Source organism: Pipra filicauda, unplaced genomic scaffold, assembly GCF_003945595.2.
Source record: "Pipra filicauda isolate LSUMZ 115617 unplaced genomic scaffold, ASM394559v2 scaffold800_size81085_pilon, whole genome shotgun sequence".
Classification (NCBI taxonomy): domain Eukaryota; kingdom Metazoa; phylum Chordata; class Aves; order Passeriformes; family Pipridae; genus Pipra; species Pipra filicauda.
Window position 1 is genome coordinate 1,535 of NW_024104977.1, and position 72,089 is coordinate 73,623.

General features: G+C 36.6%; 1 long non-coding RNA gene across 2 annotated transcripts; it reads right to left on the bottom strand.

The window, feature by feature from the left end:
- Positions 1 to 27,102: 27,102 nt before the first annotated feature.
- On the bottom strand, positions 27,103 to 39,945 carry LOC113986972. 2 transcript variants are annotated; one of them, XR_005566792.1, is made up of 4 exons: positions 38,976 to 39,945; positions 37,699 to 37,936; positions 37,478 to 37,583; positions 27,103 to 30,433 (listed from the first exon to the last, which is right to left on the bottom strand). It is a non-coding gene; the product is annotated as an uncharacterized LOC113986972 (long non-coding RNA). The 2 variants fall into 2 exon arrangements; XR_005566791.1 differs by lacking the exon at positions 27,103 to 30,433 and having other exon boundaries at positions 37,022 to 37,583.
- Between the last annotated feature and the right edge of the window lie 32,144 nt (positions 39,946 to 72,089).

Genomic DNA, 72,089 nt, shown 5'->3' on the forward strand with positions numbered 1-72,089 from the left:
CTCAGTATCTGGTGGAGAAGAGCACAAATAGATCCCCTCAGCCCCAGTGTTATTAGAATACTAGTGTAAGCTTCTTCAGTTATGATTTTGATGCACCATAGAGTTAATTTCCTTGCAGCAGCTGGAGTCACTGAACCAGCCTTGTCAGAGGCTTCCAGCCAGACAACTCTGCTGATGACAGATGTAGCTCTCCAGTAGCTCTCCTGAGTTCAAGAAGTGTTTGAACAATGCTTTCAGGTACATGGTATGATTCTTGGGGGTGTCCTGCACAGGGCCAGGAGATGGACGCCATGATCCTGATGGGTCATGGAGTGACCCAACTCAGCATATTCTATGATTCTAAGTCTTCTGTCAGTCATTTCTGTTCTCGTAAAGAACAAAGTTGAAAACAATGCATTACTGCAGTAGTAGCTTTTGTATCTGTCTCTTAACTATCTAACCACTGAATGTATTAGAAAGCCAAGACATAATTGCAAAGAAAAGATGTATTGCATAGATGTCATAGCAACAACAAAAGGAAACTAAATAGGCCCCTGTGCTGGCTTGGCTGGGGTAGAGTTAATTTTTTTCACAGTGGCTGGTATGAGGCTGTGTTTTGGATTTCTGCTGAAAACAGGGGTGATAATATAGAGATGTTTTTGTTATTGCTGATCAGGGCTTACACAGAACCAAGGCCTTTTCTGCTCTCTGTACTGCCATGCTGGCAAGGAAGTTGGGGTGTGTGGGAAACTGGGAGGAGACAGAGCCGGGACAGCTGACCCCAACTGACCAAAGGGACATTTCAGACCATATGGTGTCATGTGCAGTATATAAAGGGTGGGGAAGAATTAAGAAGGGGAGGATATTTGGAGTGAGGACATTTGGAGTGACGACATTTGTGTTCCTAAGTAACCATTACATGCCATGGGGCCCTGCTCTCCTGGAGATGGCTGAACACCTGCCTGCCAATGAGAAGCAGTGAAGGAATTCTTTGTTTTGCTTTCTTTACATGTGCAGCTTTTGCTTTCCCTATTAAACTGCCTTTATCTCAAAGCAAAAATTTTCTGGTTTTTACCCTTCCATTTCTCTTCCAAATACGGCTGGTGGGGAAGTAAGCAAGTGGTGCTTGATTGCTGGCTGAGGTTAAGCCACAACAACCCCTGTGGGCAATTTTCATTTAGAAACATGAGCAAACAAGGGAACAGGGGTGAAAGGAAAACAGTATATGAATGTACAATAAAACCTACTTAGTACCTATTTAGGAAACAGATAGTCCTTGTTAGTTCCTTTTCTGGTAAAACATTGTTTTGCCTTGCATATAAGCATTCTCAAAACCAAGTGTAACTCCTACCTAAGTCCTGCTGGTCCCCATCAAACCTCCCTTGACTGTGAAAGGAAATATTCATATGAAGGATAATGGCTGTTGTGGAGACACCCATGTACCCCACCACTGTTAAATGGTCCACTTAGCAGCAGCTAGGTAAGTGAGTTTAACCAGGGGGTTGTGCACACACAAAACACACAAAACTGTCTGAGGGGATTTGAGAAGAGGAAAACCATCATCAGGATTAAACAGAAACCAGGGAATGACAGACATTTTGGAAGAGGCCAGTCTTAAAAGAAACATGAAGGAAGTAGGGACATTTGTGACATAGCAAGAGACAGTGGAGAGGAACCAGCAGCTATCACAGGGAGTCTGTCCCTGCCAACAGTGTCTCAATATCACCCTGATCCCCATCCAGACCAGACAGGGCAGCCTACCACAGGGTAGCTAGCATCCAGCAGTAGGTTGGCAGAGGGGGGACAGCACATGGGACCCCCACCTCCAGGAACAGGCATACCTCTCAAGACATCTCCTCACCATCAGGCACATCAGAAGTGACAGTGACATGAAAAAGTCAGGAAGGAGGGATGGCAACCCCTACATCCAGGGGAGATATGTGTGTATGTGTACGTGTATGTGCTAGGATTAGCTCACATCAAGGCTGTTTACATATTTGTAGATGTTTATTAGTATTTTCTAATTTAGCTATAATTGTGATTTATCTTTGCATTAAGGATGTTGATCCTGAATATATAGTTAATGGATTGTTAGCTACATGTCATTAATAAATCAATAAACTGGTTCAATCCTCAGAATTCATCAAAGCACTTAGAATAAATTAATTTTTATCAGACTTCCCTGCAGCTTTTGGAACTTGGCGAGGTTTTAGAAATTATGAATTCTCAGAAATAGTCTCTACCCAGTTTAACACTGCTTTGAAAAGGTCTGCTTTGTTTTTTGCTTCCTAGCTTTCCACCTTTCATGTCAAGATATGTAAATTCAGTAGAAGGTATTCATTTACCTTCTGCCGTGATATACTCCTCTTAGACATACTTTCTGTAGAGCAGTATCTGCATTATAGCAAATTATATGCACCTCAAATACAGTTGCGGGCTCAAAAGTTGTTTTCCACCCTGAGCTCTGTGACCTCTGCAACACTCCTGAAAGCTTACAAAAAGCCAAATCTAGATGATGATTTTATTTAAAAGACCGAGATGTCAACTGAAGGATGCAGCCTATCTGACTGATAACAGAAAAATTATTGTTTGCTCAAAAAGCAAATATTCAAAAAGGGAATCAAGGTGGAGATGACATTCAGAACAACAAGATTTAGAACAACAGTATGTAGGTCCTGAAATTCTGGGGCTGCTAAAGAATACACTTTTTCCTGTATACAACCTATATATTTATATGGTTACTCATATTCTAATACATGGAGTTCTTTTGCAGAGTGATTGGATAACCAACAGTACACTAAGTGGCTTACAGCATGACATGGTCTTTGTGTAATGCAAGTTGGCACTTAAATTATATTATCTGTGTTGGTATCCAATGCAATGACTTTTAGGCATATCACACTTACAATCTTTATGCAATTTTTCTGCTGTCTTTACCTGCTATATAACACTTTCAATTACAGGGGGAAAAATAGCAAGGTCTCATTTCAAGAGACAAAAATATCCCTACGTTAAGGCCCCAGAAGTGCCTCCAAATTTTTTTCTTATTTCTTTTTCTCACCAAGAAATGAACATGAGATACTACCATTGTTTTTAGATGGAATTAATATAAGATATCTTGAAAAGCAGTGAGCTCCTGCCTTGGTTGCCTCCGTCAAATGGTTAAAGTGAGATGGAATCTAGGATAAGAATTTGAATAATACAAGCTTATCTATGGGTAATGTATAAACTTGACAAATAGATAAATCAATTAATTTTTACTTTCATGTTTTAATTCCACCTTTAGTATTTTTATTTGAATTTTTCATTATAAATTCTTTACATACTTTAATAACGGACTTTTAAAAAGTTGTCATTGGGATTTGTTTTCAAATGCACAACATTGTTCCTCTTCCCAGCAATTAAAATAACCTAAATCCTTCTTAGCCACTTAGCATGGTTGTATATAGCTTTAAATCCTGAGACATGGCAACTTGTGTCACTGAAGTGGTAGGGTAAAATTGAAATAAGTTACATTGTACTTTTATGTCATTATCTTTGAAAAATAAAGTTTGACAATTAGGGGAAAGATATCTAAGTCAACTGGACTCAGCTTCTTGCTACTTTTCTAAGAATTTGATTCATGAAACTAGCAATAACAATGAAAAATATCTGCATTCCAAAATGGATGCTATGTGGAAAATGCACATCAGAGGATTGGGACTACTTTTAAACCATTAAAAATGTATCATTTTGTTTCCACCATACTTAGTGTCATATATAAAGTGATAACGACTCTCCTCAAATCCTGGATTAATTTGACATCCTAGTCTGCTTCATATTTTCATATGATCCAGAATGATAAGACATGTATCCTGTTTAGTGCTGTTGTTTAGTTGCTCTGACCTGGTTTGGGGTTTACGGTTTCTTTCATTTCTTTGGTGGTTTTTTTACCTCTCTGAATTCCATCCATTAAGTGGTTTCAAACATTAAAGACCAGAGCCACCAAGCACACACAATACATAGAAAAAATACAAATTAAATCCATTTTAGTACTGAGTCAGAGAATTATAATATGCTTCATACACTCAGACTTCATCATAAGCAAAACCTTATCTTCTGTTGGTAGGGATATATTCACAGTCATTCATTTACACATCTTTGCTTGAACTGTTGAATGATGGGCTGCTTGCTAGTAACATCCATCAGGGATCAATGTCAGGGCTGGTGTTGTTTAACGGCTTTGTTAAAGACTGAGATGATGGGACAGAATGGACCTCCAGCCAGTTTTCAGATTTTACTGAACTGCAGAAAGCACACAATATACTGAAGGGACAGCATTGCTATTCAGAGGGAGCTTACAGGTTGTAGAAATGGTCTGAGGAACCTTGTAGAGTTCTACAATGACAAAGGCAAACACCTAAAACAAGGTCAGAATAATACCCAGAATAAACTCCAAGAAACAGTACTGTCTGGGACTAGAGTGGCCAGAAATAAGCTTTGCAGAAAAGCACTTATCTGGGTTGACATAAAATTGGACATGAGCTAGCAATATGCCCTTATAGCAATGAAGGCCAGCAACATTCTCAGCTAGAAAAGAAAGAGGATAGCAGGTCAAGGGAGGTGATAATTCCTGGTAAGTAGACTGAAGGAATCTAGAGTGCTGTGTCCAGATTTGGTCTTCTCAATTTGAGAAGACACGGACGTAATTAGAGTGAGTCTAGTGAAGGGCCACTGGTCAGAGTGCTGGAGAACATGAAATACTAGGAGAGGATAAGAGAAGTGAGTTTGTTCAGCCTAGAGAAAACAAGGGTCTGGGGAGGCCTTCTTTTTTGCTTTCTACAACTATTTAGTGTTTGGGGGAGATGTAGATTAAAAAGGAGACAGACTCAGATACGCACGGCTGAAGCACAAGAGGCAAATGACCCATTGGAACATGGGAGAATTTGACAGTATAATGAAACTATTTTTTCTGTATGTGGGTACTCAAATGTTCATATAGGTTTCCTAGAGAGGTTGTGGAGTATCCATCACTGTAGATATTCAAAACTCAACTGTTCAGGGCACTGAACAATCTTAGTGTTTTCTTGGAGCAGGAGGTTGGCCTAAGGACCTAAAGAGGTCTCTTCCCACTGAGATCATCCCATGATTCTGTGATCAGCATTCATGTAAGCTCTGCTTACATGCCCTACTTACATGCAGCTTCCACAGTGCTTTTACAAAGTGGTTTATAGTTTACATGATTACCTCAATAGAAAACAAATAGATACTGGTAGCAGTGCAATCATAGTTTGGTTCTGTTTTCAGACTGAAATTTAAGATTTTCTTTTCACTCTCAAGTTCATGATCACACACTTGAACTCATTTGTGTGGTAATCTCTATAGTCAGAATTTTGTGACTATTTAATTAGCATCTTCATCATACAGAGAAAATGTAGGTGAATTGGTTAGTTCTTTCAGACATTCAACAAGATTTTTCTTCTCTAAATTTTTCTTTTTTTTTTTTTTAATATAGTGTTTCTAAACCCTCTTCTGACATTTTTTCAAGGGAATATAATCTCCATTTCAAAAATCAGTCAATTAATAGTCTGACTGGTGTTAAGTAAATATTTAAAGTTTGGTATGAAGAAGAAACAAGAAGAAAAATCTGGGTGGTCTTGAATTTGCAATGTATTCTGTAAGCATCTTTTATCAAGTGCAAATCATAGCTCAGTTGGGATGTGCATTTGTGATATTTAAGCACTTTTTTCATTGGTGAATAAAATAATTCTATGTACTTAAAATCTATTTCTCAGCTCTTCTGAATCTTAATTAGACATATTCACTAGATATAAAAGGCAAATGAGTTTTAGACAGGACTGGTGGTTGATATTTTGCTTTTGTATTGTTTGGTTGTTTTGGTTCTTTTTTTTCTTTTGTTCAGGTATAAGACAGTATTGCCTTAAAGAAAAAATTTCAAAACCTTAGGATTTAAGAAACAACTTTCTTCATTGTCTCAAAATGGAAAAAAAACATAAAAGCGCCTTATTCTCTTTAGGTAAAGGCAATTAATTGCAAATGCCTCAGATTTTCTTTTCTCAATCATTTTTAAAGCATTTATGATTTTTTTACAAGAATATTTTTTGAATATTATTTCCCATTTTCTGTGGGAAACTCCTAAATATCTCCAAAAATTACTTACACAAACAAAAATAATAAAGACTGTTCATAGAGGTTCATATCAGGGATCTGTCTCTGCTGTACCATATTCCAATATGAGCAGCAGTAAGAGGTGTGACCACTCCCATCCATTTTCTTCAGCTTTACCAGCAGCAACCGCTCCCTGCCACGCAAAGCAGCATCTTTCATTCTGTGCATCTTTACCTCCATTTTCTCCTGGTGATTATTTGTGAAAGGGGCAGGACCAGCACTGCTGGACTCTGTCCACTTCACCGAACTACTGAAACCTGGTGATATCTATTTGAAACCTACAACCTGAGCTCTCTGGACTGTAACACTTCACTTTCTCATACCATTGAAGACAAGGCTACACCTAACTGACAGCAAAAAAAGGCAGGTCCTGTGTGGTCCCAATTCTTGTTTGAATGGTATTCATCAATTCCTATTCATCCTCACAAATCACAAATTATTTTTCTGACTTCAGTTTCATTTTTCTTTTATAAATTTCACTTAGAGCTTGCTTAATCATACCTCACAAGGCAGCCTTCATACTTCTTTTCATAAAAGTACCTAATAATTTTTCTATTTTAAAACTCTATTGAACACTGAACTGATATTTCCTTAGAACTACCTGTCATAACTATCACAAACGTTTTAAGAATGAAAATGATCAGTTTATATTCCATAACTTTATGTGCAAAAGATTAATTTCCCCTATTTACATAATTTTACACTTGTCTTCTGCAAATTTCAGTTTCTTTGTTGTTACTCAATCAATCTCGCAAGATCCTTCTTTGAATCCCCACAGTGTTCTGCTTTTACTGACCCGAAACCCTCTCAGTTCTTCATGTCCATACCAATACACTTTTCCTGGGTCCTCAGTGCTCTTAACTATATGCAAAGCGCTCTGCTTTCCCCTTTCTACTTCTTGCATGTGAGTCATGAGAACACTGAGAACAGCTAATCTCACCCTCTCACTCTCAGATCCTGCACTTACCTGGAATGTTGCCCCTCCTATCACTATCTCCAGTCTGTAAGCACTGCTCTACAAAATGGTGGTAGAAAAGGAAAAGTATTCTTAAAACTGTTTGAGTGGCTGAGTACTATCAAATGAAACTTTCCAGAAAAGAATCATTATAAGGCATATGATGGAATGCAAATGTTCAAAGACCTGGAAAACCACGAGAGTTCTCATTTTTGAAGAAGTTTTGAAGAAGTTTTTGAAAACAAAGTTATACACAGCTACACTAGGGCTGTCCTATGTCAGGTATAATGCAGATATAAATGTACAGAATTTCTTATATGAAGGAAAACTGTGGCACTGTGGCACTATTTTTTCTTCTTTCAAGATATTATTGCTGTTGGTTAAAAATATTGCTGTACCAAGAGTTCTATAGCTGCCTGGGGCCAAGCATCAAATAAAACATTACCAGACTATGAAAATACTCCAAAATGGAATAATTTGCTTAATACCAGAACATTAGCTTCTAGTATTTTCTGCCAGTACACGGCTTGTTTTCACAGAAGATGAAAGAGGATATTATCAAATGTTAAAAGATAATAATTACGAATATAATTTGTCCAAAGAAACTAACTGATTTTCTATTTTGTAGGAATAAGTAAGTCATTGTTAAGTCAGGAATTGCTCATTTTTTCAATAAAAATGACTCTCTGGAGTTCTTTTTTTAATGTTGTTCTTAATTAGTTTAATTTTGTTTGAAGATAATCAAATAAATTATCATAGCAAGTAAAGCTTGATATTTCAGCTAGATATTCCTTAATATCTAAGAGCAGCTGTCTTCATGTTTTCTATAGCATGTTTTACTCCCAAAAGGGAAAAGAATATTTTCTGCTTGCTCATTGTTGGGTTTTTTTTGCAAAGCTGCAGGAAAACAGCATTTTTTTTACATCTTAAGTAAATGCAGCCAGCCTTCTTCCCCTCCTTTCCTCCTTTTCTTGGTTGCAGCTTTTCGCTATTGGTATTGGAATTCCTCCATCTGGAAGCACAAAATCACCAATTCATTATTTTTGAAAAAGTGAAAATGTTGAATTCCAAGAAATATGAAGGGTATATTTCTGTGAAACGTATTTTTTTATTGGCTCTAGGAAGATAAGGAAGTTAGATTTATTTTTCTTTATATTAGAAATGCCATGTCCTAAGTCTGGTTCTTTTTGTCTGTGTGTCTGTTTTTATCTGGGGGAAACCTTTCTCATCTTTGAGATTATGACTGAAAAAGCTGAGAAAAAAAATTAACAACTTAATCAAATTTTAAAATCATAATCAAAATAAATTTGTAGACAGATGGCAGCAAAGCATTTAACATAAAAGTGGAAAAGAAAAAGACAGAGAGGGTTACTTACTTGGTTTGTTTGTTTTGTTTTGTTTTTTATAGGCTTTTAAAGGGCTGTTTAAACCTTAAAGCCAACTTAAACTCTTGCAAATGCAAACAAATATCTATGGACAGAACAGGACAGAGTCAAACCAGTGTTCCAAGTCAGAGTAAGTGTAAATAGAATCCATTTATCTCTTCTGAAAAAAAAATCAAAAGGTTACATACCCTAGAGATTAACAGTTTCAAAACAAAATTTCTATTAATTCTCATAGTATGCAATAGCAATCTTGCAGTTACACTAGGTCATTATACTAGGTCATTTACACTGCATAAGGCAATGCCTACTGCTTTAACAGATAACCCATTTTGTAGATCATGGAAGACAAATTGTAATTTGTTTTTTCTATTAATTTTTTGGAGACTTGAAATCTTAAAGAAAAACAAAAAGAAATACTATGTCTGGGTCAAACCGCAAAATATTGATGTTAGTAATGAAATGCTCCTTTATCAACACCATTAAAGGTTTTTAAGTCCAATAAGACAAATCTCTCAGCTGCTTGGCTCTTTGTCAAATTGACGCTATAATAATACCTATATTAACACTTCTTGTGAAATGAACATGCACATTGTTACATAATTAATAAGATTATGGAAGTCATTTGGGTTTATTTTACTTTCTTTTATGCTAATAAGCCACATTTATTCCATTCATCTTATTTTTTCTTTGATTTATTTACTTGTTTATACTAGAATATGTAATAAAATAATAATTACTTCTATATTTGTTTGCATTCACTGTGACGAAAATAGTCAGCATAACATCAAAACTTCAAGGGAGAAAATCTTGACAATCAAAATCCTCAGAATTCTCAATAATTTTCTTGTAACGGGTTTTTGTCCAAGTTAGAGACTAGTAGGCTGTTCCACTTGGAAAATCCTTGCTGGGCAGAGGATTTGACAAATATATGAATGATTTTTTCTCTACCAGGTTCACTGCTGGTTTAGAATAAATTGTTCTCTCATGATCTCAGATTCTTCAGGAAATTCCACCTAAAATAACTCCATCTCACATGCACTATAGCTGAAAAATAGTACCCATCAAAAACGTAAATTCTTTCTAAGTGCTTCATAAAAGCATTTAACAAGTTTATCCAACAGTGACAGCCAAGTACCTGTATATGGTGATTTGGTCAATATGAGGATTCCTTACTGGAAGTCCCCTTCTCTCTCAACTGATAACAGAGGGAACTCTGATCAACAAAATTCAAAACTTGGTCAACTTAGTTTAGTTCCTGGAATTAGGTGGCATAAATATGAAATGAACAGTTTATAATGTTATTTTCTCAGTATATTTATCATTCTTTCAAATTATTTTTTTTCTCAGTTACCTTAAATGAAGAGCAGAAATGATAATTACTACTGTTTAACCCAAGATATCCCAAAGACCTTGAATGCAAAAGCACAATACTTTTAACAAAGCTGAAAAGTTAATGATCTAAGATATGTAGTAATTATTTCCTTTGTATTATTCCTAGGCATAAGAAAGAAGTAAAAGAGGAAAAAAACCCCAAACACAAAAAGTCAGCACACACACACAAGACTGAATTGCTCCATATTTCTCTCTAAGACATTAGTTACAGCAGAGAGAGCAGACTTCTGTCCTCTACAGTAAAAGTCAGCTTCCACAGTCTCAAGAACAAATAGTTCTGCTCTTGTTCCTTTTATTCATCTTCTGAAAAGAACACCTATTCTACTGAAAATAACATTTAAAGGAATTGTTGTTTCCTAGAAACCTGATTATACAAATTTAACTTATTAAATAACTGGTATAGGATAAAAATACCGTAGTAAAAATAATATAATGAAAGGTTGTATCATAACAGGATTTGTACAAAGGAGCTGAAGTAATACTATTGAGAAGATCGAATCTGGGCATTTCTACCTTTTGATTTGGCAACCATAACATGCCTTTAATATAAATTTAGACTGCAATTACTGAATACTTAATTTGAATTATGCAAGCATTTACTACAATAATACAATATATCAATACCCTCTCTTGCATGTTTTACTAATCTACTGAAGAGGAAAATAACCGTAAGTTTTTATTATTGTTATTAGAGTTTTACTAATTGTGAGACATGGAATATTATATTAATTATTGGCTCAGTGTGTGTGTGTGTGTGAGAAAGGACAAGCTGAATTTCATGACGGTGAGATAATGCCCTGTCCCATATCCCAGCCCCTTGGAGCCTCCTTGGCCAGCCCCAGAACAGCTGTCAGTCACTGGCACACTGGGAGCACTGCCCCAACCCAGACCAGCTGCGGCCTCTGCCCCAGTCCTGGATTGGCTGGAATATCAGAAGTCCTGCTTGAGAGGGGGTGGCCTCAGGAGGCCAGAGCAGTTAAAACCAAAGACGCATGGTGTCTGTATGGTTAGACCCTGCCATTTGAACAGGTGGAAGCTGAAATTGCATGGGACTCTGCGTGGTAGCTATAAATCTCTCTTTCTCTCTCTCTTTCTCTCCCTCTTTCTTCACTTCTTCTCCTAATCTCCTTTCTTGATATTTTGGGTAACTTACAGCCAGATGGTTTACATTTTGCTAAATTGTATGGGTTAGTATGTGCTAAGTCAAGGCTTTGTGGAACGTGTTACTTTGTTTGAATGTTGTGCTTTAAACTGCCAAGTTCCCTTATTTTCTAAAGTTTGCCAATAAAAGTGTGTTTTTTGACTTCCTGAGAAAATATGTATAACGTCTTCTCCCTTGCATTCTCTCAAGGTATTAAAACAACTGAAGGCCCTACTAAAATATCCGTAGGGTGGATATTTTTGGTGCCTTGTATGTTTTTTAAAATAAAACTCCTTCGATGAGCTCATAGCTTGGAGCCTGGGATCTTATACTAATACAAAAAAAATATTTTGCTTTAAGATACATTGCAAAGTCTGAAGTTAAATCTTTACAAGTCCCTACAGTGAAAAGATTCCAAAAATACCCATTTGAAATTGATCATTTGATCAGATGAAGTTCTGCTTGCTTTATTGTCTTCCACTTTGCAATTCAAAACACTATATACTGTTACTTCAATGTAATATTATTAAGTGGTAGACATATGGGGAGGAGGAGTGGTGGTGTAAGTTATTTCTCATATTTCATTAATTTCTACATCTTTGGAGTTCATTTTTTGTTTCTTGGTGATGGTTTTTGATTTTGTTTTGCTCTTGATTTTTTTTGTTTGTTTATTTTCTAATATTTACGCTGTGAGAAAAGCATGAGTTTGTGAATCTCTCTTGTTACCCACTGAAGTGGGAACAGGGCCAAGCTGAGACTACTCCAGGGTGGGGGCTCAGGTTCAGACTCAGTGAGTGTAAACAGGGTCAGGCACAGCCCCAGAACAGCAGGGCCGTGGGGATAGGATGGGGCCAAGCTGGGATGTCAACATGGGATGATACCCTGCTCTGGTCAGATCCCTCCATATTTGGGCAGCACAGAGCTGAGGTGGAGCTGGAGATGAGTGCTGCTGCAGAGCTGCTAGAATGGACTAAGAATGAGTCCTTGGCCTGTGAGCATTTTCAGTTGTAAAAAGCAAGAAATGAAAATGCAGTTATTGATTTATATTTAACAGATCCTTTCTTTGCTGCCTTGGTGTCTTAGTACAGGATGTGAGCCTCACAGCCAAACCTTCTCCCCTTGTAATTGATATTGATCTCACCACTGGGCTAGTCCCTGAACTTGTAACTCTCCTGTTTTTATTTTCTAAGAGAACAAATGGGTACACCCGTGTCAGCTTCTCCTGGGTAAAGCTTTTCTGTCATTTTTTTTCTCCCTAGGCTTGCAACCATTGTGTTTCTCAACTTGTTTGGTTTGATCTATTTCTGTTTATAGATTCTTTACAAGTGTATGCTTTTATGCTCTCCAAAATTAGGACAGAAGGACATTCATGCTGAGGTAAAGGAATGAGGTACTTCTTGTTAGTCCTTGTTACCAATTTTCAATTTATATTACCAATTTATTTGTATGATATTCCCTGACAGGCTGCTACTGCTAATTGTTTTATTGTAACATTGATAGATTTCAGTAGTCATATATCATGCTTTGTACACAGAAATCACTAGATAAATATCTTATATTTCAGACAGTACCTCATCCCACATAGATGATGGCTTCGAAATTTACTTTTTAGTAGTCTGTTCTAAGGGTTGTGTCAATGCATTACTGTGGCAAAAGAAATTTTAAAAAAAATCTATAAATACATGAGCAACAAAAGGAGGTCTAAGGAGAAATTCTATCCTTCACTGGATGTGGGATGAAACATAGTGACAAAGGATGAAGTACTAAATTACTTCTTTCCCTCAATTTTTAATAGTAAGACCAACTGTTCACAGGTTATCCAGCCCCCTGAGCTGGAAGACAGGGATGGGGAGGAGAATGAAGCCCCCATAATACAAGGGGAAATAGTCAGCACACAGTTAGACACACACCAATCTATGTGGTCCGATTAGATCCACCCAAGAGTACTGAGGGACCTTACAGAAGTGCTCACTGAGCCACTTTTTGTCATTTATCAGCAATCCTGGCTAACTGGGGAGGTCACATGTGACTGGAAGTCAGCAGACATGACACTGATCTATAAGAAGAGCTGGAAGGAGGGTCCAGGGAACTACAGGCCTATCAGCCTGACCTTGGTGCCAGGGAAGGTCATGGAGCAGATCATCTTGAGTGCCATCACACAGCATGTGCAGGAAAACCAAGGGATTACACAGAATCACAGAATATGCAGAGTTAGGAAGGACCCACAAGAGTCATCAAGTCCAATCCCCAGCCCCACACAGGACCATCCCTAAGAGTCACACTATGTACCTGAGAGTATGTTCCAGCTCGTCTCTGAGGAATCTGTTCCAACAACCAACCCCCCTCTGGGTGAAGAACCTTTTTCTAATATTCAGCCTAAACCTCCCCTTACACAACTTCAGGCCATTCTCTTGGGTCCTGTCACTGCTCACCAAAGAGAAGAGATCAGTGACAGGCCCCTCCTCTTCCCCTCACAAGGAAGTTCTAGACTGCAATGAAGTCTCCCCTCTATCTCCTCTTTTCCAGGCTGAAGAGAGTAAGTGACCTCAGCTGCTCCTCATAGGGCTTCCCCTCAAGGCCCTTCACCATCTTCTTGTCCCTTCCTTGAATGCTCTTTAATAGCTTTATATCCTTCTTATACTGTGTTGCCTAAAACTTCACACAGTACTCGAGCGAGGCCACACTAGTGCAGAGCAGAGCAGGACAATCCCCTCCCTTGAATGGCTGGCGATGCTTTACCTGATGCCCCCCAGGACAGAGTTGACCCTCCTGTCTGCCAGGGCACTGCTGACTCATATTCAACTTGCCTTTGACCAGGACCTTCAGGTCCCTTTGTTTTCCAGCATCTCGTTCCCCGGCCTGTACAAACATTGAGGGTTGCCCTTTCCCATGTGCAAAATTCGGCACATCCCCTTGTTGAACTTCATACCGTTGGTGATTGCCCAGTTCTCTAATTTGTTGAGGTCTCTCTGCAGAGCCTCCCTGCCTTTGAGAGAGTCAACAGCTCCTCCCACTTTTGTATCATCTACCAACTTGCAGATGATACAAAAAATTACTTAGTATCCTTTCCAGTCCTTCATCCAAGTAATTTTTGAAGATGTTGAAGAGCACAGGGCCCAAGACGGAGCCCTGCAGAACTTCACTATAGACGGGTCACCAGTCTGATGTTCCTTCGTTCACTATTACCCCCTGCGCTCGACTCGTGAGCCCATGATGTGTTTATCCAGCTCTGTGCTGGACATTTTGTCCAGAAGGATCCTGTGAGAGACAGTATCGAAAGCTTTACTGAAATTCAAAAAGATTGCATCCACTGGCTTTACTTGATCAACTAAGTGGGTTACCTTGTCATAAAAGGAAATCCAGTTGGATAGGCAGGACTTCCTCTCATGAAGCCCTGCTAGCTGTGCTCAATGACTGTGTTGTCCCTCAGATGTTTTTCAATATTTCCCAGAATAATCTTCTCCAGGAAACTTTACCAGGCACTGAAGTGAGACTTACAGACCTGTAGTTTCCTGGGTCCTCCTTCTTGAAAATCAGGACAATGTTTGCCAGCTTCCAGTCGACTGGGATCAATCTAGATTCCCAAAACCACTTAAAAATCACTGAGAGAGGTTTTGTGATGAAATCAGCCAGCAGTTCTTTGATGATTCTGGGATGAATCCATCAAGGCCCATACATTTGTAGGGATCCAGCTGGAGCAGCAGATCCTGCTCAGTTTCAGGGTTGAGTGGGAGTTGATCATTCTCCCAATAATGGTCCTTCAGCTCAGGGCACTGAGACCCCCTTGGTCCATCATCCGTGCTGAAGACAGAGGCAAAGAATGCATGAAACACCTTTGCCTTGTCTCTCTCCCTGTTTATGAGGTGACCATCCTCATCCTGTAACAGGCCAATGATATTTATTAGCCACGAGGACCCACTGATTGAATTTCTGTTCTTCAGTAGTGTGGAAGATCAGACGTAAGCACATTTTGTCTCAAACATTTGGACTGTTGTGACCAGAAAGTTGCCATCAGAAAAGAGTCCCATGAAGCACTGCTCTGATCCAACTTCCTGTTCCACCTTGAGACTCCTGTTCGCTCACCCCTGCCACTGGAGGAGGCGAAGAGGAGGAGGACTCACTCAAAAGAACTGGATGGGCATGTGGAAACGAAGTGGCGCAAAAAGTCTAGTTTACATAAGAGACATTAACTATAAAAGGAAGTGAATCGATCCTTCTCTCTTCCTCTTCCTCACTACTCCAGCTTCAGACCTTCCCCATGGCAAGACCAACATGGGATCTAAGGACTGGCAATGCTCTTTGTTCTTTCTCTCTTTTTTGTTTTTATTTCTCTCCTCCCCTGCTTTGTCTGGGTATCATATTCTACCCCTGTACTCTGTGCTGAAGTTTTTTGTGGGAGTGGGGAGGTTATGGAAGTGTGTTGTGACTTGTTAACCAGCACCTTTGAGAGATGGTGTGTTGTGGTTTGTTGGCCAAACTTTGTGAAGTTTGATCTGGGAGTTGAGAGCTTATTGAAGTGTACTGTAAAAAATTAAACCAACACTTTTGAGAAACATATTGTAAAATTTAAGGGATTGTTAGCAAACACTTTTTGAGTCTAAATAGTAGGCTAGTTTCTGGAGTTAAGGTGACTCTACAACAAAAGAACAAGAGCTCCCTGACACAGAATCTGGTGTCCCTGGTCAGCCCAATGAGAATTTATAATGAACATCCTCTCTCCTACAGATGCATTGTGTCAATTAGGTTCTCATGAACATTCAGGATTTAATTCATAGTCATGAACTCCTTCAGGATGAGAAAGTCTCCCACCCGTAGTGCTTCCAGGAGTGGGAGTTTCAAAATGGAGGTAAGTGTGTGCTCTGAGACTCTTCCAGGAGGAGCACTCAAGAGCTTCCTCAGCAGAGGGGAAGAGAGGTAACTGGTATGGATCAAGTCACAGCTAGTTAACATGGTATGTATTTGAATCTAGCAAACTAACTCCTTTACACTTCCCTCCTATATGTATATACATCACTAAGTATGAATCCAGGCTGGTTTATTGGTGGTTTGTGCTTTGGAAGATTTATCATGTCCCCCTGCTCTCCTTTCTTCCAGGAAGGTTTCCTTTAGCATGCCCCTGCCACCCACTCCTCCCCATCAATTTACCTAGATCATGTTTTCCAGACCTCATAGTATTTCTTTTGCTTTTGTCTAGATTGTGTCCTATTTTTTCCTTCTAATACTCTCTATAAGTGGCAATTATTATTGTGTAGTGTTCCCTCAGGGTCCTTAGCAATGTCAAGTAAAAGGGAGTAACAGCTTTTTATGAGTACTTACCTCTCCAAATACTATTCCAGCTTTTTTCTTTGTTTTCACGTGTTGTCTAATATTCATCCTTTTATCAGTCTAGTCCTCAAATCCTTTTTACACGCACTGTTCCTAGGGCGGTTTTTCCATATTTTGTAAATAGGCATTTAATTTCACTTTAGGCTTATCACTTGCCTTTATATTATTTGGTGCCTTCAGTTTGTCAATAACATTTTGACTTTCAACAGCATTCTCAAAAGTGTTGATATATTTTTTTCAGCTTGAAAACCTTGCAATTTTTTTAAAAATTTAAATATTAGTTCTGGGTTTCCCTTTCCCCATCCACGACATGGGGGAGCCCAGCTCTAGCTCCTTCTCCGTCTGAAGAACCATTTCCGACGTCTTGGTGGACGGGGAAGGGGGACTCCAGAAACAGGGTTTTTCAGGCCCCGAACCTGGAGGGGAGAGGTGCCCTCCCCTCCCCCCAGCACCCACGTGGCTCCATGGCATGGAGAGGAGGCAAGAGAGAGTTTATTGTTGGGAAGGGGTTTATAAGGCCAGGAGGGTCAAAGGGGAACCAATCACAAGTTCAGGGTCACACAGAAAAAACCATCAGGTAAAGGGTCAACAGCCAATAGGAAGGGGTTAAACAAAGGACCAATGGGACGCCTCAGGACACCTTTCCCAGGACATTCCTGCATGGGAGATAACAGTTGCTGTGCGGGGGTGTTGGGAAGAAGAAACACGTGTTTGCAAAGGGACCACAAAGAGCCATTTTAAGACATGTTTAAACAAGTTTCTCATCAGATATAGTGCTACAATTAGTCTCTGGCATCATTCAACTTAAAAAATCTAAATAAATGTGATGGGGGGAGGCCACAGTGGAGCTCTCCTTGAGATTCTCTTTCAGTTACACAGGAAATTTTGATGATATCTCAAAGACTATACATCCATACAGTAGTGATTACACATCTTCCTTTTAAATTACTTGTTTATGAGATCTTCATTTAGAAAAGGTGAAAAATTAGAAAAAATCTTTTGTAAAATAAACATTCTAATTGGAGAAGTGAAAATAAAACAATAATCAACAGTAGCAGGAAATTAATCCTTTCAAAAATAGCCCATTTAAACTGAAATAAAACAGTAAAATATGTATCATCTTCTCCTGCATTAGAAAAATGAAAAAAATTAGATTTTCATGGACATAGGTAAAATGCCTTTAAATATAAATCTCAGGTTTATTGCTTGGCACATCTAAGCCATAAAATTACACCCATGGAAGCTTAGTTCCACTAAGCATTTAACAGGAATTTTTGGTTATTTGTCGTAAATCTCATGTTTTTAAAGAATTTGCTGAAATAAAGCTTTAAAAATATTAAGTACAAGGTTTTCCATTGATCCAAAGCAAAAAATATGTTTATCCTCAAAGATAAATATTTAGCATATAGATAAGTATTATTTGGGGAGATGGAAAGGTAAGCTCTATTTATGCTTTATTTCTTTTAAGGATATAATCTAACTCCAGGACCATGATACAGTTTAAAGGGAAGTAGGTACTATAAATGGTAAAACTGAGGTGGCTTTTCCCTTGCAAAAAGCATAATACAATCTCAAGAACATAATAGGAAAGCAAAAAACATAACTGTGTGCTTTGTATTTGAAATATAAATATTAATTCTTTTTTCCTGCAAATTCATGCTTACTGAAATTAATATAAAGACTTTAGGCTAAAAATTAAGCAGTTTTGCATTGGGTGTAGGACTTTAATAAAATTTATTTGAAAAAAATGCTTGAAGGTCTTACTGAAAAGCGAATATTAAAATAAGACAGATGACAACAACAAATAATTCTAATGTTTACAAACCAGCTCTTGCAAAAATCACATTTTTCTAAATAATACATTGGATTTCATGGAATTAATGCTACATGAATTTTGTTTTTCCCAGAGGGAATAAGAATATCTTGTCAGAGTCCAATACTATCTGACCAGGTTCTTTTAGATATTTCACGCAGGCTATAACACCAGATTTACTTATTTGAAGATACTTGATGCTTTGCTTGATTTAATAGAGTTATACAACAGTGTAGCGAAAACACAGCATAAACACCACATGACAATTGCAGTATGCAGTTAGGTCACAATACAACATGATTCCCATGACCAATCTCTAGATGCTCCCTACCATGTCATCGGGCAACCCCAGCCACTGGGAAAGAATACATAGATTCAAACCTGGTGCTCTCTTCAAAATAAATTTTGATAGTCACTCTTTTTTTTTTCCCCCACTTTATGTTTGGCTAAGCCGTGTATATCCTTGTATATGTTGGCCTGTCTAAATCAGGAAGACATCATCTTCTCTTGATTCACTCAGCAAAGGGTGTTTACACAAACAGCTGATCCACCCAACTGATAAAGAGACAGCTGATGCATTTATCTGAAGCAATAGTCTTCAGACCACCCTCTGGTGCCCTTTTTTATTGAGATACGTTCTTCTTTCTTTGCAATAGCTGTGCTCACTCCTCATATTCTACTCTGAGTTTCACTAGTGCATACCTGTGCTCATCTCCTCTGAGCCTCCTTCCATGGTAGGGACTTTTTGATCAGTCACTCACATGCACAAACACACATTTATGTACATGTAAAGTAAATATAATTTCAACATGATTTTCGTGGTATCAGAGATTTATAGGATTAGTTTGTGCTATTGAAGAGTGTGCATCCTGTAAGTGTAAGACTAACACAATGAATTGGGCATTACTGTTATTGAGATGAGGAAAAGTTTTGAGTTTCTTTTAAATAGGTATAGAAAGTTTCTCATTTGGTTATCTGCTGGACTCATGAATCTAAAATAGTAACTACACTATTTTAGTCATGTCAGATATTAAAGTTTATGAACTGTGTGAATTAATGTGGTTGGAAATTATTCTGCTTTCCACCACAGTTTGTATGAATCTTTCCCTTCCCTCTCTCTAGAGTATATGAAGTGATAAAAAAGATGCCTAAAATTTAATTAGACTTAGACTAGTTCCTGGTTTAAGTACCCTATGTTATGTATCACAGATAACTGGCTAAGTTTTATGTCATTTGAAACATGTCATTAGCCTCCAACAAAACCCGTCTTTTTGCGTTTCATGTAGTCAAAATTTTCTGTAGTTTTCTACATCTGCCTCCATAAAGGAGGTTTTGCCATTGTACTTCTGATTAAAAGGAAAATTCCCTCTCATAGAATCAAGGAAGTTGCATACTTTTCTGTGCTGTTGTAGTTATCTCTGAGTTATCAATTCATTTAAATAAGATGTAAAGAGGTTAATGCTCTGGACAGTGATGATAAGCCTTACAGGACAGTAGCAAGTGAAGAAAATGGGTATGGTGGGTTGACTTTGACTGGATGCCAGGTGCCCACCAAGCCATTCTACCTCTTCCTCTCCTCAATAGGACAGGGGGAGAAAATATGATTAGAGAGCTTGTGGGTCCAGATAAGGACAGAGAGATCGCTCACCAATTATTGTCACAGGCAAAATAGACTCAACTTGAAGAAATTAATGTAATTTATTGCAATTAATAACAAAGGAGAATAGTGAGAATTAAAAGCAAGAAAAGTACTGATAAAAAAAATACAATAACAAATTAGAAATATTTGTTACAGATTTTTTTTTAGTTAATTTTTTACTATTTTTCCCAGTTGCTGTTTATCTTGTCTGCAGTCAATGAAATACTTTTGTAAGTACGGTCCCAAAATTGAGTTAACTTAAGTTCTCTCTGTAGTTATAGAGCAAGAGAAAGAAAGAGAGAACAAACCTCTAGGATGCCCAAAGTAAGTATCTTTCCATCTTGAAATGCAACCTAGACTACTATCCTAAACATAAACAAAGTAAACCACTTAATGATAAGTGAGATTATACTAAAAGGCAGGCAAATTAATAGATAGATTTTCTTTGGACCCCAGTTTGTTCCAAATAGAGAATTTGGATCTTTTTAATGCCACCCATATTCAATAACTATCTGAAGAAATATCTGGAAAAAAAATACTGCATGTAACAATGTATTGTCCATGATGGAAATAGAGATTATAATGCAAAATAATATCTTGACATTTATAAAAGTAACATTTAAGCTGAATATATAGAATAATGACCTGTCTAAGAAAATTATTTGATGAAGAAACAATTGCCTAAGGGGAAAGCCTTTGTACCTAATTAAATTCAAATTATATTAAAAATGAAATATTAAATTAAAGAATTTCCACTAAATGGTTAGCAAAGCCATAAATACCTGAAAATTCTATCATTCATTATTTTTGTTGTATAATTCTATTTCAAAGTTTGATAAATATCAGTAAATAGGAGTAAGATATGAATTTGCTTTCCCAAAAATAATTGCCCTTAACAATTCTTCTCAAGATTTTTATAAATAATGTAACTGTCCTCAACTGTAATGCAAACAAATGGAAACACTGAAAGACTATTACTGTATATGGCTATCATGCATTAAGATAATGTTGCTATGTCACTTAGCATATTAAGTATATCAGTAATTTATATTTTAATATAATTAAAACTAAATGTCTGTCATGGTAACTTCCCTTCAGGTTATGGGCCATTATTAGATCATGCCTTAGGCTTCTCTATGCAAGATTGAAGACCAACTCTCTCAGTCTCTGTTTTTAATTAGGTCCTCTAGGCTTCAGACCATCTGGGGAGCCTTCTTCAGTTTCTCCACGTTTGTTTTGATTCAGGGGTCCCAAAACTGGATACAGTGCTCCAGATGCAAACTCACCAGGGCTGAGTAGGGAGGAATAAAAGTTTTCTTCATTCTGCTGGTCATACTTCCTCTACACAGATGGGCAAGATTTGTTTTATTTGAGATAGAAGCACACCGCTAGCTCATATTCAGCCTTGTGTTCACCATGTTTCCCTTCTCCTTTCCATCAGAGCACCTTTTCAGCCAGGTGCTTCCCAGATTCCCCTGCTGGTATGTACCCTTATTCCCTCTCAGATGCAGGTCTTTGCATTTCTGATCCTTGAACTCCATGAAGTTTCTATTGGCCCAATGCTCAAGTTTATCAGTCTCTCTGCTCCAAACTCAAGGTCGTAGTTTAAATTCCTAATGTTAGGGTGAATTCAAGGACAAATCCCTGTATAGGGACATCACAGATTATCCTGAAATAAATTTCTTGATAATTTGAGCAGAATGTGTAGTAAATGTCCCTGGTCTACAGCCAATAGCCACCCTTTCTTCATAGTCATGAGGAAGGGTATTTGTATAGATATCAAAACAGAATGAAGGAGACCTATCAGAAGTACTGAGTAGAACTGAAAGGAAGTAGGTCCTACAAATTCATGCTTATCAGAAGTCTGTAATGTAATCAGAATATAAATCTCTGGAACATGCATGTCTCTCTACAAGGCCACTGATTTGAAGTTTCAGTCTGCTTTTATGTTTCTTATTATCATTGTCTTTCATCATTGCCTGTTTCACTGGCCTTTTTGATGTTTGTCCAATTGCAAGCTATGGAAAGAGTCACTACGGCTTCTTATATCCACAACAACCAAAACAAATGCAATAAATGCTGTTTATTTTCCTCAGGCATGCCTATAGAATTAGAATCCTCATCTTGTACTTACCAACTCATCTGTCCCCTTAAAGCCATGAATCTACATGTTTTTAAAGTACTTGTAGAGCAGGTAGGTGATAACATTTCTCATACATACCACACAGTAGTGTCTTCTTGGAATTTAAGATTGATTTTTTTCACACCACTTTGAAATATCTTTTTTTAGAAACTGCTGAAAAACTAAGCCAATTTGAAAGACAGAAGAGAGGAACAGAGGGTTCTTTGGAAATCTGAACATCAGTTATAGTGAAAACTAAAATAAAGTCTTTGGAAAAATAGATTCATCTGCTCTTAATTCTTACATGCTCAGATAATAAAAACAATGTCTATTGTTTGACATACGCTCCGTACACTGTCCAGGAAAATACCAGTGAGGACAAACCAAAACAAAATGTTCAATATTTCTTCATTAAAAATTTCTTAAGTTCACAGTAGTCGTACTGGGTTAATTGACTTCATAGCACCAGTGTGCTGTTGTGTTTTACATTTGTAACAAAAATAGTGTTGACAATACAACAATGTTTTAACTATTGCTGATGAGTGCTTACACAGCACCAAGGACTTTCTGTTTCTCACTCCACCCCCCAGTGAGTAGACTGAGGGTGCACAAGATGCTGGGAGGAAACACAGCCAGGACAGCTGACCCCAGCTGACCAAAGGGATAACACATGCCATATGGCACCATGCTCAACTATAAAAACTCAAGAGGAAGGGAAAGGGTTCAGGATTATGGCATTTGTGCCTGTTACACATGGTGAAGCCCTGCTTTCCAGGTGATGGCTTGACATCTGCCAGTTGATAAGAAGTAGTGAATTAATTCTTTCCTTGATTTGCTTGTGTGTGAATCTTTGCCTCACTTATTAAACTGTCTTTATCTCAACCTGGGAATTTTCAACTCATGCTTTTCTAGGGGAGTCTTCACTTTAGGTAGGGAAGTGAGTGAGCAACTGGCTGGGGTCTTAGCCTCTGGCTAGGGTTAACCCACCACAGTAGTTTGGGAAGATAGGTTATTTAAAATGTGTTCTATTTAAATGTATTTAATTAAGCATATTATAATAATGCATTTTTAAAATCCAATACACCTATAGAGTAATGAAATACTTGTTTCTAGAAAAGTTTGTTTGATGTAGAATTCAAAGGAAGCACTGCTGAAGAAGCTTTCTACTAATTCCTGAAAACAGCCTTTAATATACCCAATGTAAAATGTAATTGCTTTAGGGTATGTATTTCAGGGTTGAAAATAAGGAGTCTATAAAGTGGTTTTATGTGGTTTTAAGAGGTATTTAGATTCAGGTTTTGACTTTTTTTTTTTTTACTGCAAGTTGGCTGTTTTCTATTGTCTCACTTTGTTCATTCCAATTCCTTAACAGATGCGCATACTTTCTGTCTGTAATTTCTTTTTTGTATGATTTATGTTTAATTTTTTATGTCTCTCTTCTGTCAATTCAATTTCCTATCCCTGTTTTTTAAAATATAAATATTTCTCACCATTAAACTTTCTCTTTTTATGTCATTACCTTTATACTTAAATCCTAACTTCCACTAGTTAACAAAAATAATGGAGTACAAAAATAGCATTGAATCATCAATGAGGAGCTTCAGGCATTGAGAATTAAATCAACAGAGGAGCAGAAGTAAAATATGGAACCACTTAAAGTAATAAGAAAAGAACAAATTATTCATAATGATGTTTTTAAATATAGTTTCGATATTAATATGATACCAATAGAAAAGAATGATATAATACGGAGCAACATGTGCAATTGTAGTGTCTACACACTGGATTACAGGATGAATTATGAGATATCATGGGGATGCAAAATGTCTTTTCTTAAGCTTTTTTTTCCCCATGATTACTTGTAGAGGGCAATTATGTGTCCCATTGTTCCTCGGATGTACAGTATAGTCAGGGCTGAAAGATTAACATCCTAATGTCCCTAATACTGAAACCAGAACCATTGTCTCAGAGAAGCAATAAACACGGGTCAAAGTTTTTAAAAGAATATGAACAGTAATTTTGTATTGTTCCAACTGATAAGGCTTTATTTATGTATTATTAGTTTCATTTAGAAATTATACATGTGAGTTTAGGTGGATGGAATTATTTATCATTTTTTTAGCACATTGTAACAGAGTTACACAGGTGTAACAGGGAAAAATTTGCAATCTTTCCTCAATGAACTCCAGAGCTATTAGTTCCTAGTTCAATTAAAGTTGAAATTCTCATAATTATGAGACCATTATTTGGGACATTTGGTAGAGGGAACAGAAACACAGGTAGTGATTTCCTCACTCCTTCTGGTAACAAGGAATAATAACTATAAGAGAATGGCCTGGAGTTGTGTCATGGGAAATTTAGGCTGGATATTAGAAAAAGAATGTTTGCCCAGAGGGTGGTTGGGTACTGGAAGAGGTTCCCCAGGGAAGTGGTCACAGTATCAAGCTTGACAAAGTTCAAGAGGCATTTGGATGATACTGTCAGGCACATGGTGTGACTCTTGGTGAGGTCCTGTGTGGGGCTGGGGATTGGACTCGATGATTCTTGTGGGTCCTTTCTAATCCAGCATAGTTTGTGATTCTGTGATTACCTACTGGTTTCACCCCCTGCTTGCCCAGAGAAAAGTAAGTCACAGTTTAATGATATCCATCAATCTTACTCATTCACTGTGCCCAAAGGTACTTCTAGATATCTGAACCTTCTCTGTTATCCTACTTTTTCATGTCTTCTCCCATTATGCCTCTCTGCTGATGCATTTCCACACCATCACAATTTGAAAGAAAGAGACACGTAGGGTTTAGCTTCAGCTGACCATGTTAATTTATAGGATCTGACATGATTTGACAAGTCTATCTCCAATTCCAGTTTTTGTCTCAGACTGCTTCTCATCTATAACAAGCCTGCAAATGTAAGTGTGCATGTGTGTGGACCTGCAGAAGCATACGCACATGAGTACATATCATAGAGTAATAGAATGGGTCAGGTTGGAAGGGACCACAGTGGGATTATCTGGTCCAACCTCCCTGCTCAAGCAGGATCATCCTAGAGCACATTGCACAGGATTGTGTCTGGATGGTTCTTGAATATATCCAGTGAGGGAGACTCTACAACTTCTCTGTGTAATCTGTTCCAGTGCACAGTAATTTGGAGGTTATTGGTTTTACATCGTTTAAAATTAATGTAATATCAAAATTCATATACTCACTATTTTTATATACTTTTGGTTTATTCAAAGCTATAATGAGAAAAAATAATGAGTAAAAAGATCAGAGCCAGTCATCTGTACGAAGAGAACTCCTATGGACCTCATTACACTGCCTGCACTCAGCACAATCAGACACACACATGAATGCTAGTCACCTTTTATTATGCTCGTAAAGAGGAATATGGGCTCATAAAAAGTGTAGTTGGCAACTTTATAAAAGCATAAAAGCTTGGTTTTAGTGGTTCCTTCATAGCTATCTAACAAAACAGTTTAAAAAAAATAGCTAACAGATAGTTATGTAACAACTGCCTTATTTAACACTGTAAAATGAGTATTTTCACTGTATATTAGTTCATAAGGAGGTAGACTGTCCTCTTCTACCTGCATTTCAAAATGAAATGAAAAAAAAATTTTTAACTTGTTTGATATAGTCGAAACGTTAACTATTAGAACTGTGTAAATATTAAAAAGTCATCTTTTGAAAGAATCATTCCAGTTCTGCTAGACATTTTTGTACATTTTGTTGTTTCTTTTCTGGATAGTCCTACCTAAATACCCTATTCTCACAAATATTTAAGGAATTAATATTTTTATTAAAAGTATTCATTTTTCATGCGGACAGATGCATTATTTTTTAATTTGTTGCTCATCATCTATTTGCTTATTTAAGACCTTCATTAATGTAATTCCAAACAAAAAGATCACCTAGGTGAGCTCTCCTCCTCTGAAATGAAAAATGGCAATAGGGAATAACCACAGAAGTTTAACACTCACAGACTGCATTTTATTTCAGTTTTCCATGGGAACTATTCACAGCTAAATAATACATTTGTATATAACTGTACTGGTTCACAAATAATCTATTATCTTAAAAATAGCTTATTTGTCAAATAGATTATTGGCAAATAGCTTGACAGTTTCTTGCAATACTATGCCTTCAGTCATGAAAAAGCTCCAAAGGTTGACTGTCAGGATTCACCCTATTTTTACTATATAAAATCTGGTGTATTTCAAATGGTTTGCACTAAAAACCATACCAAACCAAAAAATGCCACAAAAATCTGCATGCAAACTCAAACTTACATCTACTAGTTTAAATTACTCTCTGACCTGTAATGAACTCTGACAGAATTATTTACAGTCAGATCTGCTAGAATTAAAGCTGAGTCACCAGCTTCTACCATCACTTACAAAAGTATTCTTTCTGTAGCATGGAATTCTTTCCTATACCCATTATTAGGAAGTGAAATAAGAAATTAGAGGATGCAAATGTCAGAGATAAATTTTATTCCTCTGTTTCCCATATAAATGTAGTGCTCTGATTTAGGCATTAGTACAGTGTGAACAAAGGAAACAAAAGAAAAACAAAAAACAAACAAAAAACAAACAAACAAACAAAACAAACAACAACAAAAAAACCCCACAAAAGTTCTGTTTTGAGGGCTTTTGTCTTGGTAAATTCATGTTGATCGTTCCTGACAACCTTCTTGTTATTTCCATACTTGAAAGAATATTCCAAGAAGATGTGCTCCATGTCCTTTCTAGGGATGAAGCAGAGATTTCTTTCATAATTTGTAGCATCCTGGGTCCTCCTTCTTGTCTATCTGAAAGAAGTGTTTATACATCTTTGTTTTTTTTATCTCCAAAGGTATCTCTTTATTTCCAGGATTTCTTATTTAAGGTGAGGGAAAGAAAGAGGGTAGAGAATAAAATCAATGGCTGTTCCTGAACAACAGATTTTTTTTTTCTTCAAAAGAGAAAAAAAAATATAATGATGGCTATCAGAATTGTTACTAGGATTTAGTATCAGTCATATATGAAAATAAGTATGTTTGTTCTACAGGATTTGCAAAGTGTAAAAGGAGAAATTGTTTGGATGAACAGGTACAAATGTGTGTATTACGAGTTGGAACAAAAGAATAATTCTAACCATGTAGAATCAAAGATAGAAATTCAAAACTGAAGAAACTGCACAGAGATGATGTGGAAAAAGAAATATATGTTTATTTGTCTAGAGACTAGTAAATTCAGTGAAATTAATGGATTTTTTTTTCTACCTTCTCACACATGTATCTACATATAGCAGTCATATAAATGTGAGAATATTCACTGTTCTTCAAGGTGACATGAGAACTAGTTTATTAAGGGCACCACGTTTTTCTAAAAAGTGGAAAATAAAAAGCAACATTCAGGAATGTGAACAAGAGTAATATAACTGATGAGTTTTAACACTAAAACCTCTCTTCTTGTTTCCTGCGGTACTACTGTAGAAACAAAACTGATGCCTCTGTCACTGACAACCTAAAGTTTCGCGAAATAAAAATCTTGATGGTACTCTAAAGTATGATGTATGAGATGATACACAGCTTCTAAGTGTAAACCAGCTTCCTTTTTAAAATGCAGACTCTAAGTAAGACCTTCAAAAAACTGTAGGCAATTTAGGACAGTAGGTTTGCTCACTATGGTTTGCTTCACTGATGGTGCTGTTACTGATGGTGCAGTTTGCAGACTGTAATTAGAAAGATTTTGCAAACTTGTGGAACCTTTTGAGTTTCTTTTGTAAAAGATACAAGACAATGTATTTAAGTAGACCATTCAGTTTAAATACTCATAGGCTTAGTATCATTAAGGTTGGAAAGCACGTCTAAGATTACTGAGTTAACACAGCACCACTCTGCGCCACTAAACCATAACCCAAAGTGCCACATCTACACACCTTTTGAACAGTTCCAGGGATGGCAATTCCGCCACATCCCTGGGTGCCTGACCACCTTTTCAGTGGAAAAACAAATTCCTAATAGCTACCCATTTAATGAGCTATTGGCATATCAGGAAGCACTAGATCATATTTCTTCCTTGGTTTTTGGTTGGTTGGTTGGTTTTGGCTTCGGGGGTTTTGTTTGGTTTTAAGGTGGTCTTGGGTGAGGAAGCATCCTCAAAAGAGCAAGTAAGTGGCAGGAAGAAATAGAAACTTGGACTCTGGTAAACAATCCTCCTCCTCACAGTGGTCATAGTTCATTTATTGCCTTGAACTATGTCATCACTTCAGCAGCCACAAAATCCGTTCAGAAATTTTTGCATTCTTTCAAGAAATTTGCACTAATAACCCAGTGTCCCTACACCATAGTTACGCTGTAGATGTCTCTGTAGATATAATACTCAACGTCAACATTTGTTCCTAAGTTATTGTAAAATTTTAATAATAACTTTGCAAAGTGGTAGAAGAAAGAATATCATCAAATGAGTTTTTTAACAACTGGCATGAAAGATCTCTCTGACTGTCTTAAAAGAGAAGTTGAAGACTTAACAACACTGGGTAAGAAAAACAGTTTATAGTCTCTGAGTAGATGGCAGCAGTTAGCTGGTATTCCAAAATAAAATTTAAAAAGTCACCTTCTTTCAGAAATACTGCTTTCTTTTGGGCTTAATTTTTTTATTATTCTTCAGACTGAAGGAATGATCCAAAACCTTTTATCAAATGAGTAAACTTCTCATTTCCTTCAGTGTGTTCTACATAATTTCTTCAGTGAAAAATGTCACCATCCAAAGAAATTCACATCTAAAATTTATAATTTTGTAGAATCAATGTATCATATGTTACTGGTATGGGGTGTTTTAATATACTTCTTGGAGTTAAAATATGCATTATGTGACTCTATATCGGACTTTGATATGAGGATCTCAAGCTGTGTTGGATTCAGGTTATTATTAAGAGAACGTTTTATTTGTAAATGTTGCAATTTGTCATTCCTGAAATAGAAGTCATGTCTGTTTTGTTCCTTCTGTCCTGGTTACAAATGTGTGAACAATCTAAAGGTTGTTTGGAAAAAAGGTTTTCTGCTAAAGTGACACACAGTATTGAAGATTTTGTTTTATCTGTTTTGTGATCTGATTTATAGCTGTAAAAATAAAGATATAATGTTAGATGGTAAATAATGCATTTTTCTGAAGTTTATGGAATTCAATAGAAAATGAAATCGCATGCCCATTTTTTTCTCTCATGTTTTCTCACTCTTGTCTCTAAGGTGCTGTACAGTGTTTTATACCATGCTATCTCAGAGACATCAACAGCATCACTGGTTGGCTTATTTTTGTCCAGTGGCATGTCCATCTTGCAGTCAGTTGGAGTTATCTCTGACTGACATGGAGAGAAGCCATTCCTGCAGTCTTCTCCCCTGGTACCAAAACCTTGCTACATAAACACAATAAAAGCATTTGCTCTGCTTTATGAATTCAAATTATAAATGCAACCCAATGGTTTATGGTTTCCCATTAATACAGTAACAAGCATACATATGTTCTTAGGTAACAATATAAATCACACGAACCAAATCAAACTACTTCCCGGACAAAACTTGACCACTCATGAATTTACACAAACATACCGAAAATCTCTGAAAACAACAACAATTTAGAGTTTTGGGGCTTTCCTTGATTTTATTTCATTGTAAAGCTCAACTGCACCCAAACCTTCAGTACCTAAGCTAGTGGAAGACAGTGATAATAGTTACAGTTTGTCTTAAGTTCCAGAGAATCATAGCATTCTTTAAAGAATAGTATTTTATTAAGATCATCTGTCATACAATCTTATCACTCCATAAAAAGATCTTTTCCATTGATGTGTTTTCTTACAGTTGCTTTCTTTACATGGGCTCCCATATACTCACTATCTATTGTCCTTTGTTTGTAGGATGTACAAAAAATCTGCAAAGTTTGGGTTGCTGAAGGTAAACTATTTGACAAAGATGTAAGTTTCACATTCAAGTCCAAAGTCCTTTAAAAAAGTAAAGCAGTTCTACTCAGCTCTGGTGAGGTCATCCCTGGACTGCTGTCTTCTGTTCTGGGCTCCCTGGAGAGACATGCAGATCAAGTGAGTCCAGAAAAGAGTCATGAAGATGCTCAAGTGATCATTTGTCTTATGAGAAGAGACTGAGGGAGAGTAAGTCTTCAACCAGGACAAGAGAAGGCTCTGTGGGATCTCATCAACATTAATAAACACCTAAAGGGAGAGTGCAAAGAGTATGAAGCCAGGTTCTTTTCAGTGGTGCCCAGTGTCAGAAGTAGAAGCAGTTGGCACAAACTAAAACACAGGATGTGACACCTGAACATTAGGAAACACTCTTTTACTGAGGGTGATTGATTACTGATAAAGATGCCCAGAAAGTCTGTGAAGTCTTCCTTCTTGGAGATATTAAAAACAAAAATGAACACAACCCAGAGTAGCTTTCTCTGGTTGACCTAGCTGTAAACAGGGAATTTGGTTGAGATGATCTCCAGAGGTGCCTTGTCACCTCAGCTGCTCTGTAGTTCTGTGAAAAAATTATACAGTTGCTCAGTGAAGAATGAAATGAAAATGGTTAAGTAATGCTTGAATGTATTCAGATATTATTGTGTAGAACAATGGTCACACTTCTGTAAGTCTTATACGATTTTACATGATTTTTTTGTTTTAGTATATCTTGTAAAGATGTTTCAACAGTGACTAGTGAAGTTTATGAATCAATGCACCTATAAACTCAAGTTTTCCAAATGTTCTGTTTCAGTAATTGCCTAACTCTTCATATTGTATTTTCTCTATTAAAAAATACTAACTCATATTTAAGACATAAATATACAGAAAACTCTGTATATAATATATACACATATATGTAAATATGTGAAATTTTAAATTACTAAAAAAGAAGTGTTAGTGTAAATTAATTAAAAGAAAGTGATCATGAGATTTAAAAAAAATCTACCTGTAACCTCAACCTGTCTTGTAACCTCAAATGACAACTAAGTAAAATATAATATTAGGACAAAACAAAATCTTTAAGTGAACTTATTTTTTATTAAACATAATGTGAAAAAGTTACAAAACAGTATCTAGTGAATTGCTTTCTCATCTTCAATTGTCAATGCTCTATGATGGTACAAGACACAAATAAACATCATTTGGGAGTTTATTAAGAAAGTTCATGAGTTAGTACTAGTGCCAGAAGATGTGTATAAAATCTTAGGGATTTTTCTAATGGCAGCTGTATATCACTCCTGACACAGTTTTATGTGGTTTTGTAGATCTAAACAACCAGAAGGAAACTACTTCATCTAGTAGTGCAATATATTTCTATTTTAGTCTGAAAAAGTGTCTCATAAATTAATTTAGATAGATCATAAAATAAAATTTGTTGACACTACATTACAATGAAATGAAAAGTATAATAGTTTTAAACTGAAAACATTAAAATTAACACAATAATGTGATGAGATCAATCAAGATGACCAGATTTATAGAACACTTTACACATGGAATGATGTTTTCCAAAGAGTGTTAAAGTGGAAAATGAAAAAAGCACATTGTGGATAAAAAAAATCTTCACATCACTAAAATTTTAGTCTTCAAAGAGATTTAAGATGAAGTATAAAAGAGTAGGATAGTTTTTCAAATGTTTAGGTTAAGTGAAAAAGAAAAGCAAGTACTAAAAACTACTCAAAAAGCACTTGGAGTTTTAAAGAATAACTTTGCAGCTGTGCTTGGACAAAGCTTGTACCTTGAAATGGGAATTCAGCAATGATTACAAAGACACTTCCCCTCCCATTTTTTTTTCCTTTTCAGAGTTAATTACTGAGAGGCAAATTCCATTTTGCTAGTATTTTTAAAATCTCTTTGATGACCTAATTCACAAAAGTCAGTGTGAGAGAGATAGGTTAAGACTGTTTTGAAAAGGTTAATCACTTCATGAATTGTTAGAAAACACACCATGAGACAGAAAAGTAAACATCAGCATGCTTATATTTTTTTAATATGATGTAAGTAAACTAGGACAGCTGGGAACAGCAACAGAAATGCTCTCTTAAAAATCTGTATTAAGATCTGTATATAAAGTCACATAGCATTCATGTTTGGTTTAATGTTGATTTCAATATTCTGCTCATTTTCAGCTTGTGCAAGGCAGCTGAGAAAAACAGATCCAAAGGATTTCTGAAGCTAGACACAGTTTCTGCCACTATCGAAACTGACAAAATTTTAACTGCAATATTGTCAAATTTCAGGAAGAAAATATTCCTTCAGTTTTCTACTTTTATATTAAGGAGCAACGTCAGTGATTGTCAGTCATCTGTTTAAGAGAATGAGTCATAACCTTTACCCTGGCCAGTTATTATCAGAAGTCTGATTGATTGATTTAATTATATAATTTTAGAAAATAGGATATTGCCTTCCAGCTTGCACTGACAATCGTAATGTTGAAACAATGTCTAGATATCTCAGTGTGAAATTGCTCCAATGTGCTTAGTGCAATGCATATGTGTGAAGGAAAGAGAGAAAGACCATCCTCATGATTTAAATATGTGTGAAACTGATACTCTAAGGGAAAAACATTATATTTGACCTCAATATCCAAATGCAACTGGGAATATATTTTGTAGAAGATATTATTCAGTGCAGGTTGTTAGTGTCAGCTCAAGTATTTTCAGCACTGCAGAGAAACACGAAATTTACTGCCCTCAGTGATTAGGGGGGTGTGGATGGACTTTTTTTGTATAGAAAAGAGTTGGAAAATCTTGGAATGAATACAGAGAAGTTGTCAGAGTATGTAGAAATGAGACAAAATTAAAACAAAGGATAATGTGGGCCCGTTCCTAAGTGGAGGAGGGGCCCTGGTTACAGAGGAAGCAGAGAAGCCAGAGTTACTGAATGCCTTCTTTGCTTCAGTCTTCACTGACAAGATCAGACCTCAGAAATCTCTGACCCAGGAGACCAGGGTGAAGGAATGTTGGAAGGGAGATTTTCCCTTGGTTCAGTTGGATTGGGTTAAGAACTCCTAGGCAAATTTGACATCGCCAAGTCCGTGGACCATGATGGGATGCATCCACAAGTGAAAAGGGAGCTGGTAGACACCATAGCAAGGCTGCTCAGGATCATCTTCGAAAGGTTGTGGTGATCAGGAGAGGTACCTGAGGACTGGAAGTAGAGCAAATTATTCTATGATTCTATGATTCTATTCTATGATTCTATTCTATGACTTCAGTCTGCAAAAAGGGCAAGAAGGATGACCCAAGGAACTCATGGCCAGTCAGCCTCATCTCAATCCCTGGAAAGGTGATGGAGCACCTCATTCTGGAGCCCATTTCTATCCACATAGATGACGAGAAGATGATAAAGAGTGGACAGCACAGTAAATCATAAGTGACCAACCTGATTGTCTTCCATGATGAAACAACTACCTGGATGGATGAGGGAGACACCAGTGGATATTGTCTACCCTGACTTCAACAAGGATTTCAACACTGTCTCTAACAAATCCTCATAGGCAAACTCAGGAAGTATAGACTGGGTGAGTGGACAGTGAGGTGGATTGAAAATTGGCTGAATAACAGTTCCCAGAGGGTCGTAAATGGTGGCACAGGGTCTAGTTGGAGGTTTGCCATTAGTGGTGGCCCTCAAGATTCTATATTATTTAACTTATTCATCGATGGCTTGGATGAAGGGGTAGATGACTCCTGCTTAAGTTTGCTGATGACACAAAGCTGGTAGAAATGGCTGATACCCCAGAGTACAGTCCTCCAGAAACATCTCAACAGATTGGAGAGATGGAAAGAGAAGAACCTACTAAAATTCGATAAGTGTAAATGCATGGCCCTGCACCTGATTGTCACAGTTTGGGAATGGTACTCCTCAATTCAATGCCCCCACCAAGACTCTCCCAAACCGGATGCCGTTTGCTCGCTGCCCCCTTCCCCTCCCCCTTTCCATTCCAGTGCAATGGAGTTGAGAATTGGAGGCACAAAAGGGGAACATCACGGGTTGGGATAAGAACAATTTACTGGAAACAGCAATGCAATAAGAAAATGAACAGTAACAATATAAATAACTAAGTACAAGGGAGGATGATTCACATGCAAAATACTCACCAAACCTAAGACAATGAACAAAGGTAGACGATGCCCCAGGGCTTTTTCAACTGGAAACCACACCCTTCTTCCAAGAAACCAGAGAGCACACCTTGGAGAACCCCGCCCCTGGCAATGACATGAGGTGGACACTAAAATCCTGTCTGAAACTAGGACACGGAGGAAGAATAACCCCAGGCACCACTACAGGAGCTGAGCTGCTGGAAAGCAGCTCTGAAGAGAATGACCTGGAGGTCTTGGTGGACAACAAGCTGTCAATTGCCAATCGTGTGCCCTTGTGGCCAAGAAAGCCAATGGTATTCTGAGGTGCCAGCAGGTGAAGGGAGGTGATCCTGCTGCTCTACTCAGCCCTGGTGAGGCCACATGTGGAGTCCTGTGTCCAGTTCTGGGCTCCTCGGTACAAGAGAGACATGGAGCTCCTGGAGCAGGTCCAGTGGAGGGCTACAAAGATGATCAAGGGTGTGGAGCATCTCTCTTATGAGGAAAAGCTGAGGGACCTGAGCCTGTTCAGCCTCAAGAAGAGACGACTGAGAAGGGAACTCATCAGGATCTATAAGTATCTGAAAAGAGAGTGTCAAGACAGTGGAGTCAGGCTGTTCTCAGTGGTGTCAAGCAATAGGACAAGAAGCAACAGGCAGAAACTGATGCACGAGAAGTTCCACCTGAATATGAGGAAGAACTTTACTGTGTGAGTGACTGTGCACTGGAGCAGATTGGCCAGAAAGGTTGTGGAGTTTCCCTGCCTGGAGATATTCAAGAACCATCTGGACACAATCCTGTGCAATGTGCTCTAGGATGACTCCGTTTGAGAAGAGATGTTTGACCGGATGTAACCCACTGTGATCCCTTTCAACCTGACCCATTCTTTGGTTCTATGAAATGCTCTGAAATGCTCATAGACATTTAATCAAGAATTTCCAAGTACTGTGTATATTTAGCAGTTACTATCCCCATCATCAAATATAGATAAATAAATACAAAAATGTGTTAGCTTATATAGAAAAACAGATCATTACTATTTTGCAAAAGAAATTGTGCTCAAATAGAGACATGGGTAGAAAGAGAACAAATCTGAAGAAAATTAATTTTCTGTTGTTGCAGAACCATATACACTTAGAAAATGCTAGCGCCTGCTTTGATGCAGGGGATGTTATGGCTCCCTAATTCTCAAAGTGACAGAATCCTTATAATTCTTAAAATATACTGCAGATATTCTTGGCAAAGGTCCTTGTTTTGAAACAGTGGGTTATTTTAAGTGGCAAAAAAATTCTGTGTTGACTGGTCAGTTGCATGTTTAAGATCAGAAAATACAGATCAGATCTTTTGAAATAGTCTTCCAATAAAAAAAACTAAATTAAACATTAATAATAGAAAATGAGTGAAAGCCAATCAAAAAACCAGACCAAACAAACAAATGAAGAAACCAAAACCAGATTTAGAAACTCCCTAACAATCAGCAAGAGTTCATGTGAAAGAAGCACTGTAGTGTTTACCTTATTTAGTCTGAGGACTTAAAAGCCCCTGTGTAATAAAGATATTTCTCAATATCAAGTCAGTTTGAACTGTGGATATTCAGCTTTATGGTCTTGAAATATATCCTCGGAGCTCAATTGCAGCCTCTTAGGGCTGCAGCTGCCAGGTTGGATGAAAAATTAGTTGCATCTGGAACCAAATATGAAGAACATTTTTGGAAAAAAAATCTGAGTTCGGATTCTTTGATATCAATTTTAAGGAATTTGCTTTCATAGTGGGAGAGAGGACTAGGGAGAGAGCAAAGGTGTTTATTTGAAAGGTATTCTAAACCAACAAAAATAGGAAAGTATTAATTGCTCATCTACTCTCTTCTCCACAACAGAAAATTTACTCTGCCAAACATAGACGTGGTGATTAGATATAACAAGATGGAATAGATGGACCTAATAATTAGCAGTTATTATTCATAGTTCTGGAAGTTATGGTGAACAACTATTGAATTACTTATTTACTGGATTTGAAAATAACATAGGCTAAAAATTGCCTGGAGTTGCAGGAGCAGTCTTGGTCTTAGAAGATTGGTGACATTAATGCTGCTTGAGTGGTCTGGGTTTCAAGGCTCTCCTAAGACTAGGAATCAGACACTTGTAAGAGTGATCACTGGAAGTTGCCTCAGAGAATTATGCTGGCTATCTGCTCTTTCTGTGTCATTCAAGATCTGGTGTAGCTCAGCAAAAAGACAGTGGAAGAGCTTCCTAGAGCTAGCATTCCAGCAACAATTACAGTAAGTGTTTTAGCCTGGAAGTCACTCTCCAATCCACTGCATTCTGTGTAGATGCATTTGCAAGTTGTAGTGATATACAGCAATCCACAAAAAGAAATATGGAAAATGTCCAAAAGACAGTATAAATGGTTTGCTTATATTCTGTTTTATTTCTTTTTGTTTATTTGTTTTTTTCTTATTGCTGTTTTAAGCTATTTTATTTTTATTACCATTACACTATATGTAACTGTGACACAATATTGCTGAAATCATTATTGACCCCTAATGAAAGGATGAGAGAGTAATTTCCTTCCCTTCCCTTCCTTCTCCTCCCCCTTCCCCTTTCCCCTTTCTCCTTTCCCCTTTTCCTTTTGTCTGTTTTAAGGAGAATTTATCCTCCTTCTCTAGGCAGATGTACTCTCTGCTGTTACAAAAGCTTTGGATGAACAAGATTAGCCATGCATTTATTCAAGATGAAGAGGGTCTTGGAACAACAACAACAACTACAACAACACCACCACAAAGAAGCAAAAAAACCCACAAAACCAAACCCACCAAAACTAGAAAACCCCCCAACCCAAAACAAAGGCAGAGGTGACTGTCATCTACTTATGCTTTTTTAATATATACATTATTCATATAATATGTATACACACAGAGATATATACTCTATTTATCATTTGTATACATATACACATACTATGTGTGTAGAACATGTATATACATTATCTACTACATAATGTGTACATGCAGTATGTGTGCATGCATATATATATTATTTGTATGATACATAGTCCACATATACACTATAGTATAGGTATAATAAAAATATCTTTCTCTATAATACGTTAAATTGTATAATCTTTAAAAGCATTGAACTTGTTTTGTATTATTTCAGTGAAGTTACATGAGTTTTAAATCAGCATGAAAGTAGAAAGAACACTTTATAGTGAAAGACTGTAATAAAATAAGATTCTGTGTGAGTTCATATTTGCCTTCTTTCTCTCAGTTCCATACCTTTTATTCCTATCTCGCTCAATGTTTTTTCATTTTTAAAAAATCGCTGTTTCACGTAACTTATTATCATTTTACAGTTCTGTATAATCTATGTTTCATTGCCTCAACAGCTTCCTTAAAATTAGTAATTTTGTTAACATTCTTCCTCATGTCAGTAGAAGCACACAAGACTAACATAATTTCTAACAGAATCTCTCTTGAATGTCACCTTTTTATTCCAGCTCACTTTCACTTTTGTGGTGGATTGACTCCAGCTAACAACTAAGCACCAGCTGCTCACTCACTCCTTGCCCCCAGAGGAAAGAAGGAGAAAACTGTAAGAGCAAAAGCAAGAAAAACTCATGAGTTGAGACGAAGACAGATTAAAAGAAAAAGGAAAGAGAGAAAAAAAAAAAAATAAAAACAAGTGATGAAGAGTCAAGCACTTACCACCTCCTACCAGCAGAACAATGACTGGCCTCATACAGACTCTAATGGTACTTTGGAAAGACTGCTCCTCAGTTTATTGGTAAGTGTGATGTTACACAGTATGGGATATTCCTTTAGTCAGCTGAGGTCAGTGGTCCTGACTGTGTCTGGTCCCAAACTCTCACCCACCTCTGGCATTCTCGCCAGGGGACAGCAGAGTAAGAAACAGAGGTGGTCTTGATGTTGTTCAAGCACTGCTCTGCAATAGATAAAACATTGGTGTGTTATCAAGACTGTTTTAGCTACAGATGCAAAACACAGCACAATTTGAGCCGCTTTTAAGAAAATTAGTTCCATCCCAGCCAGACCCAGTACAAGTTTTACCTTTAAACATGGAAACATATGGTGTCTTACACTTGTTATAAATTTTTTTGTGACATCTCTCCTCAGTACTTTACAGTACGAATTCTGATTTACTATCATTTGATTCTATTAGAAGAATGGCCTGTCTTGGTGGTTTTTATCTGTTTTGTTCTACTACCTTTGATGGAACTCATTATACTCCTAAATTTTCCCCCCTAGTTGTATTTAGTTATTGTACACTCCCTTGTTTCTCCTTTGACTCTTGATTCCTCCTCCAAAGAGAGCTGGTGCTCTTGACTACAGTAACAGTTCCACCTCTCACACAGAAGCAATGTCTTTATTGTATATCCAACTTCTCATTTGCTGTAACAATGTTATGCAGTTTGTGCTAGACGTCAGGAGGCAAAATTGATTAGCTCTGTAACTGCATTGAGAAGCTTAGGTACTGCATGAGAATACTAGTAGGAAGATGCCAGAACTCCTCATTCTCACATGAGTGTCCTTACCAAATATTACCTCATGTGTGTACACATGCATCTTTCATATCTTCCTGTGACTTCACATTTTTGAAGCTGTGTCAATGATCAGAAAAAAAGTCTGGAAAAGATTCCATTTCTTTTATCTGTACAAATCTATACCCTGCTAAATTAGGAAATTCTCAGGGAAATTGGGAGCTATTGTTTTTAATTTATGAGGAGTAAAGTGAGATTAACTTTGTTCCTTCTAAGTCAGTCTTTCAGTTCTTAGAATTATTGTCGTGTTACTAAAAATGTACAATGCATAAATTTACACAATTCCTCCTCTCACCTGAATAATGGCAACCTGAGAGAGGGCTGTAGGAGTGCGAGTCATCTGCATAAAAATGAATTTAATCAATAGCCACCTGACTCAAATTTGTTCTTGAATTCAAAACAGATACTATAAAGTGTACTTACATTATTTTCAAGACTTTTCAGTGCTTAGCAGTAGAGCTATAAGAAATGAACTATCTGTTAACATTATCCTGCTCTAATCTTAAATGAAGAGAGCTTCAACAAATTAATGAATTATTCCATTCAGCTGAAGAGAAGTACTGTAGTATGAAAGACTTTCAATTCTGTAATGCAAATTAGACAAAAACAAATCAGATTTAAACAGGCCTCTGAAACAGACAAGCTATGCTTTCTAAAATCTGCAGCGTATTTCAGTGTATTCTCATTGTCTTGATTATGAGAAACAAAAATATTACATAGTCATGGGTGACAGGTTTCAACATCTCCTGTCCTCTTTTCAGATATTGAAGTCTTTTATTTTATTTTGGTTTGGTTTACTTTACTTTATTTTGTTTAACAGTCCTTATCACAAGAGTGATATTTGTCCTTTCAACAGCAAAAGCTCTTTCATTTCCACCCCTTTAAAATCTTAATATAGTCTCTCTCTCAGCCTGGGTTCCAGGCACTGATGGTCTATAAAAGTCATTCTGCTTCTGCCCTTCACATTCTTCTGTAGAAATTATTTCCTTGGGCAAGAAAAGGATAAGGCAAAGTTTGCTTATTATATTTACACCTAAATCCTGGAATGATTTATTCATAACCACACAGGCCTGTAATACAGTATTGCTATTGCTAGTAACAGGCCATTAGCTTTTTAGTGAATTTACAAGGCCTCAGGACTAAGGCAGTGGAAGTGTGATTGTAACGTAGGGAAAAGAGGTAGGAACAAAGTGTGTGCATAACATTTTAACTGCATTATTATGCTTCATTTTCTGTAAAAATTAGATCTAGATTTATAGTGATTCTTGAATTAGACCACTAGGATTTGTGTTACACTAACAGGGAATTCTTGTCTACCTATATATTTCTGTAAGATTTACTTCCTATTTGTTCTAAAGGACGCTTTGAAGCATAACACAGTTTTTCCAAGACTACTTAAAAAACTAGCTGAAATACTGAACTTCTTATTCCAAAATATTTATTCATTTGTTTTACTTGTTTTTTTGGTGTAGTTCTTTTTCTCCCCAGCTTCTTATGCTCAACAACCACATCTTCTACCATCTCATCTTTTCATTCTTTTCCCATAGAAACACCTTTCTCTTAGCAGTACTTTCTGGAAGTCTATTAAATGCCCTTTGAGAGAGCATAGATGACCCTCTCTCCAGGTCCCTTTTTCCAAGTAAAAGAAAATATTTTAACAGCATAAAGCTGTGTCAGGGGAGATTTATGTTGAATATTAGGGAAATATTTTTCACTCAGAGTGTGGCCAGTCACTGGAACAGGCTCCCCAGGGAAGCTGTCACAGCGCCAAGTCTGACAGAATTCAGGAAGTACTTGGACAATGTTCTCAGGCATGTGGTGTGATTCTTGGGACTGTCCTGTGCAGGGGAAGGAGTTGGACTTCAGTGATCTTTGTAAGTCCCTTTCAACTCAGGATATTCTATGACTGTATGATTTTTCTTCGAAATTCCCAGTTTAGAACAATTCAGTGGCATCTATATATTGCACCACTTTGTTTTTTGAAGCTGGACTCCATTTTAAAGAAACATAACAAACTTTGTTGGTAATACAAGTTGCTGTAAAATGAACTTCCCAGAAATAGTTTATCTGGGCTTTGTTAGTGAAAGATCCCAGAAATAAGTACCAACCGTGAAGCAACAACAGGAGCACACACCTCTGTGTCAGCCAGTAAACGTGGTTACAGGAAACAGGTTCTGTATCTTTTGTCTTTTATCTTGTAACATAATATTTTATTTATTCACAACAATTCAAATTATTGCTTCACTTTCTTATATCTACCATCATTCTGTCTTTATTAAGTAGTATCTCTACTCTTATCCAGTCCCACCTTCCCAACACTTAGCAACCTGTGCCAATCTTTTGTATACTTCTGCCACACTGATGCCACAGCCCAGGCTTCGAATACATATATGCAGTGATAGCATCATAGAAACCTTTGTATTCCTGTTTAGAAATAGATGGAACTCAATGTTATACTGTGCCTGTGCATAGGTATGGCAGATACAAGAGGTGGGACTCAGTTATTGGACCCCCTTGTAGGCAGAGTACTGAAGGATCCAAAAACTAGCCCCCAGCTTTGCTTGTGGGCAAAAGCTGATGTCAGCTTGAAGCCAATATTTGATTCTGACTGCACACTTTGAATCAAAGGACCTCTTTTCTTGCACTGCCTTCCCTGAGCTGACAGCAGAGTCAAGAATTGCCTACAGATCACACTGAGGTTGGCCGAGTACTGGTGGTATTACATATATGAAATGTAGGAAACCTTGCCATAAAAACTGTGGGATAATGATCATGGGCCATTGTGGCTCAGATCTAGAGTGATCAGGCTTCTAAACACCTACACGCAAACCAAGGATGAACTAGGAATAGGAGGTAGGTATCTAAGTACATACAGATGTTATACCTTTGGACTAAAGTTAAAAATACAAGGTTGGGCTCATTTCTCAATTTGAGGTAGCATGAGACAATAAAAACAGTGTTAGAATTTACGCTTTCTGAAAACAACATAATTAGAATAGGAAGGAAAACATTTCTCAAGTTAAAATTTTGGAGAAGACACATTTTGTCTGTTTTATAGCTTAGACCCTTAAAAGGGTGTAAATTGTGAAAATCGGTGCAAAGAACTTCTGAGTCTGACCCACAAAGGTGTAAATTATCTATATTTTATATTTTCGTGACTATGTATTTATGTTGAATGAGGTACTTGAATACTTCTGCAAATCATGAGGAAAATAAAGACTGTAAAGATTAGTTAGCTTTTTCTTTATAATTCATGATCTCATGCAATTTCAAGATCAACCATGAAACTAAAAAGGCTGTTAGCTTGCAGTGATTTTGCTTTGCCAGACAGGATATTTCAACAGCCTCACTTTTTCTTCAGAAATATTTATTAATCATGTGAAATCTAATTTAAACAGGAGAATAATTAATTACTTGAAAACCAACAACTGTAAAAAAATAGTTCTAAAAGTTACAGTAAAATCCATAGTAATTTCTTTAAGAAAGACTGCCAAAAAGTCATGAACATATATGAATGGTTAAACAATGATAATGCCAAACTTTAAACAAAAATTTTTTAGATACCCGAAGTGTGATTTAGAACATACATTAAGAAATGTAATCCACCAAAGCCAATTAAAATATGATTAAGGGTCCAGGAAACTCAGATATCTGTCCCAAAAGCTATTGTTTCTCACACAATTAATTCTGCAACGTGAATTCTGAGTATCACTGTCTTTAAGGCATTGAATATCAAAATATACATCCTGGTTAAGGCTACTTGGAATCCAGACACTAATTTTGTCTAGGTTATTTAGTAGAGGTCACATCAGCTGGAAGCACAAAGGATGAACTAAAAATTCAAAAGCTTCTTTTGAAAAAGTGAGTTTCAGGTTCACTTGTGCTTATGAAAAATTGAAACTACCTTTCCCAGAAAAAAAGGTATCTAAATGCCAGGGGACATCTGTTACTTCTTTATTTTGAATTGGGTCAATATATAATATATTCCTAGGTAAGGTAAAACCCAGTTGTAACTTAATTAGAAAGGTATTAACTCCCTTAAGAGTTTTGATCCATGACTATAACCCCAGTTTGCCTTATTTCTCATTTCCCGTTTCTGTTTTTATCCACTATAACCTGAAATTCAAAAAAAGTCCTGGAAGAAAAATTGAAGAGCGGATCCCCTGGTGCTTACAAAAATACTAATCTATAGACTCAGCTTTCCCATATGCACTTTATCCCTGTCCCTACTTGCTGCTGTTGCTTCAGCATGGGGCTGCCAGTGCTGACCGGCTGGTCGGTAAGGGATGAATATTCAAGTCTCCATAGCGAGGTGCACTTAAAACCTAGGTCTCATAATCCATTTTTGGGGAACTATTGTAATTATCATGCAAATAGGTTGTATCTTCTGTATTTTAGTACTAAAAATTGCTGAAAGGAAATGAGAAACTGCACTCTCTAAATTCCAGTTGCACAAAGCTTTTTAGCTTATGCTGCCAGATGAGGACTGAAAGTCACGTAAAATACTATATTTCGGGTGGATTGAATGTACTATGTGACCCACAACTTAGATGCCTTTAAGATATAGGATATGTCAATGCTTTATTCGGTACTGGGGATTCAATTTATGGAGATGGCTACCTGACCTCATTTTTCTGTAAAGCTGAATTAAGTGTTCAGAAGTCAATCAGATTAATTTTGAAAGATATTAAATGTATAATGCACAAAGTTCCAAGAAAAGAAACAGCATAAATTTGAAACTCATTAGTGCTTTCTTACATATAGTAATGGACACAGCTACAAAAATGCTATGGTAACATCCTGGGTGAATAGCAACATTAAGTCTAGACTATTCAATCCCAAACTGATTTCATAATTTACTTACGTAACAGCAGGCAAATATATAAGATAATCTTGAAATTGCTACATGTGTAAAAGACATTTTGAAGACTTTCTGATCTGTCTATATGTCTTTTTTTCATTAAACATGTGATTGTTTGTGAGAGTATTAACACAAATATACATGATAGGTCTGAAATTCTTGTGGAGTGGGGTTTTTTTTGTTTACATTTGCTTCATTTCTGTTTTTTATTTTATACTACCTTAAATAAAAAGTATTTTCTCTCTTCTTGTTTGCTATTTTACCCACAAATCTGTACCTTTCCATAGAAATAAGAGCAGTTAATCAAGGAAACAAAACTATTGAAATGATTGAGTTCTGAACAATCAAGGTTAAATTAACTTCAAAGGAAAGTAATTAGCTAAAATATTGAAATGAAAAACAAACAAAACATATAAAACTACTGCAAACCTTAACCTCAGGAATGAATCCAGAAATAAGACAAAGTGCACTTCAGAATTCAGTGTCAAGAATATAAATTATGGAACTTGATTAAAAACTATTAGAGTCTGTCTGGTTATAAACCAATATTCCATAAATAGAAAGTTTCCAAACACATGGAAACAAATTAAAAGAAAATTACATGACTGATATATTTTGTATCTCATTTTTTGTTTGCTGTTCATTCAGTTTTGTGTTTCATTTATTTAGTACAAAACATTGAGAGAAAAGTATAGAAAGAAAAAAAAAAGAAGCACAAAGTCCTCCCCTTTGGTGAACATGAACACTTCAACAAATGAGATGAAAATAACTGAACTAATGGCATAGGTGGAAATACAGAGTTGAACTTGTTTTATCAAAAGAAAGCAGAATTTGTGTCATGAACAGCAATTTAAAATGGTTCTCAGCCCTTCTGTTCACAACTGAAATGTATAGGTGTTTGGTTACTTCTTTAATCTTCATAATTTTGTCTTAAATATAAGTTTCACTTGGCCAAAGAGTGGAGGCCGTAGTAGGTATGCGTGTAACCAGGAGTAGGCTACAGTGGTGATATATGTGGGAAAGACCACATGTTGCAATATGTCTGTGGAAATGGGGTCCAGGCTGCCTTGAGACAAAGGGAAACAACAGTGGAAAATATTTACTGTGCATCAAAATTTAACTGTACGACATCAAAGTTGATCCAATCAGAGAAGCAACAAGGGCCTCTGCTCAAACACATCTGAAAAAGACAGCTGTTAGAGGCTGGAGAGACATGCTCTAGAAAGGCACTCGAAGTCCCCAAAAGCACTGGAATCTGTGAGAGACAGATGTGCCAGTGCAGGGACGCCCCTGAGGAATCGCAGTCCATGGGTGACCCGTGATGGCTAAGGGACAACCCTGAGAGACTGTGGCCATGTGTGACTCAGGTCAGTCAGGAGAATTAAAGGCAGAGGTACATACCACCTCAACCTCCTATGCCATGCAACACCTGGCTGGATGAATTGTCCAGACTAAGTATAAGCCATGGTGAAAATATGTAAAATTGAAACAGGAGAGAGAAGCAGATGTTTATGTACATGGAAAAGTGCATAGGGGGGAAAGTGTGTGTGTGAAAGTGTGTGTGAAATGTGCTCTTTCACTTTTTGGTGTGTTCTTTTTTTTCCTCAATATTTTAAAAAATGATCAACCTCTTATGTTGGATGTCAACAGATTAAGATAGGTGAAACTCCCCAATTCTAAGGGGTTTTCTTGCATGTGATCTCAAGACATAGGAAATTCACCATCACTTTTGTGTGAAAATTGCATACTATGACACTAATTTACACCTCAGTCTACAACTTCTGTCTATCTTCATGTTATTAGCCTACATTAAATATAGAAATATCTTAAAAGTTTATTTGAAGATAAAAGTACAGAAATATACCCTTTATTTCTTTGTTTAAGGTAAATGTTTAAATATCTGAATTTTAGTAAGCTAGTATTAACAAGCGGGCAAGAAATCTTTGATGTAGAATTTATGCTTACATGTTTGGTTACTAAACTAATGGTCTTAGAGAGGGAACAGTTTTTGGTTACTCTTTCTAATAAAAATACTTCACAAAAGAACAATATTATTTTAAATTTTACAGTAATATAAATCACTAAAAAGGTTTTTACATTTAGTGTGCTGCTTTATAAGCAGAGTGACTCATAAATTTTCAGTTTGTTCATTAACCAAAACAATGAATAGATCATTAACAAGACATTATAAGACTGAACTCTGTAGTAAATTTTTATATTATTCAATTATATACTATGTGACATTTATAGATCATGTAAATTTATATATATTTTAATAGAGTTGTCATGTTTGAAAACCAGATAGTAACTGAGCACCATGCAGCTGCTTGCTCATTTTCTTCTGGTGGGATGAGGGAGTGAACCAGAGGAGTAAAAGTAAGAAAACTCGTGGGTTAAGGTAAGGACAGTTTAATAGGTAAAGCAAAAGCCACAGATGCAAGCAAAGCAAAACAAGGCATTGATTCACCACTTCCCATGGACTGGCAAGTGTTCAGCCATCTCCAGGAAAGTCAGGCTCCATCACACGTCGGGGTAACTTGGAAAGACAAACACCATCACTCCAACCATCCTCCCCTTTCTCCTTCTTACCCCAGCTTTTATTACCGAGTATGGCACTGTATGGTATGGAATATCCCTTTTTTCAGTTGGGATCTACTTTGCTGGCTGTGTCCCCTCCCAACTTTTTGCACATCCCCAACTTACTCACTGGTGGGGTGATGTGAGAAGTAGACAAGGCCTTCACTCTGTGTATTAAATCAATTTTGTTATACTATTTTTATTGTGAGTTTTATTGAGTATAATTAGAGCTTTCAATGTGACTTCAGAATAAAGAATATTGGACATATTTTAATTATATTAACATGGTGGATTTCTTGTGTTGGTTTTTGTGTGAACAGCTTGACTTGACTTTCTTTTGAGCTGCACTTGATAGTGTTTTGACAACAATAACTACAATGTAACCTAAAGTACAGGCACAGCAGGAGGAGGCTATCTTTACTGTTCTTCCAGCAGGGTGAAATATTCTTTCTGCTGCTAGACCTTGTTTTTAACTGATGGTAGAGCGGAGGGGAAGAATCCTGCAAGAGTGTAGTGATGTCAAGAATAAAACCCATTTTTATGCAACATATTGCAGGGTTTTTTTTGGTTTGCTATGTAGTTCTTTTGTCAATGAAACTGCTAATGTGTGTTTTAACTAATGTTAAAGACGGGCAGTAACCTCTTTCAGCTAAGATCTTCCTCACACGCTGTTAAGAGTGGAATATTATTAAAGAGACAAGTTTGTTAACCACATTCATGAAAATTCAAAGCAGTTCTTAGTGAACTTTAAACAACATTAGAAAGAATAGGCTCTGACAATTCATGGCTTTGGTTTTTGCGGTACTCTCTTGATTTCTGTATTTATCCTGCTTCTGTTATGAACCGAGCTTGCAGCTGAACACTTAGGAGCAAAGAACAGAAAAGAGTAATTTCTAGCTTCCTAATATATTCTTCTGCTGAGTAGATGCTCTTTAAGCTAAAAGTGCGTTAACAAATTTCAACATGATCCAGGAGATGTACAAATGAGCTGACAGATGAGCCCAGAGATGAACATCTGCCTTTTCAAATCTTCTCACATTTTCAAGATTTATACAAGTTGCCACCTTTCTTTGATTAGTAAGGCAAGCATTATTTAGTGATTCTTAAAAAATCTTTACTAAAAGTATATATTCTGTATGTTACAGGATTATTAGTGTACTGCCTCACACAGTTTTGTAAAAGATTTTTAGTCATAACATTAAATGAAAAGCAGGCAATAACTATCTAAATGCCTTAAAAATCTGTTTTTATAAGATGTTGCTGTCATATCAGAAAACAACGGTATGTTTATAAATACCTGTGTATAGTAGGGTTCTCCTTGATGGAAGTGATGGCAGTGAGTTAGGTTGTCCTTTGTCAGTACCATATAGCCTAAAGTGATTTTAGCCACTTTTCAGACTGTCACTAATCTAATCATTTACTAGTATAAAATTTCTTCCATTTTATTTGGAAAGTGTAAGTATTGAAACTTCATATTCTGTCTAATGTTAAGGATAGCTTTCCTCCCTCTCAGAAAAGGAGCCGTCCATTTATCTAATCTACACAGCGCTTTGCGTCTGCATCTCAATTTTTATCCTTGGCATATAAGGCTCTGGGGTTTGTCATGTCTGAACATGTACCAGTTAGGAGTATATATATGTTTGGAAATATATGTACATAATGGTAGATAAATGTGTTTAATGATATTTGTGGATACCAACTCTTGAAGAGCAAAGAGAAACCAAAGAAAGCCCAAACTTTTCACCCTTCTTTTCTGAAAACAAATTCTTTCCTAAATATAAAATTCAATATTGCCTTCTACACACAGTAGATCATCAATAATCAGATCACTGATACAGATAATTAATTAACTTCTTATATATAGGAAAGATACAAATTATCATATCTACTATAGTAGCTACTATGACTATGACTATGTTAGGATTTCCCAGACAAGATTTAAAACATTTATTTCAGGCACAGGTAACAATATTGGATAATTCAGCAAAATATAAACATTATAATTGTGACTCCTAGGCAAGACATGACTTCTCTGTGCAAGATTCATGGAAGTAGGGCTTATGCATGCTACATTCAAATAGAAATGTTGTGCTTTTTTGTGTCTAACAATGAAGACAACTCTGAATAAGACTCTCTAACATATTTCAGTATTTTATAGACTATATTAAATTTAAATAAAACAAGAAATGTTTCCTTCTCTGCCCTTCACTTGATAGCTTTCTCTAAATTTGAGATCCAGCAAGCCATGTTTTTTTATGGATAGAAAATTAGGTCACAAAAATCATAACAGCTTTCCTTTATCCTCTTTTGCTACTCGGCTTCCCTACTGATGAAGGTATTTTGCAGAAAACACCTTATCTCTGTGTAATTATTACAGGAAAATATTACCAATGTCAGAGATTAAATATGGTTTACTACCTAACTGGTAATGCATTTCAATTGAAAGCCTATAGATACTGATTATGAGATTAGTACTATTCAGCTTAATTGTTTGCTTACCTGATAGACAGAAATTGCACTTCGGAAAACTGTGTATGACACCAAAACTCGTGAGGTTAAAATTACCACTTAAAAAGATGATGTCAGAAGTTCATCAAAGTTTTGGACAACTACCCCCAAATCAATAGGATTACATTCAATGAAGTACGAGAGGAGAAATCCAATATATAGGTATGAAATGAGGAAAAAAGGGTTAAGCACAGTGTTGCAGAGAAAAATGTGAAGGTTATCATGGACAAAAAAGTAGTTTTGAGGAGAACAATAAATTTTATTCTGAGACAGACCAGTAAGATTGTTGTATGTCACTCAAAAATAGCAATAGTGAAAGAAACATAGTTTTCTAGTATCTGATGTTGATGAGGTTGCAACGTGTTTTATAAGAATGTAAAAAGAAGATTCTTAGGTTAGTAAAGCAGTCTTTTCCTCTCCTTTCCTTCCAGATTTTCCTAATCATGAATTTCCTTAACGTTCAGGAGAGGAGATACCTTATTATGTTGAATTTCATGCACCAACTCTTAAGGAAGATATTATAGGTCTGAAGGAAAGGAACAAAATTAATTAGGTAGAAGCTGAAGAAAACAGATTTCCCTATTAAGAGAAGATCTAGGAAGAGAAATAAAGCAAAAAATGTTACAGTGAGACTGATGAAACAATTGCTTTTTTCAGCAACTTGGATAATTAAGACATTATGGGGCAAGGTGAAAAAAGTAAGTATTTTTTAAATACAAGGATCATGAAGTACTGGAATTTTTTGAGGTCTCCCTCTCTGGAGATTTTTAAGAGTGGGTTAAACAAAACAACCAAAGTGTTCTTATCCTTCCTCAACAAATGAGGGAATAGAAGTTTCCTGAAAGTACTTTCAAGACCCGTATATTTTTGGCTAGATGATTATGATGGATCATATAATACATCAATTTGCATATGGTTTGTATATTAGATATGAAAATACCTCTGAATAATATTAAATTAGTTTTATGTGTAACTACCTTGTTGTAACTTGTAAGAATTGAGAAGATACAGTTAAATCTCATCTGATTTCAGAAGGGCTGGGGCCCTTTCACCGTTGTTCAGGTAACTTTTATTTATCTTTCATTTACAGGTAAAGAAATAATAAACTCTCTTAACAGATACCAAATTTTTCTATAAATTGATATCGACCTAGGATACACTAGTTGTAGGACTGAGTTTCTGAAAAGCACCTACAGGTTTTAGCGTTGCAAGTTCCAGTGAAAATTAATATTTACTCAAGTTATCTAAGAGAAGATTTGTGTGAAATAATTGTATGCCTTTATTACATCTATCAAGAGCTCTTTCATTGAATGTATGGTTTTAGGCTGTTAGGGATGCAGGACAGGCAAGGAGAAGGGGTAGTGCTTCAAGTAGAGGAGGGATTGTACTGTACAAGGCTTGCAGTTAGGAGCAACATGGTTGAGAGCCTCTGTATTTAGATTAGGGGAAAAGCTAATAAAGTAGCTGCTATTGTGGTATTCTACTGCAGATCACCCATCCAGTATGATGACATCAATGTATTACTATATAAGACATTAAGGGAAATCTCTAGATCTTGGCCTTATGGATGAATTCAACTTCGTAGATATTAACTGGGACTCACACAGCAGACACAAACAGGTCCAGGGAATTTCTGAAGCCTGTTGAAGATAACTTTTTATACAGGTACTGACAGCCAAGTAGGAAAGGGGTAAAGCCTGTTTGGCAGCCAGTGACTAGTGATGTTCCCCAGAGCTCAATTTTAGGGCCAGTTCTCTTTTATCAGTGACCTGGACACAGGAATTGAGTGCACACAAAATAAGTTTTGCTGACAGTACTAAACTAGGAGGAGCTTTTGATTCACTGAAGGGTAGAGAGGCCTTACAAAGAGATCATGATAGGTCAGAGTGTTTGGCAGTTACCAATCATATGAAATTTAGCGAGAACAAATACTGGATTTTGCACCTCAGAATGTAACCCTGGATGAACGCATAAGTAGGGGACAAGAGGCTGCAATGCAGACTTGCAGAAAGGGATCTGGGGGTTTAGTTGATGGTAAGTTCAATGCAAGCCAACAGTATGCCCTGGTGGCCAAAAGGGCCAACTGTATCCTGAGGGTCATTAGTCACAGTATGACTAACTAGTTGAAAGGATTGTCCAGCTGGACTTGGCACTGGTGCATCCTCACCTCAAGTACTGTGTGCAGTTTTGTCTTTGTGAATGTAAAAAGGATATAAAAATATTAGGATATGTCCAAAGGATGACAACAAAGACAGAGAAAGGACTAGAGGGCATGACTTAACAGGGAGTGACTGTGCATACTAAGTTTGTTCAGTTTTGAGGAGGCTGAGGGGTGATCTCACTGCTGTCTACAACTTCCTCATGAGAAGGAGCAGAGAAGGAGGTGATGACCTCCTCTGGTGTTTGGTGATAGGACACAAGGGAATCCCTTACAGCTGCTTCACTAAGAATTCAGATTAGATATTAGGGAAGAGTTCATTGAGAGGGTGATGAAGCGCTGGAACAAGCTTCCCAGGAAAGAAGTCATGGCCTGTCACTGCTCAAGAAGCATCTGGGGAATGCTCTTAGCTATTTGATTTGGCTTTTAGCTTGCCCAGTACGGAGTCGAGAGTTGAATGTGGTGATCCTTGTGGGTGCCTTCCAACCCAGGATATTTTATAATTCTCTGATTCTAAACAAGATATCTCAGAATAATTCTATAGAAAAAGAAGATGAGCTCTTCAAGGGCATGACTCGCCTCATTTTGAATAGGATTTGCACATACGGTGATCTAAATTGTTTCTTAAAATGACCTGCACCTCCCCATTTACTATGATAGTATTTCAGAATTCCAGACAGCTCCTTTACAGATGTCTGAAGTTATGCTATTTGAACTGTATCCTTAGTCACTTTAGTATGTCAGCATTGCTAAAAGATCTTCCAGAAGGAAAAAATATAGAGAAATACAATACATCTGAAGTTGTAATCTCCTTTATTAAAATCAAGGAGTTCGTACTTTTCTCTTGGGAATGGGATTTGAAAATAATCTGTGCTGTGGCAACATTTTTTTCTTATAAAGAGGAAACTCAATCATCCATTTATTGCACTTAAAAAGTGTTAGAAGTTTTTTTTCATAAATTATAATTGTTTACATGGATAAACTAATTTTGTTAATAGTTCATAATAAATGAGATAAAGGTAATATTCTAAATTTAGGCTGTAATTAGTGCAATGAATTTCATAAACATGTTTTCCAGAAATTGTTTAAGAAACAGTGTAGACTAGAAATAGGCTAAAACAAACAAAAAAAACTCCACCCCCTATTCTGTCCTGGTGCGCAGCAAGTTCAATGTAAGCCAGCCGGTCAGCAAAGAAGGCACAGGGCCCTGTCAGACAAACAAACTGACTTGGTCCTTTTTACATCTGACCAACCCCTTTTATATCCCCTTTTGTCTATTCCCGCTGTCTGTTTCTCTCAGTTCACCTTTCCCCTGAATATTGCCTCATCAGTTGGCACAGTCCCACCGCTCTCTTCAAATATTCTGGACCCTCAGGTTTGCTTCCTTATCAATTACAAAGTCTGGTTTGCTGCAGTTTCTCAGTAGCCCATCAATCAGTTTGAATGTTGATGTTTGTCTCTTGTCACCTTTGTAACCTCTGTATGTTTTGTTTATAGTTTACCCCTTTTTCTTAGTATGTCACTTGACAAAGACCTCCGTCAGGTAATTTTACTGAAATAAACATTTCAACATTCCACATACCTTACCAATTAGTGTGACTGTCCAGGTTTTATTCTCCTTTTACTGCCTCCCTTACTGTGTGTGGATCAAGTTTGTGTTCTTGTGTGTTGATGCTTATGGCATCCTCTTTTACTTATTATCACCTTCTTCATTGGAAAGGACCAGATTAAGCGAACAGATGCTCTCTCCTTCCATTATACCCTTATGAGATTTTTTAAGGTCCATTTAAGTACAAGACATATTACGAAAACATTTTCTGTTTGTGCCTTAATTCCCACAGGAAAGAAGATATGTGCCCATTGAAAGGAACTGAAGTGTTCATGAGCCAGGTCCCTACTCTTGGTGACTGACTGACAAAGATTAAACACACTCTCCCAGTCTACCCCTAGGCTATAGGACCTTCCTACCAATGGAATTTGTCTAGTGGCCTTCACTAGTCTGAGCAAATGCCAGAAGGGATATTGAAAAATTCTCTTTAGATTTATTATCTACAGATTCATTGATTTCTGGAACAGATTGAGACCAGAAGCAGATCTTGAATGTACAAAACATGGTTAAAAATATAAATAATATAATACTGGTTTTTTACACTATATCATTGTGTTATTGGATTAAACATATTTGTGAAATATAGAAAGATGAAGAAAATAAAAACTAAAAAGTGTCACTATTATTTACGAATTACTGGAAAGTTTTTTTCAGCTAATTTTTTTTGCTTATTATTTGAAGTAATCAGTGTTCAAAAATATTCATTTCAATGTAAAATTGGAGTACATAGTCATGTCTTTATGCAATATTAGACCAGATTTATTGATGCTCATGACTGCAAAGATTTTCATTTAGAGGCATGCACTTATGATAATCTTTAAGTAAGCTATTGATGTTCTGCTAATGGTTGGCTGCAATTTAAAAATTCTTTTGTGCATGAATAAAAGAACTTTGAAGGCCACAGGCAACCTGAACACTGCACTGTAACAACTGGAGAACTATACAATTTTATGTAAGGGAAAAATAAAAAAAAACTTTTAAAAACATTCAGAATTCTAATAAAATCTCTCTTCAGACATTCCCAGAATGCTCCTAAACATTAAACAGTTGAAAGAGGTAAGATCATTTTTGAAGGCCCCATTATGTTCACAATGAGTGCAGCCCTTTCGTTAGGTTTTAAGCTGTTAAACATTTGATGGAACAAGAAGCGGAAGATGGATCCCTTGCTATGTAAGTGCTGCCAACCTCACCTAGCATTCTTCTGACATTTCTTTTTGCTCAGTTGAGATTTAATTAATGCAAGGATGAAGAGCTTTTCACAAACAAATAAAAAGGAAAAGACTATCTCCAACCCTTCATGTCAATATAGGCATTCACATGACTAATGAAGCATCTATACACTTCAAAATTACCTCTTTTGCAATATTCATAGAATAGTAGAATGTTTTGGGTTGGAAAGGACTTTAATAATCATCTAGATCCAATCCCCTGCCATTAGCAGGGACACCTTCCACTAGACCAGGTTGATGAAAGCCCAAATCAACGCTTCTAGTGATGGGACATCCACAACTTCTCTGGGCAACCTGTTCTAGTGTCCCAGAATGTTCATAATATAGAATTTGTTCCTAATATCTAATATAAACCTGCCCTCTTTCAGTTTAAAGCCATTACCCCTTGTCCTGTCACTACAAGCCCTTGCAAAAAGTCCCTCTCCAGCTTTCTTGCAGGCCCCCTTTAGTTATTAGAAGGCCACAATGAAGTCTTCCTGGAGCCTTCTCCTCTCCAGACTGAACAGCCCCAACTTTCTCAGCCTTTCCTCACAAGGAAGATGCTCCAGCCCCCTGAGCATCCTGATGGCCCTCCTCTGGGCTATCTCCAACAATTCTGTACCCTTTTTGGATGTTAAGGACCCCAGAGCTGGATGCAGTCTTGCAAGTGGGGTCTCTCAAGAGCAGAGTAGAGGGGGAGAGTCTCCTCCCTCAACCTGCTGGTTACACTGCTTTTGATGCAGTTTAACTCTATTTTGACACCTGTCTGCGAAATCAAAATCTGGTCATTTCTTTTACTAGTAGCATACTGCTTAAAAGATGACACCACCCTGTTGTTTTCTTTTGCAACACAGAGTGTGTTTATGTATATAAACTGAAGACCAGAGCTCTTGTCTTGGAATTCTAATAAAATCCCAGACACACTAAAAATTATAGTGGAGGTTTCCTCAAGCCACAGTTATTCCCAAGTATTTTTACACAGTAGCTTAAGTTTTTCCTCTCATTTAATACATTGTGGGTTTGTTTTGTGGGCTGGGATTTGATTGTGTGGTGTTTTGGCTGTTGTTTGTTTTGAAGAAACTACTTAAAATTGTTAAATCCTCTCTTGTACTACATAAATGCCCTGAATTCCTGACTTGAAATTCTTCAGTCCCTGAGTCAGTGAGGTGTGTACCACCCAAATCTGAACAAGAAACAAGCTTTACAACAGTTATAATTACTGATGAATTACACACCCCAGTTTATATGTCACACATGCACAGTTGGTAGATAAATTGTCATTGATTGAAGGAGGAATAAGTACACGTGAAATTTCTCAACATCTGACATATTGGGACACCTACACTGAGCCAATCAAAATAATTAAGGCATGGGTAAATGTAGAATTTTCCTTTCACCTGTGTTTGATGCTTTATCTCAGGGGCAACATTTTTTTACCTTTAAAAATAAAGGCATCCAGGTCAAAAGAACTTTACCATGGTTCTATTAGAAGACTCCTTAACTTGGCAGCTATAAACCTTCTCCAACATATAGTTCGGTCCTCTTGGGATAGTGTGAAACTAGACACCAATATACTACTATTCTGTGTTATTATTCTAATAATAACTAGTTGCAGGGAATACTCTTATCTTGAACTGCCAATTGCATGGACACAGTGGCTGTAGCTTTCCAAAATCTCACCTACCTCTTGTGTCCAAAATGCTCAGACAGACCTTGTGGAACTTCTTTTTCTCACTTGTATGAACTCAAGTGTATTTGTTGTATGATAGTAATTTTTGGAAAGTTTCAGTCTTAGTCTTTCTCTCTGTAGTCCTCAAAGGCTTCTGAAGTGCTCATGCGTCCTTTTGAAGTGGATTCAATCTTTGAAATTACATAATAGATACGTAAAAAGCTGCTTTAGAACACAAAGTAGTTGGGATTAGAACACACAGAAAGTGTGTCCACTCAGAACCTATATAATCCTCTGTTAAACCCAGAGCTAACACTGTTTTTACCCTGAGAGTTTCTCAGTCGAAGATGTCTTCTAGGTTCCTTCTAGCATGTAAAGGATCATTTACCTGCATATCTTAATTTAGTAGGAATCCTCTGACTGCAAATTTCTTCAACACTCTATTTAATGTCAACTACATCAAGAAGGTATCTTCCAAATATAACTATTGTGAAAAAAAAACAAAAGCCCCCCAAAACCTTAACCCACAGATTTCAAGCCATTCTCATTTAAGAATATGATGGTAGAACTGGTAAACTCCATCTGGTATCACGGCATGCTGGCTAGGACACTTTCCTAGCAATCAGTATACTTGAATTTGAGCTTTTCTGTACTTTGAAAGTAGTTCAGTAATAAATTAATTTCTTTCAAAAAACTCACTCTGAAGATGAACATTTCTTGTATGTGCCCAGAAATATGTATCTGAATGTCAGTGACAAGGGGTGTTGTGCTTTCCTTTTTGTTACTGATGTTTTTGCAGCAGATGAAGTTATTCCAAATCTGAAGAAAAATAATTTCTGTTTTCCTTTGAGTGGGACCTTTTCACCCAGGAAGACCACAAGAAGAGGGTCGATGGGATGCTGTTGGAATCCACAGAGTGGAGATATTTTTTTCTACTTAATTTATCTCCCTGTCACTCTTTTTCTCTAGCCCACTCTCTTTTTTCCTATTTCTTTCTATCTCTCTCTACCTTCCATTTACTGTTAAATAAAAATCGGTACTATTGGCTTGGTCTCATTTGCACCTTAATTTGGGCAGAAGCATCTCTCTAATAATTTTAAAGAATGTGATCATAAAAATCCCACAGCTGTTATCTGTTGCTAAGGGGAGGAGGAGTAACAAAGTCCTCAACTCTGGGTCTCAAAGGCATTCAGAGGCAATTGTATTAAGTAGACATAAACTAGAACAGCTCCATGGGCTGCGTAAATTTATGCTCAAAGCCACATTAGTTTGCAAGAACTGTTTTAAGGATGATTAAACAAGGGCAGGTTTGCAGTACTCTGCCTCGCAAGTCATATGCATTGGTCATTTAAGGTGAGTGTGTAGGCAAAGGAATCTGTCCCATGTCAGATACAACAAAAGGTAAACTAATGGTAAATAGATTCAGTCAACAAGTTTGTATCTCTGATTTATCCTTGCTTCTTGCTCCCTTTGATGCAGCCTTGTCAGAATGTGCTTAATGTGACTGGGCAATTTCTCTGTGGAGCAGAGAAAACTCAGGTGGGATGCATCTGTGTGACTACGGTGGAAGAAGGCATGAAGGAGATAGACACAAGTGATGTGCTCAGGAAGCTCAGGGTAGTATACAGGAAGTGACCACAACTGTTGTAGAGAGAACTGAACTTACCTGAACACAAAGGGGAGCAGAGAGTGGCCCTTGTGTTAAGTACATGGATGTTTTAGTTGAATGAATCAGCTGGTTGTGTAAATGGCCTTCCCTGAGTTAATAAAAAATTTGCATGTCTTCCTGATTTAATCAGACCAGCATGGGGTAAGTGGCTCCTAAAAACTGAGCAACTATCAAAATGAACCTTGAAGAGAGCAGTAGTCTTGACCTGACTTCAACATATGTAATCCTTCCCAGTAAATAGGCATGCCCAACTCTGTGGCAATGAGCATACTTAGACTGGTAGTGGTAATCATTGTGATTCAACTGTATATTTCAATAACTGTATTGTGCTTGTGTTGTGATATTAGTACAATGCATTATGCTAAATCAAAATCCTGTGTAATGTTAATTACCTTCAAATAAGTAAATTTTGTATTAAAACATTAAACCTTCCCTGTCTGAAAAACCTGAATGAACCTGGTCAGAGAGTACTGGACTGACAGTCCGGTGTCAATGTCAGGGTAGTGCATGAAGTGATATATGAAAACAGATTAAATACTTCTCAGCCTCTCAGTTATCTTGAGATAAGTTCTAAAATCAATAGTTTCAAAGCTGTAAGAGATTTCTGTAGATCAGATTACCAACAGTCAGTGGGAGAACTGGGACTACAATATCCAATTTATTCCATATCTTTCATCAGTGTAAGGCCTGATTTAAACAAGAAAGGAGGTGTCAAAACTAAAGAAAAGCTTTTACTTCTAATGGCTGAGATTTGATCAGAGTGATTCACCACAGGACACCTTTCTTATTTCAGTACCTCTGGCCAAATGGTGACAGCAAAACGAATGTTGGCATCCTAGAATTAAGAGACTTCATCCTATATGGCATGTAAAATGCGTTCTGGAAGCATGGAGTTCAAGAAACTAGAACAAGAAGGGTGAGTTTATTTCTTCATATGACACTAATTTACAAATATTCTAGATATAATGGGTTTATGTTGAAATTATAAAGGTGGAAAAAATACAGAACCCACAGAAAAAGCCTGCAGGGTTTTAAGAAAATAATTGAAGGAGATAAACAAGTGATCTAATCAGATTTTATAAATATAACTGTTTATAATGATGTTTTCAGTATAGCAAAAAGGGCGTAACAAGAGCCAGGATAGACAAATGCAGATCAAAAATAAAGGATGACTGGAACAGGTGATTAACAACTGGTGTAAAGAAAAACAATAGCTAGTGATGCTGCTACACAAAAATGTTGGGAAATGGTTAAAATAGCTGATCAGTCATTCCAAAACCACACCTTGCTAGAAAAAGTAAATTGTGACATGCTCCAGACCTACTATAATTCACCTCTGTATATTTGCATTCAAAGAGTACAATCCTGAGAGTCTCCATTGTATGACTTCTGGTCCAAAAAGAGATGAATTAAATTAAATTACCTATGTTAGTATGAACTAACTGGATGAAATTCTACAGTTTATTTTACACAGGAGGTGAGATTAAATTATAAGGTTTTTCTCTCATCAAATCTTTATGCTTTTGGAAATGCATGGTAGAAATGCATTATTTCACACAATATTAGTAAGGTGTAGGCATGTTTTTGAGCTTTTAGTCTTCTTCCGTCAAGCAGCTAATAATGACAAAAAACTTCAAAAGGTACTTCTGCTTCTGTAGAGTTCAGATCATCTAATCTAAACCCCCTGCCATGGGCAGGGGATATCTTTCACTATATCAGATTGCTCAAAGCCCCATCCAAACTGACTCTGAACACAGTCAATGATGGGGCACCCACAACTTCTCTGGGCAACCTGTTCCAGTGTCTCACCATCCTTATTTTAAAAAATTTCTTCCTTGTGCCCAATGTTAATCTACACTTTTTCAGTTTAAAACTGTTACCCCTTGTCTTGTCACTACAGGCTTTGGTAAAACGTCCTTTCCCTTTTTCTTATAAACCTCCTCTAAGTATTGAAAGACCACAATATGTTGTGTCTGGACCCTTCTCTTCTCCACGTTAAACCCCCACAATTTTCTCAGTCTTTCCTCATAGGAGAAGCATTCCAGTCCTCTGATGACTTTTGTGACCATCCTCTGGACCTGCTCTAATAGCTCTAGGTCTTTCTTTTTCTGGGACCCTTAAGGTACCAAGCTCTTTTCATGAGCTCATAGAAGGGGTTTTATGTTAAAAAGACACAAGGCCACAAAAATCTGTCCAATGGATTTTTGTTTGTTTTTGTTTTTTTTTAAGGGGCCTTCAATCCTTTTATACCTTGAGGCTGCACAAGGGAAAAACACCACAACACTTTTCAGTAGGTTGAAATAACGCACTTTAACTGGTAAACTTTGGAAAATAAGAGAACTTGGTAAAAGTTTAAAACAAACATTCAATCAACATAAAGTATTGACTTAGCAAATTCCAACCCTCCAACTTTAAGTTACCCAAATAACAAGAAAAGGAAATTAGGAGATGAGGAAGAAGTAAAGAAAGAGAGAGAATTACAGCTACCACCTTTAGATCCAGTGTAGATCCAGCTACCACAAGTCCAGGAATGGTAGGGCCATGCACAACGTAGAGGCTGTGTGGTATTGGTTTTATTTGCTCTGGACTCCTGTGGCCACCCCTCCCATGTGGGGCTTTTGGTGTGCCAGCCATTCTTGGGCTGGTTTGGGGCTCCAGGGGGTGTGGTGTGGGTCAGTGTTCCCTGTGTGCCAGGGACTGACAGCTGCACTGAAGGCTCTCAAGGAGATGGGGTTATGGGGGGGCCAGAGCACCGTTCCATCTTGGCAGAACCTGATCTGTCCACTCCCACACACACAGAGTTGTTTTGAGCCAGTAATAACGTTAATAACTTTTTTCAGTCCCCCACAGGGCCCACAGAGGTGGGCACAGTATTCCAGGTGTAGTCTCCGGAGCAGGATGCTCTGTCTAAAAGGGGATACAGCAGCTCAAACTCTGTCTTGTTTACAAGTTATCAGTGGTGGCTTGAGTGAGGAGATTCTGCTGCTTGGTGAAGCAAGGAAGGTCTTCTCATCAGGGGTAAGATTAAGCAAGGAGGCTCTGCTGTTGTCAGTGTTGAAGTATGCTGAGACCAGCTTGACCAAACTATCAGACTGACCATGAGGACATGCAAGACAGATGCTCCCTGACTGAGGCTGGAAGCAGCAAGGATGTGCAGGCCCTGATACAGAACTGAGAGTCACAAGTGTTGAGAATAAGAAATTAACGAGCTCATAACACCTTTTTCATCACAAAGTGTATTTTGCTGAGTAAACCTGACAGCACATAACCTAAAAAATGTATGTGACTGACAGTCAATCCCTTTATACAGCAAAAGGTCAGTCTCACATTTGCAGAGTGAGGACTTCTAACATATCTCCCTAAGATGTATGAAGATTGTTCCTTTGAATGGAAGCATCTCTCAAAGTTATTCCTTGAGGCTGAGTGAAAGAGATTTGCCCATAGTAATTGGTATTATCAATCTCTACTTAATAATTGTTTTGCTAGCTTTCATATAATTGCTTCAAAAATAGATCTCTATACTAGTAGCAATAGCTAGCCATACTTTGTAGCAAATAATTGTGAGTAACGTATTTTTGTCTAATCATTATCTTTATTATAATCAATTTAAATAAAACAGTTAATTTATATAAATATATTTAGTTTGTCATCCTTAATCCTACAGAACAAAGTTCTATAAAGTTTCAATTACACCTATAGAATCATTTAGATATAAATTGTTGACTAAGTGTGGAGTTAGGATTGGATCCAGCCATATCTAGATTCATCTCTGAGAAAGAGTTTAGAAATCAAGGGGGTCTTTTCTGTGCCTTGTGACACAACAGGAGGGCTTCTCTAATAAACTGTCTGAAGCTCCTATTCTGTCCACGGCAGTCTCACAGGAGCAGAGCAAAGGCGCAGAGAATCACCTCCCTTGACTTACTGGCTGCACTTCCTCTTATGCAGCCCAAGATACAATTGGGTTTATGGCTACAAGCACACACTGCTGGCTCATGTCCAAAAAGCCTAGTGGAAATACAGATTTGTATTTTCCTTGGGCAGTAGAAAAAAATGTATTACAGTTCTCAGTGCAATGGATTTTTCTTAAAAGAGTATTTTAGGTGTGACAGGTTTCTTCTGGGTCATTTAGCCAATACCTTTGCATTAGAGGGGAAATATTTTATTGTTTCTAAGCCAGGTCTCATACAGTGGTGTAAACTGGCTTTGAATCTTTCACTGAGGCTGATTGTATACCTGCCCTTGGTAATCTTTTCCAGCATTCATCTGCTATAACTGAAGGATTTCCTTTCCCACCATACTATTCCCTAGTCAATGCTGATTTTCCAGGCTGAAGTTTCAGACAAGTGTTCTTTCTTTTCAGTTCACTCTCTCATCAAAATGAAAATATGGCTTTTCTGGTATCTGAACAACATTTATTAATTTTTTAAAAAGTGCTTTACTTTGTAATAGCTTTGTTTAGCTTTGTTTTTTGTTTTGTTTTTTTTTTTTTTATTTTAATGACAAACTATTTGTTTTCTTAAAGAGAAGAGACCGATTAACAAACTCTGCCTTAGTAAGCACATACTTCAAGTTAATGAGGCTACTCCAAAATAGGTCATTTAGGGGAGAAATTCAGACAACCAATAAAAGCTTTCAACTAAAGAACATTGTGCTTTGCAAGAGCCAGAACTAAACTCAACATTATAATGGTGCTTTATAAAAATTAAAAATGTTACATTAGAAATATTACCTACCCTAAAACAGAGTTCTTCCCAAAACACTATTTATAGCAGTAAAGTGATTCCTTTCTGTTTCCTCTCCCACTCCCCATCATCCCAGTTCTTTTTAATAACAGCCTTGTTCATTTATTTTAAGAAAAAAAAAGTTACCTTATAGCTAAATATTCTAAAAATGAAAGTGCTTTTTCTACATGAGATGTTATTATCATCTATAGAACGAATTTGTTTTCTGTGGCTTAAAGTAAAGCTTTCTCCATCGCTAGCACAAAGGCTGTCTTCTGAGTAATTGGCTTCAGTCATACTATTTCATCACTGCTCAAATTTTACACCTATGTTATTTTCTCTTCCATTAATCTCTAAATGTCAGAACTCAAATTGGTTACGGTCTCTACTGCTTTCAGACAGGATAGCTCCATTTAATCATGTGTCCCTAGGAGGAGAGATGTCTCTAGATGAGAAAGAAAAATAAACAGGAAAAAAATTAAGCAAAAAGGTATCAATTTTTCAAGGTAGAAACCACAGCATCTTAATATTTAGGCAGAACAATCAGCAAGATCCTACTTCTCCATCTCTTTCCACAGTACTTTATTATCTTAGAATATGCCAGCACATTAATGAAAGACAGCTGATGAGCAAACTTCCTTGCAGTAGGCACTCTGGTACTTCCAAACTATTCTAAATTAAATCTATGTGAAAGTGAAGGGAATATTTGCTTGATGTTTCAAAAATAAGAAAGCTTTGTGAGAAATAAGCATTTGAAACCTGACAGCTGCATATTATTTGCACCCCATGAATCTAAGCAGATTTTCTGTGATTATCACTGTTAGCTAGAATATGTCATTAACTTACTTATTAGGATGACTCTTTGCATTGTAAGGGAACAAACAAATTGTCTTTTTTATAGTTTTATGGCAGTATGAACTAATACAGATATATGCAGAATGACAAATGTCTATCAAAATACTAGATATCTTTTAAAAGTTGTGTGGTGATGTATATAAAGGCTCATAAAACACCGAAGGTGTAGACAGAACCAATCTGAGAATAAATCAGTATTACAAAATTTGCATGTGAATAGAGTTACTGTCATATGAAAAGGGGAGATTTTCTCAAACCCCAAAAAGCCAAGACCTTTCACTGAGCAGTTAACAAGTTTGGATGGTGGCTCGACTGACTTGGTCAGGGTCACAGGCCAAAGAGAAAACCCCCTCTTAGGCCTCCATACCTTTACCCACTGCCAGTGACTGCCAATGTCCTTGAAGGACTCACTCATATTAGTAGTTTACAGAATAAAACTCTTTATTAATAAAATTGTGCCAGGTTAAGGTCTGAGAATTGCCAATGATAGTATCTGACTGCAAAAATATATTCAAAGCAATATACTAACAAGCTCTAATCCCCAGTAAAAGCTAGCTTGAGATAATCATTCAATGTGCATAGAATATGGCTCTTATCCCTACTGGGGAGAAGACAGATTCATTCCATCAACAGATCCCACAAATTACGATGGAGTCTTCTTTCCCTCTCTTCTCCCCATTCTAACTCACTTTTGTACTATATCTTTAGGTTTAAGGTGGAGCTTGAGTAACTTTAATTATATATCTTAGTGAGTGATAGTTGTATCTGAAGATAGTATCTGAGATAACCTTGGAATGGGGACATGAGTCAGTCCAAGGAGAGGGATTTCACCATGGTTGCTGATTCAACAGCAGGACATCATCCTGTATCTCCCTTGGCTTTCAGCTGCTGTGTGGTTTATTAACTAAAAATTACCACTGAGTTCCCTCCTCTGCAAGAGTTTTGACAGAGCCTGTCTTCTTAACCCTCCTATTACTATCCCTTAGATTGTATTGTGTGAGAGAGGTCAGGTGTTCTGACTGCGTTCCATCCAGGGAGTAGCAACTGTATTTTTCCCTATAAATTCTGTATCATTATCATTTTACCCTCAGTCGTCTTCCCACAGTCACACAGACGATGTGCCAGATTTGAAATATGAACCTCTTGACCCTTTGTTTCTAGTTTCTCTAATGTTTCCTTCAGAAATCATAATCATAAAATGAGCTGGAAAGAACCTTAAGGATCATCTAGTTGCAATCCCCTGCTATGGGCAGGGACACCTTTCACCAGATCAGGTTGTTTAAAGCCCCATCCATTCTGGCCTTGAACACTTTTATGTGTGGGACATTCACAACTTCTCTGGGTAACTTGTACCAGTTCCAGTCTCACCACTCTCACAGTAAAGAATTTGTTCTTAACCTCTTAACATCCTAACCCTCTTTCAGTTTAAAACCATTTCCCCTTGTTTTGTCACTGTAAGCCCTGCAAAACAGTCTCTCTCCAGCTTTCTTGTAGTCCCTCTTCCAGAACTAGAAGGCTGCTTCAAGGTTGCCCTAAAGCTTTCTTTACTCCAGGCTGACAGTCCCACCTCTCTCAGTCTGTCTTCATAGGAGAGGTGCTGCAACCCCAGATGACTCTACAGTAACTCCACATTTTTCCTACATAGAGGGTGCCAGAACTGAACACAGTGCTCCAGGTTGGGTCTCAAGACAGCAGAGTAGAGGGGGAGAACAGCCTCCCTCAACCTGCTGGTCACACTTCTTCTGATGCAGCCCAGGACAGAGAGGATAGATTCTGGGTGCAAAAGCACATTGCCAGGTCATGTTTATAGAAAAGTGGGTTGACTGGAGATGTAAAATATTTCAGAAAGAGGTAAAATCTGGTATAAGGCTCTGATGGTTCAGGCTACTGACAATGAAGAGTGACTATGCACTATGAACAGTAATACAAGGAGAAATTTTAATACAGTAAAAATGTTTTTTAAATATCCTAAATATATGGTTTACCTGAAGAATCTGTGCATCATCTAATCCTCAGTATCATTCCTATCACTAAAATATTCAATGAACCACAGGGATTGTTACAGTAAGAAGTAAACTAAGGAGAAGTAAATTACTTTCCTTTCCTTTCCTTGATGTTGTCACTGTGATTATTGTATTTCTTCAAGTCCTTACAAAACATTATCTACATTCAATGGAAAGGAGTCTACGTATTTTAATGGTTTGTGGATCACACTGCTTCAACTAGGAAAATTGCAAAATTAAAACCCAGATATGGAGGGGTTTTTTTTGTTTCTTATTATTTTCTTCCTTATTTAATTGCCATGGTGTACAACTACAGAGACAATTTTTTAAAGCATCAAAAATTGAAAGATTAGAAAAAACCAGAAATTTTAATTTAAATGTAGAATTTGGTGTGAGAAAGGGAAAGCTGTTGTTTTAGGCTAACATTCAGCCAAACACAACTTTAAAATGTGTTTACTAAGTCATCAAATTTACACTGTGTGATGGATGACCTGTAGTTAAGGCTTGTCAAGGAACATCAGGATATTGAGAGACTGGGAAGTTTAATAGAGTCTTCATTTCCCCATGGATACCTAACTCTCACTATATTTCTGCATGTTTTATTTTGATGTTTTTGTTGGTTTTGTTGTTATTGTTCCATTATTTTGTGCGGTTGATTGATGAGTTTCAAATACTGATCTCTACTGTTTCTCTCTGACTCTCCCCAGCTGGAGGCAGAAGACATGAGAAGAAAACTAACTCCCTTGGGATATGTAAATCGCACAATATATATTACAGAAGTGACAGAATTTATATAAGGATCCGGAATTTATCTCCAGCTTCATTATTTTCTAAGGAATGATAGTACACAGAAGTCAAATAATAATAAGAAAACATTTCAGTATATATACTTTACATGAATACACACACATTAAAACTCAGAGCTAACAGAATCTTGACATGACAAGAATAACAGCCCAGAACTCATCAATATAGATTTCAGATACCTGTTGTGGCTGGTACACGTAATTTTAAATTTTAATTTCATCTCACATATTGGTTCTGTTTTGTTTTCTTTTTACATAGTTCTTCACAATCAGTATTCAGAGACATACCTATGAATTCATGTAATATTTTCAACTACTTTTTGTTATTTTATGCTTGGTGAAGCTGATAAATATTAAAACATTTGCCTTCCAGAGCATGAAAATGTTATAATTTCATATACAAAGTTTTCATTAATAGTTGCTATAGCAATTATAGTCCCTATCCGGGGCAAAGCCATTCACGTTAGATTGAGATGAAGCTTTACCCACAAGAGTGATATGCATCACTCCATTGTGTGATGTATACTTTTGTGGTTATAAAACAGTGGTGACTACATGCTAGTGTATCTTCCTGATGAAAAAGAGTTGTCTTTTGAACAATTGCCTTTATGTGAGACAGTTAAAACACTCCAAAACTTAGTGAAAATGTAACATTTAGTTAGAAATAAGTTCATTTCACTGAGTGACGGCTCATCTTCCAAAGATGAGATTGGAAACTAAAATTTAAAGCTCTGTTGAATCCTGAAACCCCAAACTCACTGAACCTCTACTATAAGTTCTATTTTGTGCCTTCTTCCCACCAGTTATTTATTTCTGTATAGCAAAATCTTCAAGACACAAATCATTCTCTTTTTCTTAGGCTGTATAACTCCTCCTCTATTCTCTCTCCTTGCTCCTCAATTTTGTCTCTTTCTCTCTCCTCACTTCCAATTAGAATACATCTCTTCTTATAGATGCCAACTGCCACTCTTTTCAAGGAATGTCCAATTTATGCATATTAAACTAAACAGATAATTTTTTCTCAATTTGTATTTAGACCAAAGTAAAGAATTGTGTACCTAAATCTTACCAAATTCTCCCCACCGAACCATGTGCAGGTCAAACAGAGAATGTATGGTTTCAGATGCTTTTCTTTTGTTCTTGCTTTTTGGAATAATTTATTAGTTAGTATACTAATTTTTTAAAAAAAATTCTGAAGTGCTTAAAGACTTGAACCTATGAATTTACTTCTCGTTCATTCAATCCATTCAGAAACCCGGGCATTGGTAAATTAAGAGATGCTATGGTGAGATAACTATTTTCAGTTAATCCACTGTACTTTTTGGATCATCTTTACAATTATTATTGTACAAAGTAAAGTTCTCAAACCAAAGAGAATATAAAATATACAGATGCTAACTTAATATCTGTTCTGTTTCCTTTATGAAACCCTACAAAGAATTTTACACTTTCCAAATAAATGTAGCTGTTGTTTCAATTATTATGTAATACTAAGGTGTGTTTGATCGTTTATGAGTCAAAACAGTGCTGAAAGAAATATCTGTGTTGTTTAGAATTCTCTATCTAAGAATTTAAGCAATAGGATTTTACAAATTATGGGGAATCATTTATGAACTATAAAGGAAGAATTTTTTTTATTTCTTTTTTTCCATTTCAAACCAGAAAGACAAATTATCCAATTCAAACTTTAATGTAACATAAGCTTATTGGAATGGAAGAAACAGGAGAATAAACCTCTGAGGTTACAGATGCAACTTGAATCTCATAGGTTTTGGGAAACTGAAAAACTAAAAACTATATCAAACCAAAACCTTAAATAGATATTCTATTAATAATTGTCTAACTTCTAGTTTTAAGTAAGTCTATTTATAAGGTTTTTACTGATTCCATGGACTCACTCATTTAACTCAGTAATTAAAACAAACTATCTCTTTCATGTAGGTTTCTTAAAAAATACATCAAAGGAGCAGTTTAGTTTGAAGTGTTCATACCTCCTGCTGTTACATAAAATTATTCTGGAGCATTTAAGCTAAAAAAACTTCCAATCATTCAAGTACAATAAATGCAGAGACATTTTTGCATCACTTTATTTATTCTGGATGTTGGCCAAATTAACTTGTAATTCTAAAAAAACCCGCAGCTACCAATGAAAAGTAATTTGAAGTGGCAACATATCACTCTAAATTGCAATCACAGCACAAGGTGTTACAATTTGTAAACTGAAGCTTGGTCTAGCATTTATTTTCATAAATGCAACTATTATTTTTTTTTTGGAATGAGGAGAAATTTGATTATGGAAAATCAAACTACATTCCAAGCATTTAATTTAAAAGAGAGAAAAAAAAAATCCAGTTTGCATTTGTGTACATACTTTCAAACTCTCTTGTTGTTTCTACTTTATTCCGTAAGAGAAAGAGAGACAAGGGAAAGAGCTACAGCTAGGTAGTGACTCTCAGAGGCTGAATATCTGCACATTAATACAATAACAGAAAATAGTAAAGACAGTAAAAAACTCGGTAAGTACAACTGGTATTTTCAGTGAAATAATAAGTTGCAAAGAACATTAAATCATAGCATTGTACATTCTTTTATTACAACTGTGAATTAATAGAACTGTAATTCTGTTGTTTATTTTATTCCTCTTAAAATTATAGTTTGCAATTTGTTGGCATGCTAGTGACCAGGTAGATAGGATATAGCTTTACAAGTGTAAATGTTGAATCTTATATTTCTGGCAATATTTTTAACAGTTGCTATATTGAATAGAATTTGTGGGGTTGAAGATGGCATTCTGGAAAATTCTGAGTTCTGAAAAAACCCACGATGAAACAAATTTAGAAAAAAACCTTCATATTTTTTAATTTCTTTTCAAAAATTTCTTTTTAAATTTAACTACGTGGATTTTTAAACAGTAGAAAACCTATATCCCCATTGAATGAGATATCAACCAATAAAAAGATAGTGACCGTCAGGCATTGGAATAGGCTGCCCAGGAAAGTGGTAGAATCACTATGCCTGGAAGTATTCAAAAGGCATGTGGTTGTGGCACTTGGTGATGTTGTTTAGTAGTGAACATACTGGTGCTGGGTTAATGGTTAGACTCCATCCTAGAGGTCTTTTCCAACCTTAACAAATCTATGATTCTTTGACTTTAAAATATTTTAAGGGAATAGTCAAATTGATGAAAAATATTTAGAAATTCTCTTTAATACAAACATAAACCCAGAAAATCAAGACTTTATTTATTCTTGGATCATGTATTTCCAGTGGAATTTGTTTGTTTGACTATGGTAGCTGATCCTGAACAAAACTACAAGTGCCACATTCCTGCCATGTGGCAACAGTCACCTGAGTATGAGATGTTGTGGGGAGGGAAAGGTGTCCAGCTGCCTGGGCTTGCTGCGCTGTACCAGATGATCTTACTTCAGTTGGGACCTGGAGCAAGAGATCCTTCTCCATGGAGCAGAGAAGACCTCAAGGCTTACTTGTTTAGAGAAGAAGTGAAAATAAAGAATGCTTCTGTAGTCCAAGAGCACTCTCAAGAGTATATACTTACTCAAAATACTGATTAGTATGCTTGCATGGGTTATGCTCCCTGTCCCCGTGTAGTGCTTATGTATTTTACATAACTAATTAAACAAATTAAAGAAGCAGCCCTAGCAACAAGGGTCAGAATCCTATTTCACCACTGTTATGTAAGTATCCCACACAGTAAGCTACAAAATAATTTTCCCATTGCCTCCCTGTAATTACGATTGAATTCTTTTCTGTGCACTGGCAGTGGAGAGTGGAGACCAGATGAAGACTGGAATAGCTGATGATTATTCCTTAGCAATTCAAATACTTGAGTGCCCTCCAGCTGAAGGTGACAAGTAGGTGATAGAGAAACTCATGTTTTGGGCTGTTATGTGCCACCTGGACCTTAAAAAGACTAGGTAGTTCCCTTTACATGGTCAGTAATGTCATATTCAGGCAAATGAACATGAAGGCTCTATGCAGTTTTTATATTGTGTGTTCCTTAAACTTTTATCCTGTAAGAGTCAGAATTGGTAAATGGAAATTTTCATCCTCAGCTACAGCAAGAGAATTCCAGTAAAAATCCAACAAATTCTCCAGATTATTCCATATATATCTTAGTGTCAGATTTAATTGTAGAAAAAAGGTACTGCTAATGCCAAAGTGTATCTATGTGGTCATGCAGGGTAAGGAAGTGATAGATAATATTTTGAAGAGATGCAGGATTTTAAATATGCTTTTTTATTTTGCTCATTAACTATGCACTTGGCTAAACACAAATATTTTTAAAATGTGTATCTTTTATTTGATTAACAGTAATGGCTTCTTTGGAATCAACCTAGTCAAGTGAATCGATAAATACATAATTTGGAAATTATTTAAGTAACAAGGGAAATTAAATAGCTGATATACATATATATATATATATATATATATGCATACACACACACACATCAGTTGCACAAGAGGGTATTGTTAAAACTGTAGTGGACAACCTATTAAATAGGCATGCTGTTTTCCATAGCATGTTGGTAAAGTTTTTTGCCCAAAATATTTTTGACATCTTATTTCTCTTTTTTTTTTCTCTTTGAATTACTAACTCAGCTATCAAAAACTAAAGAGGGTGAGGAAGGTGTATGGCAGGGAAACCAAGAATTCAAACTGTCAGAACAGTGCTAGGAACATATGTTAATTAATCTGTCGTTAGTCTGTTCCCACAACAGTCAACATATGTAGAGTGGGGTCCAGATGAAATGAGAATTAAACAGTCTACGGAAAATATACTCATGTCATCTCAGTCTAGTCTTGTATGTAATTTTATGGAAGAACTATGTCCTGACTGAATTTGAAAGAAGAGAAGGACATATGGCTCAGTTCAACAAGGATATCTGGTGTTTGTAAATAATATGACAAAAAAGAAGGAATTTACTGCAATTCACTTTGTTGTAAAAACTGATAAAATGCTGCTCATTTATTTATGCCTGACATTTAACATGGTTAATTTGGGCTTATTTTCTTTTTCTTATTAAAAAAGTATTGATATACTAGATTTGAAATGGCAAGTCATGGATTTTCAGAGCTTGTAACAATTACGTACAAAGAATACTAACACAAGTGCCATGAGATCAATCTTTATCCTTTTATAAGTGATCAACAAACTCCTACAATGGAAGAAGACTCAAAGACAGGCAAGGATGATGTGCTCATGAAGCTCAGAAAAGAATGTAGGAATGGGGTCACAGGTATTGTAAAGGAAGCTGAACTTCTCTCAACAGCAGGGAGACCAGAAGGTGGACTTTGTCCTAAATAAACATCTGCATCAGTTAAATGGGTCAACTAGTTATGTAACTGGTCTTCCAAAATTAATCAGTTGAAAGTGTTATATTCCTAGTCCAGACAGATCAACATGGGGGAAGTGTATATGTGTCTCAGCCCAACACGGAATATAAAAAACAAGCAAGTAACAGAAATAACTTTGAAAAGAGCAAAGAGCTTGATCTGGTTTAAACCCATGCAGTCCTTTTCAATGACTGGGGATGCTCAGTTGTGACAGAGAGCATGGAGAATCTGGTAAGGGAATCATGTTTGTATTGTGATACACCTGTACATTGCAATTGTTGTTTTGTGCTTGTGTTTGGAATTCAGTGTATTGATGAATCACTTCAGTGTATTGATGACATTACACTCTGTGTAATGTCAATTATCTTCAAAGAAATAAATTTAGTATTAAAATATTAAATATTCCTAATGTGAAAAATCTAAAATAATCAGAGAGAATTGAACTATGACACCCAGAGGTTATATTTGTGAAATAAATCTAGCATTATGAAATTAATACATGATAACTTATCATTTTATTAAAGCCAATGTTCACTATGTTGAATTACTAGGCTGATATAAATGAAATACTTACTTAAGGATAAATTTAAAGCATGTGTTTAAAAGCCTCATCTAAATCCAGAAACGCTCATTTACTTTAGTAGGTCTTGTTTAAGCAAAGTAGTTACCACATGTCTGAACTGCAAACAGAAAGAATATTTTCAAGATGAATTTTAAATACAAAATTGTCAGCATTGAGGTTAAGTACATTGCAAGATGATTTTTGGTTTCTCTACATGGTAATTCTTGACTCCTGAAAAGGGTTTGCTCAACTCCTTCTATAATCAACAAGGATAAGTCATGATTGTAAAGAAAATGTTATCCAGTTTAAGGTCATAGGTCATTAAACAGGCCAATCGATTGAAATTTATATAATCTTTAACACATGGTGATATGTCCAGCTACCCAGAATGTTCTTGTATTTCTTCACAGTGCTTGGAATTTTTAAGAATGTTTCCTACACTCCTGATTAACCTCATCTTTTCACTTATTGTTTGTGTGATTCACTTATTATTCGATTAATGTCAGCCCACTGAATCAGGAGCTGTTATGTTAAGAGAAAATTATTAGCATATAGTTTGACCTCCTGTGAATTAGAATTTCACCATGCAGCTAATTCTATAACATTGAGGTCAAGTGTAATTTATTTTCATAATAGAGACACTTAACAAATGATGCAGAAAAATTTACAGTTCTAGACAATTTGGACCAAGGTTACAATATATTCATTATTACAGAAGATATATTCACCAATATGGGATATATATATATATATATAGTACATATACATCTATAGTTATACATACATACATATATGTTTCAATAAATATAGATGTATTTCCGGTGGAACACTTCAGCAGCCTTTACTTCTGCAGGGTAAACGCAGTGTAATAAATAGTGAAACAATTTCATCTAATTTCATGTTGATTAACAATAAGATTTCATAAATATCTGAAAGAAGAGAATAATCCGTATATTGAATGACAACTGTTATGCAA